This window comes from Vipera ursinii (assembly GCF_947247035.1).
Source record: "Vipera ursinii genome assembly, chromosome: 1".
In the NCBI taxonomy this organism is placed as follows: domain Eukaryota; kingdom Metazoa; phylum Chordata; class Lepidosauria; order Squamata; family Viperidae; genus Vipera; species Vipera ursinii.
In genome coordinates this window covers 78,585,243-78,646,190 of record NC_139512.1, presented here as the reverse complement: position 1 = coordinate 78,646,190, position 60,948 = coordinate 78,585,243, and the positions used below count along the sequence as shown (strand labels likewise).

At 40.4% G+C, this 60,948-nt stretch overlaps 1 protein-coding gene across 1 annotated transcript; it reads left to right on the top strand.

Annotated features, from left to right (window-relative positions):
* Positions 1 to 1,735: 1,735 nt before the first annotated feature.
* ALKBH3 (alkB homolog 3, alpha-ketoglutarate dependent dioxygenase) lies at positions 1,736 to 35,677 on the top strand. The gene is made up of 10 exons (XM_083379633.1): positions 1,736 to 1,788; positions 2,563 to 2,682; positions 4,786 to 4,901; positions 5,406 to 5,440; positions 5,881 to 5,928; positions 7,584 to 7,687; positions 9,260 to 9,348; positions 13,658 to 13,867; positions 32,179 to 32,277; positions 33,103 to 35,677. The coding sequence occupies exons 2-10, from the start codon at positions 2,604 to 2,606 to the stop codon at positions 33,193 to 33,195; spliced, it is 873 nt and encodes a 290-aa protein (XP_083235759.1). The 5' UTR covers positions 1,736 to 1,788; positions 2,563 to 2,603; the 3' UTR covers positions 33,196 to 35,677.
* The last annotated feature ends 25,271 nt before the right edge of the window (positions 35,678 to 60,948 follow it).

Here is a 60,948-nt window from a genome sequence, read left to right as displayed (position 1 = left end):
CCCCTGCTAAGGCATACCATTTCAGACAAATGGCTGTCCAGTCTCTTCTTAAAAACTTCCAGTGTTGGAGCATTCACCACTTCTGGAGGCAGGTTGTTCCGCTGATTAATTGTTCTAACTGTCAGGAAATTTCTCCTTAGTTCTAGGTTGCTTCTCTCCTTGATTAGTTTCCATCCATTGCTTCTTGTCCTGCTCTCAGGTGCTCTGGAGAACAGCCTGGCTCCCTCTTCTTTGTGGCAGCCCCTGAGATATTGGAACACTGCTATCATGTCACCCCTCACCCTTCTCTTCATTAAACTACACATACCCAATTCCAGCAAGCATTCCCTATATATTTTAGCCTCCAGTCCCCCAATCATCTTTGTTGCTCTTCTCTGTACTCTTTCTAGAGTCTCGACATCTTTTTTACATCGTGGTGACCAAAACTGGATGCAGTATTCCAGGTGTGGCCTTACCAAAGCATTGTAAAGTGGTATTAGTACTTCACGTGATCTTGATTCTATCCCTCTGTTAATGCAGCCTAGGACTGTGTTGGCTTTTTTGGCAGCTGCAGCACACCGCTGGCTGATATTTAAGTGATTGTCCACTAGGACTCCGAGATCCCTCTCACAGTTACTACTATCGAGCAAGGTACCACCTACACCAGGGGTAGGCAACCTCGGCTCTTTTATGACTCATGGACTTCAACTCCCAGAATTCCTGAGCCAGCTGTGCTGACTCAGGAATTCTGGGAGTTGAAGTCCATGAGTCATAAAAGAGCCGAGGTTGCCTACCCCTGACCTATACGATACCCGTGCATAGTTCAGAGAGCACCAAGGACCCCTCAAGCACCGCAGTCTTGCTTTAGAGTAAACAAGTCAGGTCAAGTCATAAATCAGGAACTCCACGCACACTTAAAACTCTGACAGGGGTCTTCAAACTTGGCCCTTTTATGACTTGTGGACTTCAACTCCCAGAATTCCTCAGCCAGGCATGCTGGCTGAGGAATTCTGGGAGTTGAAGTCCACAAGTCATAAAAGGGCCAAGTTTGAAGACCTCTGCTCTAACAGAACTCTAAACGCGGCTAAAAGTAATTTTAAAAGTCCAATTCTTTTATCATTTTAAAGCTCAAAATGAAACCGCTAACACCCAGTGATTAAAAACTTGGGGACTACAGGTGTGCAGCCTGTCATCATAAGCATCTCCTCTCAGAAGGCCAGTTGGTAAGGAACAGTAGCCGGCGGAGACTCAAGACCCTGCCGGAAATAAATCTAGTCATCCGCTGCCTCCTGGAGAAAACGGGGTGGCGACCCGGAAAAGTTTTCGAACGAGCTACGGCGAGGTTGTTGCTCTGCGGCAAGCCGACTCCAAGAATTTTCAAGACGAGGAGCGCGCGCCCCCCCCCCCGCTCCTAACATTCCGCTCGGCGCGGAGAAGGGCGGAGACGCAGCGGTGGGCGGGGCAAAGAACGTCTTACCGCCCAATGATTGCCGCGCGAGGGGAAGTCGCCTATTCCGCTCAATAAGCGCCTAGAGCTGGGGTCGGCAACCTCGGCTCTTTTATGACTCGTGGACTTCAACTCCCAGAATTCCTGAGCCAGCTATGCTGGCTCAGGAATTCTGGGAGTTGAAGTCCACGAGTCATAAAAGAGCCGAGGTTGCCGACCCCTGGCCTAGAGAAAAGGGCGTGTCCTCCGGAAACTGCGCGCGCAGGTGTGCTGGAGGGCTTTTTTTAAATATATATATATATATATACACATTGGTGGAGGTCGCCTGCGACATAGGGTGTAGTTGGCGGCGGCGTCCTTGTGTGAGTAGCTCTGTTGTCCGCAAGCGCTGAGAAGGGTGGTGGGAAGTGTGAAAATGGACTGAAGGAAAGAGGCAGAGAAATCTTAATTGGTCTTAAACCATACGGTGCTGTAGCCGGGAGAATTTTGGTTTGAGTCTGGGGGGGGTGGGAGTGAGGAGCGGGGAGGTGGAAAGAAAAATATTCCTTAAATCTAAGCCGGTTTTATTCTAACCTCTCCCCGCTCCCGTTTTTTTCCAAATAAGTGACCTCGGGACGTATGGAATCCCAGGGCCCATAACTCTTGGCTGGCGTGGTAGCAGGGAGTTGGTTCTGCACACACATGGACCGTAGTGTACAGCAGTTCAGTTTGCAATGTTGCTCTGCGTGTTCCTTCCAATGTAGACACGAGGCTGCTTCCCTACAGGATGTCCTTGGGGCTGCCTTGCCTAGAATAGTTGATGGCGCTGTTGGGCAGATAGTCTCTTGAAATCCCAGGTTAGGAAAAACGGAAAATAATAATAATAAAAGGCTTTTGATCTGAACAAGACCTATTCCTATAAAACAGAGCAAGATTATGGAACTGGGCGTTGCTACATTTTACACAGAAGGCAGTTTCTTACCTATCGTTCTATTGTTAACAATAATGCAGTGTTAGTGTTTCTTAATAATGTATCCAGAGGCTGTCTTCTGTGTTTTCTGTTCAGACATTATATACCCTGTTACACCCTTCTTCAAAAGCAGTAGGAACTAAGAGCGAAGTTGTTTAGCAGGCTGTGAATTTATATTTTGATTTAGGAATGTTAAGCCCCTTACAAGAAGACTGGTAAAGAAGAGTAATGGAAGATAAAAGGCAGAGAGCCAGAGTCCAGGGTGGCTGGGCTAGCCAGGGTAATAGCAGAATGACTTCATGTTCAGGTAAATGCTGTCTTTTAATGTATATAATGTATATGTATATATATAATGTATATTAAGGGACGCAGTGGCTCAGTGGTTTAGGACGCTGAGCTTGTCGATCAGAAGGTTGGCAGTTTGGCGGGTCGAGAGTGAGCGCCTGTTACTCGTCCCAGCTTCTGCCAACCTAGCAGTTCAAAAGCACGTAAAAATGCACACTGGGATTTGAATCATAGATTATCCTATTTCTTCCTGGGCTCTTATTATATCTTTGTAAACTGATGTAAAAGGGACGCGGTGGCTCAGTGGGTTAGGACGCTGAGCTTGTTGATCAGAAGGTCGGCAGTTTGGCGGGTCGAATCCCGAGTGCCGCGTAGCAGAGTGAGCGCCTGTTACTCGTCCCAGCTTCTGCCAACCTAGCACGTAAAAAATGCAAGTAGAAAAATAGGGACCACTACGGTGGGAAGGTAACAGCGTTCCGTGCGTCTTTGGCGTCTAGTCATGCCGGCCACATGATCACAGAGACGTCCTCGGACAAGCACTAGCTCTTCGGCTTTGAAACGGAGATGAACACCGGCCCCTAGAGTTGGAAACAACTAGAACACATGTGCGGGGGAACCTTTACCTTTACCTTTTTAATGTATATAAACAAATGAACCTTGTTGCCTAGCAGGAACACTACTGCCAATTCACAGAGATCTTTTCTCTACCTATAAGTACTGCAGAAGGAGTTTCTCTATGCTCCCCCTTGAGTCTATGGACTAGTTTACTAGGTTGATTTCTTATATCAGCTGCTACTCTCATAATTCATTTTTATTCTCCAAGTTAGCTCTCTCTTGACTGCTGATCCAACCTTGGGGTCAGCGATTTAACTCTCATTTAGCTCAAACATTTTTGGGGTGTGTTGGGCCACTAAAGATCCTAAGTCTTTTTGCATATGTGTACTAGTGGTACGTATGCCAATTTTAAAGACAAATATCAAATTTAGAGGCTAGAGGAAACATTTGGAATCTTCATGGCCACTCTCAGAAAATGGTCACTTATATGACAAAACCTCCAAGGTAGATTGATATGTGTCTCTCCCCCCCCTCCCCATTTCTCATCCTGCTCTTTACCATCTTGTTTTATTGTGCTCCTATATAAAGGGGTACGAGGATGGTGGTTGGTTTGACACACGCTAGCTTTTCATTTCTGGAAATAAAATATTATTTTAAATCTACGGCTGAATTGTCTCCCTAAGATCTTTAGAATGGAGGCTGTAGAAACAGTTTCCTAACTTCAGTGATTATTGATCTGGGTTTTTATAGGATATAGGATTATAGTGTATGCCTTCTAAGTGTTATTTTAAAAAAACCATAGAGCTTGCTATAATGGTTTCTGTTAGGACTATAAAAATGTGGTTTCAACACAAAGGTATAGATTTCTTAATTACTAACGTGAAGGAAATGAAACCAGTAGAAATGGTTCATATGCTTATTTGAGCCTGTCTGAAAACTTCCGTGCGTACCTTCATAAGAATAGCATGAAAAAATAATAAACCTGATTTTAGATAGTATTATTTTTAATATCAGATTCTCAAAGTACTTCACACATGGGGGCTCTACATGAAATAAGTGCTCCCAAATCTTCCGAGTTCTCTCACAAAAATCACAGTTCCTGAAGTAGAGATAGTAAAAGGTAAAGGACTTTCTGCCGATTTTATTCCACTAGTCATTGCTAACTATAGGGGGCAGTGCTGATATCTGTTTCAAGGCCATTGAGCCAGGGCTGTCTGAAGACATTTTCACAGTCATGTGGCGTTGTCGCCTTCCTATTGAAGTGATACCTATTTACTCACATTTGCATGCTTTTGAACTGCTAGGTTGGCAGGAGCTGGAGCAAGGACGGGAACTCACCCCGTCGCATGGCGCTCAGGTCTCAAACCTAGATTGCCAGCACTCCAGCTGACAAGCCCAGCATCTTAATTGCTGAACCACCATACTGCCCTTTAAAGTAGAATTACCAAAGGATAAAATGTTACCTGTGTGTGTGTGAATGTACTCTTAATTTGAAAATACAGATACTAAATAACATTGAAAACATGAAAGTTCTTGTTATCTAGTTTGATACTGTTCTTTCTTGTGTTAGCCTTTAGAAATTCCAATGCTAGAAATCCAGCACTTGCCAATTCTGCACCATCCACATTCCAAGCAGAGGCAGAGGTTTCATCTAAAAGACAGTTTGTTTTTAAAGCACCTGAAGAGGTAAAAATATTGCATTATATTGTTATTGCTTTGTTTATATGTATATAAAATTACCTGAACACATAGAAAGCACATTTTAATGCTTTCTTGTGTGCATTGTCTTAAACAATATCTCCCAACTCAGATCCATTATCAGCATCGTAGAGCAGCAAAACTAAACAATTATTATTGGAATCTTCAGCAATATTTGTCACTTTGGTTGCAAAATACATGATTTCTAGTTATGTTTTACCCTCACCCATAAATTAGTACACTTTGTTTATGTTTAATTTCCTCAACCTACTAATCTACCTATTTGTCCCATTGAAATAATTTCCATCCTGCTGTATAGTGTTTCCCATCTCAGTACAGGAAAGTTAGTTATGGGGGGGGGGGGGGGAGAAAGTGCAAATTTAAACATGATTTAGTAATACAAAGCAGCACTAGGAGTTCTTTGTCCTTTTAAGCTGTGGTAAACTAAATATACATACTTTATAAAAATATGAGGTTTTTTTTAATCCTTAGGTTGTATGCAAAGTCCCAGAACCCAGAATAATAGAGTAAGTATTCCAGTTTTAGTTCATTTTAATATCTCTTGATCATTTGGGCTTTGTTGCTCTTACAGGTAGTCCACACAGTTGTAATTGGGACCAGAACTTTGTCAATAACCAGTGCAGTCATTAAGCAAATTTGGCTTCCCCAATGACTTTGCTTGTTGGAAGTTCCTTGGGAAGGTTACAAGTGGTGATCATGTGATCCCAAGATGTTGCAACCGTTGTAAATACTTTCCAGTGGATTATGAGGAGAATGCATCGGTCATAAGTCACTTTTTTCAGTGCTGTCAGAAGTTTGAACTGTCATTAAATGAGTGATCATAAGTCAAGGACTACCTGTAATGTGTTTTTACTCCCATATCTCTTGGATCTAGTAAATTTTCTTTCTCTAACCCTTTTATGTCTTCTACCCAACAATGATGGATTTTTTTCCTCCTCTGCTGTAGAAAACAGGGTCTATATGAGATCAGCACATTGCCTTCAGGAATATCAAAGTAAGTATATTAACATTTTGTGTGCGTGTGTTCTTACAGAATAGTTCTGTTAGGATTATGTTTCAGTATTTGGATACTATTAAGTAATTATAGCAAAGAGGTTGTTATACAGGACAAATAAACATGGAGAACCATGGTATTGTAGAGAAATTTAATAATTATGTTTTTCTTAATTTTCACCCAAGTTAAGAATATCCTTTTATCATAGACACTTGTTCTAATAACGCTTTCCACGTTGGCTTTCTTCTCTGATAGATATAAGTCTACAATGTAGGTGAAAATTAACTTTTTAAAAGCTGTTTTTATTAAATCTTCAGGTGAAAAGAATCATTGGGTAAAGACCATTCCTATTAGTTACTTTCCAACAATGTTATATATTTATTTGCTAGATTTAAATTCTAAGGTTTTTTTTCCCCAAAAGCGGAAGGCAACGTACACGGGGATCTTCCTCTATTGTACGCACACAATAGGAAACCTATGAAATAATAAAGGCTTAGAGAGATTAACTCAAAATCATCCATTGAGTTTCCAAGGCAAAGATTGAAATCAAGTCTCCCTAATCCTTATCTAACATTTTATCTATCATACCAGTTTTTATAATGTGGGAAATAGCTATAGCTTTCTTAAACTGACAATTATTTTGAGTATTTCTCCTGTCTTGTTGAGTAAATCTTGTATCTTGCTTATTTAATCTTTTTTTTTTCTTGCTGGATCCAAAGAATGCTACTAGAAATCTGCTTGCAGAGCTTGGGAACTTACCCATAGACTTTTGGTTAGAAGAACATTGAACTTCATTCCTTTCCAAATCTCACTTTCTGCATGATGTACAAAAACTTCTGTGCTCACAAAAGGACATGAATGAACTTAATTTTTTCCTTTCTAATGAAGAAAAATGTACAGGGAGTTCCTTCCACTTTCAGAAGACGACTTGTGTTCAGAAAAAAGTAATCTCTTGTCTTCTGTTTATTGATTTTGTCTGCCTATTTATACGAGAGCCAAAGTGATTTAAAATGTGTTACCATGAGATTACAGATCTATTTAAGAAATAAAGTTAACAATGAATTGGTGCTTGAGCTAGATCGAAATTACATGAGTCTGTATGCGCATTTTGACTCATATATCCTCACTGACCTCTTACCTGCTTCAAAGAATCTATAATTTCCATATGTCTCTCCTGAATGACCTGGAACTCTATAACATTGTGCCTGCATTGGCCTGTCATTTACTCAAAGTGATACAGTGGGCAATGGTATTGAATGTTATTGAGAAGTCTAGAAGAATTACTATTTTCCAAATCACTTTTTCAGCATAAATCAACTATTTACTCTACTTCTCCTTACATCTACTTCTGTGTTCTTGTTTCTCTCATGGATGCCATGAGACTATTCCCTTTGTTCTCCAGGCAAAGTACAAAAAGAAAAAACGAGCTAAAAAAAGTTCTCCAACAATACCATAATCATAAGCAAGCAGGGAGTAGAAGAGCTTGATAAGCAACTCATAATATGGAAGTGGTGGTGGTGGGGATACTCTTTTCTTAGCAACCCACTTGTTTTCTTTGCTTGATGGAAATAAATGACTCAGAACCTGTCTGGAATGTCTTAGTTTGAAATAAATCAGAAAATATCAACGTCTAATGTGACTTTTCTTTATTCTAGGATTCATTTGATTCCTGGCTTCATTTCATTGAGCGAAGCAGACTGGATGTTTGATCAGCTGTTCCATGAAATTCCCTGGAGGCAAAGGACACACATTAGACACGGTAGCTTTGCTATCGGTCTCCTTTAACTATTGACTTCTGTTTTTGCAAGGTCTAGCAGTAAATCTTGGAATATTTGCTCTAGTACAGACATGTCAAACACAAGGCCCGGGGGCCGGATCCGGCCCGCAAAGTGGTTTCATGTGGCCCGCGAAGCCATCCTGGAAACAGTGAGGGAACGGCCCCCACTGCCTTGGCCCTGGCCCAGAGACCCTCCTTCCGCCAGAGACCCTCAGATCTGTCCCACTCCTGCCCAGGCCCCCATAGGCACCCTTGATGCGAACGATGTAGAGTTGGCCACGCCCACCCAGTAGGCCATATACACTCTAGCCACGCCCACCCAGTAGGCCACGCCCACCCTGGCCATACACACCTGCCCCCCCTGAGGGCAACCGCAATGCTAATGTGGCCCTCAATGAAATTGAGTTTGACACCCCTGCTCTAGTAGAATCCATTGCAGCCAGCAAAATACCTGGCCCTCAGCTAGTCTCCACTTAATGCATAGATTTAAGGCTAACCTGTGTTTGTTTAGTATAAGGAGATAGCCAAAACAAACTTACTTGTTTTTTCCTGCTCTAAAGGTTCAGAAAGGATCTGTGCACCTGCTAGTGATTTTTCTTTGTTTGCGCTGGTTGGTTGTTTTGCTGGTGATTATTTTTGCTGAGAAGGCAGAGAGGCTGGAGATTCAGTGTTATCATTTCAGCTCTGAACTGGTCTGCTTGTTCCTGAGTTTCTAAAAGCAGTATGAAGTTGGGACTGCACCTTCTGTGTTAAAGCAGGTTTTTACAGTGGCGTGTTTTCGGTTGGTCACACAACAAACTGTTTTCCTTGTTTTGTTTATTTTTTTGTATCTATTGGATTTGGGCATAAAATACCATTAGGGATGCGGTGGCTCATTGGGTTAGGATGCTGAGCTTGTCAATCAGAAGGTCAGCAGTTTGGCGGGTCGAATCCCGAGTGCTGCGTAACAGAGTGAGCGCCTGTTACTCGTCCCAGCTTCTGCCAACCTAGCAGTTCGAAAGCACGTAAAAATGCAAGTAGAAAAATAGGGACCACTATGGTGGGAAGGTAACAGCGTTCCGTGCGCCTTTGGCGTCTAGTCATGCCGGCCACATGACCATGGAGACGTCCTCGGACAAGCGCTGGCTCTTCGGCTTTGAAACAGAGATGAGCACCGGCCCCTAGAGTTGGAGACGACTAGCACGCATGTGCGGGGGAACCTTTACCTTTACCTTATAAATACCATGGTGTTTAAACCATAAGCTGCCTTAGCTTGGTTTACTTGAGGGCATTTGTGTTACTTCTCACATTTTCTTCTAGAAATTTGTATTTCAAACAAAACAACTTCACTGATGTATACATAGCCTAGAATAATTTTCCTTTTGTTGTATTATTTATGAATTGCAAGTTAAAAGACTCATTTGGTCAGCTTTTTTATCTAGAGAAGGCAAAAAAATGCTAAAAAAGAGTTATTAAGTCATTTATTCCCCAAATGTCAAAAAAACTTTATAATCATATATTACTGGTTTCCGTTGTAGCCCTAATTATTCCATCCAGTTTTTCTTTCCCCTGTAGATCGATCTTATGACGAACCCAGACTCACAGCATGGTATGGAAAACTACCCTACACTTATTCCAGACTTGAAATGCAGGCAAACACTGATGTACGTATGGATCTTGAGTTTTCTAAAGTTGAAAAATAAACTTTAAAAGACATAATAACAATGGTGATGTGAATTTCAGGCATTTTTTCTTCACTGTGATTTCTTTTCTGGCATATAGGGGGTGGGAATCAGAGAGCAGCAAAACCACTTCTTGATGCAACTGTGAATTGTGAATGGGGTAAATCCCCTGAGACAGGGTAAAGCGGATTTTCTTTTAGTGAAAAATCCCTCAATCACAGCTGAACTATCTTTACAGTATTACCCTTGAAACAGAAAGTGAGCTGATAGCAGTTCCTTAAAAATTTCATGATCTTATAAGGCAGTGGTGGCGAACCTATGGCACGGGTGCCAGAGGCGGCACTCAGAGCCCTCTCTGGGTACCCGCGCCATACCTCGGAAGTGGCAACTGTCCCTCTTCAACCGGCTGCCCTCCACAGGTGTCCCTCCCCATGAGCGACATTGAGGTGGCCACACCCACCTTGGCCACACCCACCCAATCTTCCATGACCTCCACATCCACACCCACCCAGTAGGCCACGCCCATCTGGCACCTAGCGATAAATAAGTGGGTTTTGTGTTGCAGTTTGGACACTGTCTCTAAAAGGTTCGCCATTTGTGCTTTAGATTGTAAGCTGCCCTGAGTCTTCGGAGAAGGGCGGGATATAAATGGGATTAAAAATAAAAATAAGGGATGATGTTATCTTTTCAGGATAGATCAGACTAGGAATCCAGTATTGTGTAGGTAATACTACTTTTATTGAAAAACTATAGTAACAGAATCTTGCAAGTCTGAATGTGCCTCCCCCCTCTCTTCCTTTATCGTTGCAACCACGGAGGAGGGTAGTGTCTGATTTGTTTATTCAGGTTACATTTCTGCCCCAGACGTAACCCCCTTTTTCTAACCGTTGTCATAGCAAACCTTCCTCTTGTCTCTCAAGGCCATGATCTCTTCCCTCTCCTGAATAGAAGTTTGTTAAAAAGTTAGCAGCTGATGTTTGGGCAGAAAAATAATTATTACACAGTATTCTTACTGTGCCTTGCTGAGGAGATTAAGGAATTCATTTATTGAACTTTCAAGTCATTACAGAATTGGACGTTCATCCTTGTTCTATCTGTTTTCATAGTTAAAACCTTTCGAACTGGCATTCTTTTTTCTCAGTTACTAAAGAATTGAGTATGAAAATGGAGTATTTTTTAAAGATCTTCTTTTAAAGCCTGCATACTTTGGTTGGAAACTGATCAATGAGAGAAGCAACCTGGAATTAAGCTGCAAGTTCCTAACAGTGAGGACAATTAACCAGTGGAACAGCTTGCCTTCAGAAATCGTGGGTGCTCCATCACTGGAAGTTTTCAAGAAGAGACTAGACAGTCACTTGTCTGAGATGGTATAGGTTCTCCTGCTTGAGCAGGGGGCTGGAATAGAAGACCTACAAGCTCCCTTCCAGCTTCTGTTATGTTATATTCTTATTAATTATTTGTTTGAGCCTGCCCTTCTCTTGTTTGTTTGCTTAATTAGGATTTATTTTCAACCCTTGACTTACAGGTATAACCCATGAGTTTTTTTTGTAAGACTTAAGAATGTAGAAAAATGCCTATTGCCTCTTCTGAAACTTTGTTCAGGGATGGAAAATTCTTTCTAGGGGGAAAAAAACCCTTGCATTTATCAAACACTGGAGGGCAGTATTGGAAAAGAACAGAGTTCAAGTCGCTGTCACTCTTTTTTCTTTACTTCACTTAAAATTGAGAGAAGAACGTAATGCTGGTTTTTCCTATCAAATAGTGATAATTGTGACTTTAATTCTGATTTATGTCATGGTTTGCTAAGGGAACACTGCTAAAAGAGCCTTGGTGGAGCAGTGGGCTAATGCCTCCTTAAGTAACACCAGCTGCCTCAATTAGTGCAGGTTCGAGTCCCACCAGGCTCAAGGTTGACTCAGCCTTCCATCCTTCCGAGGTAGGTAAAATGAGGACCCAGATTGTTGGGGGCAATAAGCTGACTTTGTAATAATGCCGCTTGGGGTGTGTGTGAAAGCCCTAATAAGCAGGCATATACATAGAATGAAGGCTACTGCTAAGCACATTGATTTGTGCTTCTTAGATTGTAAGCCGCCCTGAGTCTTCGGAGAAGGGCGGGATATAAATGGGATTTTAAAAAAACAACACATACACACACCCCCAACTAGCTTGGATATTATTAAACCATTGAGGAAATTCTAGAAATTTTCTTAGCAACGTTGAACTATAATTTCCATGAAGAATTATTTAGGCAGCTTGCTAGTTGAGAAGTTTGTAACTGGTTTAATTTTGGTAATTCAAATATGCATCTGCAACAAGGTGCATGTATAATAAATTATAGGTAATCCTCTCTTAGCAACCGCCTTGTACAGCAACTATTCACAGTTATGACAATAATGAAAATTTTTTGACTTATCCTCACATATGCAAGTGCTGTAGGTCTATACCAGGGGTAGGCAACCTTGGCTCTTTTATGACTCAGGGACTTCAACTCCCAGAATTCCTGAGCCAGCCATGCTGGCTCAGGAATTCTGGGAGTTGAAGACCCTGAGTCATAAAAGAGCCAAGGTTGCCTGCCCCTGGTCTATACAGGTAGTCCTTGACTTATAACCATTTGAAGTTACAACAGCACTGAAAAACATGACTTATTATTTTTCATACTTATGAACGATGCAGCATCATAATTTTGATGCTTGGCAATTAGTTTGTATTTATGATGGTGCAGTGTGCCAGGGTCGTGTGATCACCTTTTGTGATGACCTGACAAAGTCAATACGGAAGCCAGATTTACCTGATAACCATGTTACTAACAACAGTGGTGATTCATTTAACAACTGTGGCAATAGAAATTTTGGTTTCAGTTATACTCGTAAATTGAGTACATGTGAAGCAAAGAAAGGAAAGATGAAGTAAGATCATAAGCACGCTTATAGTTTTCATTCAATGATTTCTCTTAACAACTGAGTTGCCGACTCCAGTTGACCCTAAAGGAGGATTGCCTGTAGCCCTTATATAGATGGTGCATAAAGTAGAAAATGTTATAGGCAAGCACCAATTAATCATGATATTGCAAAACATGCAAGCTTTGGCGAGCCACAATGAAAGGGCATGAAGCTCTTACATTATTTAATCAGATGTTAATGAACTTTCTGGCACTTAAGCCCTGAAAAATTTCATAAGTTGTCAGTACTTTTCTAGAATATGAAAAACTTAAGGGTCTAGCACATCAGATGCAAAATGTGTATGTGTGTAAAGATATGATTATATGAAAGTAACGTCTTTATTAAGGAACGCTTCAGCCATTTGATTCTAAACAGCTTACAGCAACACAGGATGTGTTAAAATGACGTATTACCAAAGTTATCAATACTGTCCACTTAAAACCTAAGTTGTGACATCTTGCACCATAAAAAAGATCAGGATTCATCAGGTACATTTCCCTTTCTCACCTCAGTTTCCAAATGCACAGTAGGAAAGAGGTGCTACTGAGAGCTACCTAAAAGTTAGAAGTGATGATGTGGTGCTTATATCAGTGCGAGGGCATTCTGCAGGAGGGAGCTCCCACAGAGAATGCTTGCCTCTTGAGTCCTCTCTCATCTGCCTTGCGAGTGGTGGGGATTTCTCTCTACCAGGACATCTTGGGAAGCAAAATCTAAATGATCCCAAGATTGCCTGGCTCCAGTAGATATAGGATTTGAAATGTGTTGGATCAACCCCTTGAATTGCACCCAGAATCATTCCTGCCAATTTAATACAAAACATGGATTGGATTGAATTGAATTTATTAAATTTATATGCCGCCCTTCTCCCTAAGGACTCAGGGCGGATCACAACAATAAAAAAGTTAAAAAAACATAAAATACAAAATTTAAAAAAGAATTAAACCATAAATGTAATAAATACATAACAATCAACCCAATATAACCAAATTTAAAACTATAGTCAGTCCAGGCCCGATTGTTGGAATGTCCATGTTGCTGTTACCTTTTTTGGGTTGTTGCATATTATTATTTTTTTAACTTCCTACTCTAGCTTATAGAATTGTTGACAAACCGCCCACTTTCTTAAGAGTGCAACTACTTAACTGCTGTAAGCGTCTTAAGTATATAAGATGAGAGAGTCTTATTTCATTACGCTTAAATTACAAACACCCGTTTAGGTTCCAAGTGCAGTAATTTTTTTTCCTTACGTTTCCAATTAGTGCTAGTAGAATTGGAAACTGAGTTCTTGATAATATAGCATTTACTGGGCTTTGATTCTATTTGTGATTACTTTTTCTCCCCTCTGATTTCAGTGGCACCCACTGCTGGCCATGTTGAAGGATCTAGTGGAAGATTTCACTAAGAATACTTTCAACTCCCTACTCTGTAACCTTTACCGAAATGAAAAGGACAGTGTTGACTGGCATAGCGATGATGAGCCTGCACTGGGAAAAAACCCCATAATTGCATCGCTTAGCTTTGGTGCGACCCGGATGTTTGAGATGAGGAAGAAGCCTCGGCCTGTGAGTTTATAAAGGTGGAATGTTACACAGCTGAAACACAATATTTTAAAGATTTTAAATGCATAATACAATATAGTTCTTTCTGCCCCACATATCTAAAAGCAGTTGGGTAGCACATAAACCCACTCCCCAACGTTACTACTAACTAGTTCATGGCTCTAATAGCATTTGATAAGCTATTTGGAGATAGGGTGGGATGCTTTGGTAATAGGTGAGCGTTGGGTGAATGCAGGTTTCTTTTGCTGCCATTTCTGGATGAGATGGGAAAATGACCTAATTGTTGTGAATCTGATAGGCAATATTTGCTACTGTGAAAGAAGTTGAATAGTAAATGAGGGAGGAGTATCTGATTGATGAGGTGTATAAAGCAACAAACAGCTTCTGTTAATATTTAGTTATCAAACTGAAATTCATTAAGACTTAATATCAGTCATTTATTTTTATAGTGGTTAAGACATGAGACTAGAAACCAGGAGACTGTGAGTGCTAGTTCTGTCTTTAGTGTGGTTGCCAACTGGGTGGCTTTGGGTTGGTCACCCAGTTTGGCCCTTAGAAGAAGACAGTGGCAAATTACATGTGAAAAATCTTGCCAAGGAAACTTCAAACTGATGACTTTCATGGTCATGTTCAGTTTGAAATAGTAATGTATGCTGCCTGTGGCTAGAGACTGGAATACCATAGTTGGAAATAATAAAGAGGAAAATATAACAGGCCTCTCAGGCCTTAAAAAACAAAAGTGAAACATGAGAGTGATATCCATTACTCCTATTTTTTATTTTTTAATTGCTAACACATTCTTCAATCAATAGAAACTGCTACCTATATACATGGACATCACTAGATGAAGCACATAGAAGTCAAACTGAGTATACTATTAGTACAAGGAGATAGAAGGGCTCAATTATAATAGCAAAGAAATAGAAGAAGAAACATCTATTGTTTGCTGATTATATCATTCTAATAGCTGAAAATGGAAATGTTGTGCAGGCTCCAGTAGTGAAACTTGAGGAACTGAGGGGAAAATGGGAGTACAAGTAAATGAAGAGCCCACCATTGCAGCAGGTACCAAAACCAGTCTTAGAATTTAAACGAAGAAATTGAAGTGATGGATGTTCCTTTGCCTTTTCAGATTGGCTGTTAGAAGGAAAAAGTCTTGATGCTTAAACATTGGTGTTGGAGAAGACTCCTGAGAATACTATGGGTAGCCAGTAAAACAAACAATATATTATAGAATAAATCGGTCCAGAGTTCTCAGTTGAAGCGTAAATGACCCACCCCAGATTAAACTCATTATGCACAGAAGTGGCTCCCTTGAGAAACCCATAACGTAACGAAAGCTAGAAAGAGAGAGAAGTAAGATTCATAGACTTGATTGCAACAGCAATGGGTGTAGCAGTAAAAGAGCTGCAAGGCCAGGTAGGGGACAGATCATCCTGGAGGAGGCCTAACAACATAGTCCTTAAGGCTGGGTTTGATAGCATATAACCAACCAATCTATGCTAGAGCAAGCTTTTGGATCAAAATGCTAGTTAAACTTTGTGTACCTGACCCTTTGCTGGAAAAACACTAGTACATGAGAGTTGCTTTCACAAAAGATGGTGGTATTTGTATCTGAAGTGCTGTGGTGAGAACCCAGCGTAAGTAGTGTCTGGTTGTGTTAGAAAATAATGTAATTTAGAATGCTGAAAAAGTATCCAGTATGCCTTTTAAGCTTAACTGGTTTCCAAATTGTCTAAATTTGCTTTCTGTTTTCAAATCCAGTCTAAAGGTCTTAATGGAAAATTTGTTCCGCTGTTCATAAATAGTTGAATCTTGTTGCCAAGATCCCTGGGACTTCAAAATATTGGTTCTCTACTTCTATTATAGAATTTGAATCTTTCCATTTGCCTTCATGAGACTGAATTTAAGTACTATAGTAATGTTTTCTAATAATCTTGACTGCAGGTGACGTTACAGACATCACCCATATAAGTTTTTTTTAAAGAAATAATGGATGTGGTTGATGTTTTTTTCCTCCAGGATTCTTCAGAGCCACAAATCCACCATCTTTGCATTTTTCCCAAGGACTAATTATAGTCAACCCTGTTTGAAATTTTAGTTTGCTTCAGAGTAACCAATACATAATCATCACGTGAATTATTTAATATCCTAAGTTTTTATTAAGCAGAAATACAGATTTAGGGCTTACTTCATCATTATTGAAAGCTTTCTACAGACAAAAATAGGGAATCTTATTTATTTGTTCATATGATGTCCTATACCAAATTATATGGTTCAGATCACCTTTCAATTGTTATGCTGGGTAAATGCAATTGTCTACAGATAGTCCTCGTTTATATGACCGTGACTGTGCTTACAGCTTTTACACAGGACAGATTATACTATCTTGACTCTAATGGCAATCACATGACAAAAACACTACAAAGGTCGTAAATGCAGGCATTGTTCACACAGTTGCTCTTTCAGTACCATCCTAACTCTGAACAGTCACTGAGATAGTTACTAAGCGAGAACTAGAATTCTTACCCAGTGGAACCTTGAGAGTAAAACTCATTTTCTTATGAAGGGTAAATGGCCCAGCATAAAAATTCTGATACCAAACTTGGGAAGAGTGATCTACATACTCAGATTGGTTTTCGTAACCTTACATTTATGTATCCTAAAGTTAACAGATTACTGATAGAATTTTAGTTTTAAGTGAATCCCAATTCTGATATGATTTTTCATTCAGCAACAATCTCATTTATGATTATTAGCATAACCTATACGATCATTTAGTAGCTTAGCATGCGATGTCACATCCCAACAAGTTCCAGATCATCTTTTCATCAAAGGGTAATGTGTGCTTTATAAACACACACTGTATACATTGTATTTTTATAAAACATCTGGCTTCTGCAAAATATTTATTTTATCAGACCGGTTTGATGTACAGGAAGAGAACTTCAATTTTTCCAAATTTTTAAATTTTAAATATATGTTCTGAATAATGTATGCTATGAAATATGTTAAACCCTTTAAACTAAATAATCTGCTTATTTAGATGCTCATTAACTTAATATTAAACATTAATTGTTTTGGCGTTCAGTGCTGCATTTGTTCCATACTAAATATAAACATTTATTCTAGCAAAAGAAACAATATCTTTCCCAGCAGACCTAGGGTTATTATCAGTGAGAACCCAAATGACGTATTGGACATACTAAAAAATAATACTCAGCTTTGGGTTCTTTGGAATACAGACTCCACATGTGGCAGTTTTGGTGTAATAAAACTTTCAGAAGTTTTTTGTTAAAAAAGTCCAAAAAGCTTTTTAATTGCAACTTAGTATGCAGTTAATTATTATTTGCTCTCCAGAAGCAGAATAATGTTTGCATTTTGTTTCAATGAGCTTCCATCATTTCCATAGGCCTTTCTGAAACTGCATTCTTGTTTAGCAACCAATAAACAAGCTTGCAGCTAAACCACTTGTCTGATCTTCTTAGGCAACTTCTTGTGTGTACTGAATTAATTGTGGATTTAGAGCATTTCCCTCCCATATCTAGAACATCTTAAAATGTTTTATTGGAAAAACTTTTGCTTATATTTTTCCTTTCACAAAGAGGGAAATGATAGTCAACCTCTGAATCTATTGCAGATCCAAGATAATATTTAGACTGAGTGAGTTTTTTTCCTCCTTCCCATTGCTAACTCTGAATTATTCATCATGCCACATTATACTTGTTTTCAGTAAATAAAGAAAACAGAGATATTCTTCCGATCTTGTTGCTTCTTAAGAACTGTATCCATAAGGCAGAAATTTAACGAAGTTTATGTCAAGAAGTTCTAATTAAGATAATTTTTAAAATAATGGTTTAAATATTTTTTTAAAAAGTGCTTTTGCAAAATTGGAACTGTAGTATTTGATTTAATACAAAATATATCCCCTCTTTCAAGGAGAACTAAGCCACCTAGACTTGACCATTGTTTTGATGTATTTAAAGCAAAGAAACTGATATTCAGAAAAAAAAGAGTTTGAACTGATTTATCAGACTTTCAAGTTAACTTGGTCCATTTCACATTGCAGAATTTCAGTTCAATTCTCATTTGCCCAAATCATATACTGTACCTGATTGATAAATCCAGAAACTGTATGTTCCCATTTTAAAATGGAGGAACCCAATATTGTTTTAAACCTGTTCAGGTAAGTAGGTAGAGAAGTACAACAAATGTTTATTACAGATTTAGACAAATGGGGTAATGATTTGAAACTGATTGGCTTCCACTGCTGTTAAAGCCATTTTTTAGTTTTTTTTTCTTCTGAACGAAAACTGTATGTACAAACTTCATCTATTGTCATTCTTTGCTCCCTGGATAATTGACATTTTTTTCATTGCGAACTCCAAGGTTCATTTTTCTTTTTTGAGGAATAGGATAGTTGAGTAGTGAAGATGATGATTAGAGATGAAGACAGTTTTTTCCACATTGAATTAAAACAACCCATTACAAAACCCTTTTTATACATTAGTTGATCAATAATTTGAAATAATGTGAGATGCAGAATTTATGAGCAGGCTTTTACTTATATAAAAAGACTTTCCCTTTTTCTCCACCTCATCTTGAAATATTTTCCAATATTTAATCTATTTAATCACCTGTCAATATATATTCCTGATTTATTTATTTATTTAGTGTATGGCTGGTCACACACAGAATTAAAAGCACTTCATATTTACAAGTTAGAACAGTTAAAACAATTTTTTTAAAAAAGAAGCAATTATAAAACCTAAGAGCAAAACAGAAATAACATTTCAGAGTTTAATGTCGAGTTTGGAGATCCAGTCAGTAGCTGCCGTTGTTACACAGAGGAAGTCCTTAAAATCTCCTGGGTATCTTCTATTAGTGCATTCCCTCACTATATGTTGGATAGTCTGTCGGGGAGCCCCACAATCACATTGTGCTGAAGGTGTCTTTCCCCATTTATACAGAGAATTGGCACACACCCCATGAGTCGTTCTAATTCTATTGTATGTCACCCATATGTGTCGGGGTAGATTAAATCCTGGAGGTATACTATTAGGATTAATATGCTCAGAAATATCTTGGGAGGTATAGCTACTCCATGCTTCCTGAGTAATTTACAAAAGAAAGAATAAAATAAGGTGATAAGCTACAATATTCAGTTTTTATGACTGAATCATAATTAACAGCAAGATATACCTTAAATGTTCTTTTTCTAGTAAAAGAAAAAAATAAAATGATTTATTGGCCCAGTGAGGATTTAGCTTTAGAATTCGTTTTCAAAGGCAGTATTCTATCTACCCTGATGGCAAAAGTGTCAGATGAGCTTCTCCGGGGAAGCCAAGAGATCACCACTGTTGTTCCAATATTTGAGGGGCTGCCACAAGGAAGAGAGGGTCAATCTATTCTCCAAACCACCTGGAGGCAGAACAAGGAGCATGAATATATGGAATTGAAACTTTGAAGAATATCCTAAGATCTGAATAGGTATAAAGGAAGGTGGTACTTCAGACAACTTAGTCCCAGGCTTTTATTTTAAAAAATAAATAAAAACAAAACCAGCACTTTAAAGTATATTAAGAAAGGTGGCCTAGGGCCCATTTGAGCTGACCATGTACTTTGCCTGCTGTCTCTAGAAGCACTAGTGGAAGTGCCAGATGACAGGAACAAAGCAAGAGCTCTGTGGGGAGGGCGGAGAAGGAGGACTAACCCAGTCAGTTTAGTATCAGTCCCTGGGATGATTCTAGAATAGATTACATCTTAAAAGTGGTAGGGTAAATAATAAAAAGTCAACGTGGATTTGCCAAGAACAAATCTTGCCAACTAATATTGCCTATTTTGGTCAGTTAAATTTCCTCAATATTTTGCCTGTAATGCGGTAAGCATATTATGTCTTGTTTTCAGGAAAGCATCTGGAAAATGCCCTGTCATAATTTATCATAATTATCACACTAGTTACATGCTGGCTAGATGTTACGATAAAGTACAAAACACAATATTTGAAAATTGTACTTCAAGAGTGTTCAGTAATGGTTCTTCATCAGGTTGGGGGGGGAAGACCTGGCACTGAGTTCTGAGCACTCTAATCTTCAATGTTTCTTTTAGTAGCGATGACGAAGTGGAAAAAATGCTTATCGGATTTGCATATGACAGATTTGCATAAGTTAGCTAATCTAAAAAATTAAAAACAGTTTTATTAATAGTAAAACCCTATTGACAAAGATACATGAGATATCTTTAATAGGGCTCCTTTTACTCAATATACTCATATGAATTCTGCTAAGCTTGTAAGCCGCCCTGAGTCTTTGGAGAAGGGCGGGATATAAATGGAATTAAAATAAATAAAAAAAAAAAAAATAAATGAATTCTGATTTCTTGCAAAAAGAATATGTTCATAAATATAATATACGTAGGGTTGGAAGCAAATGATATGTAATGTGACTAATTTTTCAGGATGCAGTTTGGCTTTTTCAGAAAGAATAAAGGTTTTAGATTTTATTTATTTATTTATCGTATCCATTCATTGAATTTCTGTAGCCGCCCATCTCAACCAGTGACTTTGGGTGGCTTATAGTTTTAAAACTAATAAAAACAATTGAAAAATCTTTTTAAAAAATAAAGCATCCAAAAAATAAATATGTACAACAGCTGAGATAAATGGCCAATGTTCTGATCTGCAAAATGTACCTATGCTGCCTTTTTTTACTGCAGAGCCCTGAGTTTGCTTGAAGGATTAGTTCACTGCAGTTAACTTCCCATCTTATACTGCAATGTAAATTTAAAGCCAAACTCTAATAGTAGGCAGGCGGTAGCTCTGCCACTAAGATTGTAACCAAGGAAACAGGTAGCTTGAAGCAGGAGGAGGAGTTAGGCTGTATATATTAGATCAGGGCTTTTCAACCTTTTCAGAGATGGTACCACTTTTTGGATACGGCAATATTCATGTACCATCAGTCGCCTAGCAGGTGGGTGTGGCCTGCTTGACGCCACTCACTGGACACAGCTGACTTGAAACAGCTGGGTCAGAACAGAACAAGTCGCACTGGCTAACTGGATGTGGGGATAACTTGGTGCCTCACAAACTCCTCGCCTCTACAAACTGCTAGCAGCCAAGCACATGCACACATCACATTCCAGGTTTGGGGACTTTTATCCACAGAGGAAGGAGAGGCCCTTCTCCCCAAGCCCAGGCATGATTGGCAATTTGCTAGCTCAGAGGTGAATACAAGTCTCCAAGCTTGGAGTGTGTGTGTGTGTGTGTGTGTGTGTGTGTGTGTGTGTAGCACGCTAAGGAGATGTTCTTTTCCCAATCCCAGACATCGTTGATGTTTCCCTATCCGGTGCCCCCTCCCAGCAAAGCAGGAGGTGGAGGATGTTTGCAGGAAGCAGTTTCCTCCAAGTCCAACTTCTGTCTTGACAGATCTCTGGAGAGCAAGAGGAGGCAGCAGGGGAGCAGCGCTCCCGGGTCCTGCACAAGGGAGGCTAGCCCTTCTCGAAAGGGGATTCCCATCTCTAATTGTGCATGGTAAGGATGCTGTCTTGTTGCGACAGCCTTCCCTCACACAGCTCCCCTCCACCCCATCCTCCTCTTCAGAGATCTGGCTGGGGAGACAGAGATCTGGAGGGCAAGGTGCGGCCTCCATGTTGGCCACTTCTATCTCTCCAAGTCCTCTTCAATTAAACATACATTATATAAAAATTAAAACACAGCCAAAAATAAAACACTAATTACAGCTCTTTACATATCTTCTGGAAAAACCACCTTTATTGATATTAGGAAGGAAAAGCAAACCTTATTAAGGAACTCTTAACAGGAAGGGAATTGAAGACCCCAAAAGGTCTTGTTCTTTCTTATCTGCCTTCCCTTTGAGCCTTTATTTCTCAATATTTTATTATTATGTGTTTAGGAAGAAGAGCAAAGGCCTCCACAGCTCAGGATTCTCACCTTAAAATCAGAACCCAGAAAAATTTAGTCAATCCACTATACAGCCCTATGAAGTATTAAAATAATCTTTGGGTCCTGAGAGCATGCAGGTGTCCAGACAGAATATTAGTGGCACACCTGATAGCAAATGGAAGTGCATAAGTCCATGTACTTCCCTTCCCTGTCTCATAACTCAATCCATACATCCTTTAATTTTCAGACACATCTTTTTTCCATAAGCTCCTTAAAAAACCCACAAGGTGTACTGTAATTAGCAGGAAAAATAAATCTAGCACTCCTGAATTCTTACCCCAAGGGGGAAAGGAAAGTTCACAGCCTGCAGGTTACTAGCAAAGTCGTCAAAGAACAGCGGCACCTGCTGGAAAACCTGCTTCTCTCCCCTCCCCCCCTGCTGCCGCAGCTACCTCCTTTTGAGCCGTCCTGATTCCTGTGGGCCTGCCAGCATAGATCCTCCAGCTTCATCCTGCAAAGCGCAGCTCACCTGGCGCTCTTGCCCACCGCCATGCTGGCGGGCCTGTCAGGCCCAGGAAGGCTCCGAAGGAGGTAGCTGGGGGGGGGAGCGGGAGACTTTCCAGCAGGTGCCACCAAGCCTGCAAACATGGCGCTGCCCCTCTGCTTTCCAACCCCAAGGTTCCGGATTAAAGTTGAGCAGCCTTTGAGCGCCCCTGACAAGCTGCAGATCTGCTGTAGTCTCGGTTGCCACCCCCTTCCTTGGCTGGGTGAGGCTGGAGTGTATTGTCTTTAGTCAGGGCTGCCAGCTTGGTGGTGGGTGGGAAAGCCAGAGAGCACCACTTTGTAGGACAGAGGTACTTGCAAGTCCCGCCTCAGCTATGGCAAGGAGCGGCAACTGTGTCTGTGCCCACAAGGTGAGGAGAAGGAACTAGAGGGGCCTGGTGGCTGGGCTGCCTTCTCGCCCACTGGATTTGGGGTTTTCCTTGGATTGTGGGCCGGGGTAGGCCAGCCCCTTGCTGTCTCCAGGATGACCCTGGGCCAAATGTAAACACCCCAGGAACGTGTCTACCCGCTCCTCCTTTTGTCTTCAGTGTAGCTACAACTGACTCCTTTCCCTAGGCTGCTTGCAGCTTCTGGAAGCGCAGTCAGCTGGAGATCCTGAGTGCTCAGCAGAGCCCTGGCAACACTGCGGCTCCAGCTGGCTCTCCCACAGGCCTGTGCTGCGTCACTGCCACTTCAGCTCATTCCCATGCTTTTACACTTTTTTTTTACCCAGTGCTTTTCAACCCATTGTAAGCGTATCACCTGCCAGGTGCCGACATACCACCACTGGTACGCGTACCACCGGTTGAAAAGCCCTGTATTAGATAATAATGGATATCCATGATTAGCCTCTAGATAATTTTGTTTTTTCCTAGCAAGATACTGAACAAAGTCTGATCCCCTCCACTGAAGAATACTAAGTGCCTTGATTGTTTGCAACAGAAAAACCCCAAAAACTTCAGAGGAGGCCTTTTGTTTTATTGATAAGGTGTAATAATGTTTTATGCATATGAGTTGTTACGTTTATTGGGTGAATATTAAGTGTGCATAGCCCACACCAAAACAGAATAGATTCCCCAAAATTAGATAGAATACTTTATTAGGCCAGATATGATGAAAAACACAAGGCGTTTGTCTCCAGTACAGAAGTTCTCAGTGTGCGTGCAAAACAAAAAAGTAATAATAATGATAATGATGATACCAATAAGAGGAAGTAGAGAAGATGAGAAAGATAATAATAACAAGAAGAAGAAGAAAGCCTTTGACTCATTACCCCACAGTTGGATTAATGCATGTCTGGAAAACTTTGGAATCAGCAAAAACATCTGTACATTTTTGAAAGCAAATATGCAAAAATGAAAAACAGTTCTAACAGAAAATGGGGAGAACATTGATGAAATCAACATCAGACGAGGAATCTTCCAAGGGGACTCACTTTCACCACTATTGTTCAACATCGCATTAATTCCATTGATAATAATATTACAAAACACAAAACTGGGATACCACATCTCAAACCAGCATGGCAATATAAACCATCTATTATACATGGATGACTTAAAACTGTATGCGAAAAGCCACACTGAACTTGAATCAATACTCAACGCAGTTCAACTGTTTAGCAACGACATCAGAATGGACTTTGGACTTGGAAAATGTGCTATATTATCCATGCAATGAGGAAAAGTGGGGAAAATAGAAGGAATAGAACTGGGAAACGGAAGTATTATGAAAGCACTAGCAAAGGATGATGGTTACAAATACCTGGGCGTATTGGAAGCAGATAACATCTTGAATGGAAAAGTCAGAGTCAACACAAAAGGAATACATCAGAAGAGTCCGCAAAATACTAAAATCAAAGCTGAATGGTGGAAATATAATTAAAGCCATTAATGGGTAGTCCCAGTGATACGCTACCCAGCTGGAATTATCAACTGGACATTGGCCGAATTGGAACACCTAGACCGGAAAATGGATAAACATTTGAACATGCACCATGCTCTACATCCATGAAGTAACATCGACAGATTATACCTGCCAAGAAGAATAGGGGGCAGAGGGCTACTGCAAATCCATCAAACTATAGAAGAAGAAAAACAAAGTTTGAATGACTATGTGAATCAAAGTACAGAAAAATTGTTGCAGGCTGTGAAAACAGAGAGCATTATCAAAATAACAGAAACAAAGGCAGAATATAAGGAAAAACGGCTGGATGATAGATTAAATAGATGGAAAACCAAAGCTTTTCATGGACAACATTTGAAAAACATTGAAGGAAAATATGATAACAACTTGACATGGGCATGGCTTAAGATGGGAACCATCAAGAAAGAAACAAAAGGCTTAATATTGGCTGCTCAAGAACAAGCACTACAAACTAATGCCATGAAAGCAAAGATACAAAAATCCTCTGACAATCCAAATTGCCGACTTTGCAACAACAAAGCTGAAACTGTTTCACATTTAATATGTGAGTGCAGCAAAATCGCGCAAACTGATTACAAAGCTAGGCATGACCGAGTTGCTAAACTAATCCACTGGGCATTGTGTAAAAAATATGATTTGCCTGTGTCCGAAAAGCCGTGGGAACATAGGGTGGAAAAAGTTGTCAAGAATGAGAGGGTGAAGATCTTGTGGGACTTCCAAATACAGACAGATCACCATTTGGAACACAACACACCAGAAATCACAGTTGTAGAGAACCGAAGCTACAGCTTATTGATATCGCTGTACCAGGAGATGCCAGAGTCGAAGAAAAAGAACTGGAAAAAATTACAAAATACCACGACCTGGCCATCGAAACTGCGTGATTATGGATGAAACGTGTAACAGTGATACCCATTGTCATCGGGGCACTGGGAACTATGTCCAAAAACTTTACAAAACACATCAAGAAATTGCAACTTCCTGCAATAACTCCAGCAAAGCTACAAAAAACTGCGCTACCCGGAACATCTTACATTTTAAGGAGATACCTGGTTGATACCTAGGATGCTGGCAGCAGCCCGTGTCAACCATTAGTGCCAGTCAATTTGAGTGTTCAGTTGACTGAGTTTCATGTTTTATGAATAAAAGTTTTATATTAATAATCAGCCCTACCACATGGGTAAATATACTTAGACATAAGACAGTTTTGTGAGAATTAGGTGTTCAGCAGAGTGATGGCACAAGGGAAAAAAACCTCTGTATTTAGAGGGGAGGAGTTGAAACATCTTGTGTCCAGGATGTGAGGGATCAATAGATAACTTTGTCAGCCCTCCTTCTGACCAGGTCAGATATATATACAGGTCCTCTTTGGAAGGCAAGTTCTGTAGTGCTAACTATCTGTTGGAGGCTATACCTATCCTGTTTGGTTGCTGTACCAAATTGGGAGTGACAAATCCATGAATCTCCATTGTGCCACTCCAGGTAATGCTGAGTCCAGTATCTGGAAGGCTGCAGGTTCCCTTATCCCCAGCTATAAATGAGACATAAAATGTCTACATTTCTAAAAGGAGATTATGTAACAATTGGAATATTCATCTTGGCCATAATGTCTGAAAAAAATGTCTGTAAGAAACCAAAATAAGAGGTTGATTTTAAAATCAAAACATTGAAATAAATAGGATGCTGAAGGAGTTTTGTGAAGCTCCAGGAGACGTGAATTCATAAATTAAGAGGGTCCTTGAGGAAGAAAAAACAGCTTCAATAATCATTGTGATAACAACCAGAGCAGAGAGCCACAGAAGTAATAGCTCCGTTAACTTTAAAAGAATCTATAGGTGCAGGGATTCATAGATGGATAGTAGTTAAGGTGATAGTTCTTGACAGTGATGTGTTCTGTTTTTTTGCCAGGGCTTTCAGAATGGTACTATATTTAGAATATCAGGGTTCTGCTAAATATTAATAAAAGTCAGAACCTTGCATTAATTATACTGCAGATTTGAAGAGCGTGGTGGCATGCTAGCAGCATCCCAGATCTTTAATGGGAATACATTCCTGTTGGGTCAGTTTTGGTTCCTGTGTTGGCAAATTTGCTATCTCAAATTACCTCTACTTCATCTCCCTCCCACTCTTTGACTGATGCACAACAAAATATTCAGTCATAACTATCTGGGAGTTTAGTTCTTCAGGCCAATTGTCCTGCCAGGTCAGTCCTACGCACAAGTTTGATAGCCACCTCCAGGGCTATATCTTACATTATGTATCGTTGTTGGCTTCTGTATTAATCAGAGGCTCAAATAGTAGAGTCTGTTGACCTGAAATTTTGCAGCCTTATTTTCTCTCCAAAGTCATATCTCCCATGAAAGATTGTTTCTGCCGCTGCATTATTATTCTTGAACTAGCAGCAACGGAATTGTAAACCAGATTTACTGTGGTATCTTGAACATCAATAACTGCTGTAATAAAACTGCTAGCATTTTCTCTCTGAAGTCTGTTACACTGTGTGGATGGATCCTATGGAGCAGTACATAGAAAGTTTGTAGCTCAGGGTTGAAATGAGGGGTCCTTGGTGCCCCCTGAGCTTGCTTGTTTTCTTGCAGACGTATCATAACTGGGTAACATCATCAGTGCTACGGTAGTAAGGTAGTAAGTATGCTATTTGCTGTCTGTTTATATCCTTATGTCTTGCCTGACTGGGTGGGTGGGGGTGGTCTTAGGGATTCTTTGGTTGGGTTGTTTATTAATGGCTCTGTGTCAGTTTCTTGACTGGGGTATTGCTTATTTGATCTCTGAGGCACAATTGCAGTGTGGCTGTTTTTCCCCCCCTAAAATTTCACAATCTGAATATTCCTGGTTGTATTCTGTTTAAAGATTGTGTGAAGTCCAAAGATATACACTTAGTAAGTTAATTCCAAGAAACTCAATTCGTTCCAGCGCTAAACTAATTCCCAATGATTTATGAAATATTCATATGATTCCATTCAATAGGAGTTAATTATGATATCACAATACTTCTATCTAAAATGGTTTTTTGCAGCACTTAGGATTTCTGAATATATATTGACAATATTGACTCTGCTAAGAAGAGATAAACAGATTGAAAAAGATCATCTCTTTATATATATGTATATGTGAACCCCACTAGATAGTTCAGACTAAGACACGGGTGTCAAGCACTGCATCATGTAGATCACAACCTACTACTTGATAAGATACAAAAATGTGGGTTAGACAGCGTCACCACCAGATGGATTCATAGCTGGCTGACCAGACGTACTCAGTGTGTGGTCCTCAATGGAACTGCATCTACATGGAAGGAAGTATGTAGTGGGGTGCCCCAGGGCTCTGTTCTGGGCCCAGTGCTCATCAACATCTTCATCAAGGATTTGGATGAGGGGATAGATGGGGAACTCATCAAATTTGCAGACAACACCAAGCTGGCAGGAATAGCCAATACTCCAGAAGATAGGCTTAAGATACAGGAGGATCTGGACAGACTCGAACACTGGGCACTATTTAACAAAATGAAATTCAATGGTGAAAAAAGTAAGGTTCTACATTTAGGCAGGAAAAATCAAATGCACAGGTATTGTATAGGTGGTACCTTGCTCAATAGTAGTAACTGTGAGAGAGATCTCGGAGTCATAGTGGACAATCACTTAAATATGAGCCAGCAGTGTGCTGCAGCTGCCAAAAAAGCCAGCACAGTGCTAGGCTGCGTTAACAGGGATAGAATCAAGGTCACGTGAAGTACTAATACCACTTTACAATGCCTTGGTAAGGCCACACCTGGAATACTGCATCCAGTTTTGGTCACCACGATGTAAAAAAGATGTCGAGACTCTAGAAAGAATACAGAGAAGAGCAACAAAGATGATTGGGGGACTGGAGGCTAAAACATAGGGAACGGTTGCTGGAATTGGGTATGTGTAGTTTAATGAAGAGAAGGGCGAGGGGTGACATGATAGCAGTGTTCCAATATCTCGGGCTGTCACAAAGAAGAGGGAGTCAAGCTATTCTCCAAAGCACCTGAAAGCAGGACAAGAAGCAATGGATGGAAACTAATCAAGGAGAGAAGCAACCTAGAACTAAGGAGAAACTTCCTGACAGTTAGAACAACTAACCAGTGGAACAACCTGCCTCCAGAAGTGGTGAATGCTCCAACACTGGAAGTTTTTAAGAGGAGACTGGATAGCCATTTGTCTGAAATGGTATAGGGTTTCTTGCCAGAGCAGGGGGTTGGACTAGATGACCTCCAAGGTCCCTTCTAACCACCACCTCCTCCTCCTCTTATTATTATTATTATTATTATTATTATTATTATTATTATTATTATTATTATTATTATTATTATTATTATTAAACAACCAAGCTCAGAGAGCACCAATGACCCCTCAATATTTTTTTAACCAATTGCCTAATATCCTGTCAACATTTCAGACTTGAAAACATTCTCTCCTTAATTGTGGGGGATGCTTATTACTATTCAGTATTGCAGTGGATTTGCAAGATTTTTTTTTAAGTGGTATACGGGAATGGAATTTCTGAATACATTCACCAAACTCAAGGATAGATGCTTTTCTTAGATGATTTAGTAGCTGAATTTTTAACTCTGGAAGAATCTGAATACAATATTTATTTATTTATTTATTTATTTATTTATTATTTGGATTTATATACCGCCCCTCTCCCGAAGGACTCAGGGCGGTGTACAGGGCAACTAAAACACTATATACAACACATAATATAGAAAAATTAAAATAAATTAAACCAAGTAGCCCTAAACAATAAAACCCATTGTAAAATTTAAAATCCCAATCCCTCAGTCCAGGCCAGCAAGTTCAAATAGCCAAGTCTTCAGGTTGCGGCGGAAAGAGCGAAGGTCGGGAGCCATCCGGAGCTCAACAGGGAGCTGATTCCAGAGGGCAGGCACGCCCACAGAGAATGCTCTCCCCCTGGGGGCTGCCAGTCGACATTCCCTGACCGACGGCACCCTAAGGAGGACCTCTCTGTAGGAGCGCATAGGACGATGGGAAGTTAATGCCGGCAAAAGGTACTCCCGCAAATAATCCGGACCCATGCCATTTAGGGCTTTATAGGTCTGGGAAGATTTTGGATGCTTCTTGATTGAAGGTATATGCCACTTGATCAATGGAAGCTACATGTATCTACATTCCACATAGTCATTATAGATTATTTTAGCAGTAGAATAATACATTCTTTGAGAAAAACATTTTCTGGATGCTTTCTTGACGGTAAAAATACTGCTTGCAGAAATTCATCTTTCCTTGATTCTACCAGTTATATTGTGTAGCTGCTCCATCTTTTCCTACTAAACTGAATTACTTTTGTAATCTAAAGGACTGTGCATGTAATGGAACTATCTGGGACAGAAAGTAGCAATATCTTGATCTCTGGTAATACAATATAAACCTTGGAGGTATTCCAAGAGGTATTCCAAGAGTTGCTAGAGATCTCATTGTTTAGAATTAGACATCTGACTCCAGGTTGTTTTCTTATTTAATAAGCATGGTGGGTCAGTTTAGGCCAATTGCTATATCATTACCTACTGCTTACAGGAGTATTATTAGAATTAAAGTGGAAACAGAAGAACTGTTTATAATGCTTGAGCTCCTTAGAGAAAAGATGGGATATAAATATCAGAGAAGAGCAGCTAAGATCACCAAAAGTTTGGGAAATTCAGTAGGAACTATACAGATACACTGAGAGGTGATGCACTTTGGGTTTCCTCTCCATCTTTCTTGGAAGCCAGCAGCTGCCGGAACTCAACACCCACTCTCCCTTTACACACCAACAAAACTTGCTATTGTTCTGCCTGTTCAAGCCAGCATGTGGTGTTCAAGCATGGATTGGTGAAAGAGTTCACGGCAACCACGAATCTATCCCAGATTTTTAGAGGTTAGCTCATAGTGGTGATTACATGTTAGAACTGTATTTTATCTTGGGGCAGTTACGGTGTGATCTGAAGGTGGAGGATATTATTAGCAGTCTTTCATTATGGTTAGATCACTTTCTGGTTTGTCTTCAGCTTTCTGGCACTTCCCCCACACCTGCTGGGAGCTTGTATCTATCAGATCAAGCTGACCCATACTGATAAACCTTGATAGATTTCACAGAGAGCTTAGGGATATGATGAGCAACCTAGCTTTTAGTTGCCCTTTGTAATGGGCAGGTGTCAAGGGCCTTGGATCAGATTACATCAATTTTCTTTTTCCTTGATCCTGAAAAGCTTCCTCATTTTCTGAGTTGCTCCTGGAGATAAAATGACAAAAGAGAGACTTAGAATGCTATTGAGGATAGAAGAAGAATCCAACCAAACATGTAAGAGCTTGAATTAGACATTGCATTGCAGCATAAATAGTTATTGGCTAGCAGCCCTATTTAATCATGTTCTCTGCTGTTTGCATTATCCTGGACCCCTCTTGAATCAAATCACTTGATTGCTAAGAATTATTTATTTATTATTATTTATTTATTAATTAGGCTCTGACTCGGCCATTCTGTATGTTTTGACAGAAGCACTAACAAGATCCACTATCTGCCTTTTAGATCTATGCTTCTCCTATCTCTTGTTGAGTGATAATATGTGGTTGGGTCCATGTGGTAGTGAATGGATCTTTTAATCTGATTTTTACTGCCTTGAAGGCAGTAGCAATGTGCTTCCTTCTCAAGAAGCCATTATTGGATCCAACAATTCTGAACATTTTTCCCAGTCTACAACCTTCCCTTCTTTGTTATTGAGAAGGTACTTGAATTGGAGCTTCAGAGCGTTCTGAAGGAAGTACGTTATCTAGGCCCATTTCAGTTGAGTTTTAGGCCAGGTTGTAGTATAAAGATAGTATAACTTGTTAAATATAGTATCTTTCCAAATGCACTGTGTGGATTAACAATGGGAGCAAAAGTGTTCTGTGGTTCTCTTCTTCCTCACATGGGCAGTTTGTTTTTGCCTCTCCTGTTTAACATCTGTATAAAGCCTGTGGTTGAGGTCATTTGCAGAGACAGAGTTTGCTATCATTGCTGTCTGGATGATACTCAACTGTATCTCAGTCCCAAGCTGACCAAGTTGTTGAGTCTTCTTTCAGTGACTGTTTAGAGTCTAGAGGAGGGACTGGGAGGGTGTGCTTAAATTCTTCCCTGCCTAATCTGAATGGGCTATGTGTTCCCATAGGTTTTATTTATTTGTTTGTATCCTGTCTTTATTATTTTTACAAATAACTAAAGGCAATAAATATATCCCACACAACTTCCTACTCCTATTCTTCCCACAACAACAAGCCTGTGAGGTGAGTTGGGCTAAGAGAGAGCTCAGCTACTTTCATGGCTAAAGTGGGACTAGAAATCCTGGACTCCTGCTTTCTAGCCGAGTGCCTTAACCACTCGATCACATTGGCTCCCATTTTTTAGCCTGAATTCTCATAACAGTTCTTCAGGCAGACCTAATGTGCAATTTGGGGATCCTCTTGGACTGGCAGCTTCTGCCGAAACATGAGGTGACAGCTGTGGCCTGCAGGGCTTTCCCCCAAATTCATTTGGTATCTCAGTTACTTTCCTTCATGGACTAAGAGTATCTTCTTACAGTGATGCATATTGTAGCCTAGCTGCAGTTTATGAGTTATTTTATATTGATAAAATTGCAAAACGTATCATTGTTTTATCTGATTAAACTTTAATTAATAAAATAATGGGGGCTGTCCACTCCTAATCCTAATGACGTTATTAGATTTTGTAATATGACACAAATCCATTAATTCTTTGTAATCATGAGAACACTTGGCTTAAGAACATTTTATTTCCCTATATTAATTGTATTTAAGCAGAAGCTAAGACATCTACTTAGGCAGAGGTTGAATAAAATAAGCCTAAGTAGCCTCTTCCAATTCTATGATTTTATGACTATAGATTAACTATACTTAATAAATCTTTTTAGGAGGATAACAATGATTATACTTACGTGCAAAGAGTTCATATGCCATTGGATCATGGTACTTTGCTAATGATGGAAGGAGCTACTCAAGAAGACTGGCAGGTAAGGAGCCTAGAGAAAAATTATACAAATGCTATTTTCTTCCCTACAGATCTATGTTTAGGTAGTCCTCAGTTTATGACCACATTCGGGACCAGAATTTCCCTTGCTAAGCAAGAGGGGTTGTTAAATGAGTCACACCCAATTTTATGACCTTTTTGTCATAGTTGTTAAGTGAATCATGCTGTCATTAAGTGAATCTGGCTTTCCCCATTAACTTGGCTTAATGGATGTTGGTTGGAAATGGCAATCATCTGACACTGGGATGCTGCAACTGTTGTAGATACCAGTTGCCAAGCGCCAAGATTTTGCTTATGTGACTGTGGAGATGCTGCAATGGTTGTGAGCATGACACAGCATGTCACAGGTCACTTTTTTCACTGCCATTGTAACTTCAAACTGTCATTAAATGAATAGTTATAAGTCAAGGAGTAACCTGAGGCTAATGCAACACTGAAACGCATTCAGGTGGGGAGAACTGAAAAGTTGTTTGCTATGAGATTGGGCTGCTTGTCTTTCATAGGTCACAAAAATCTTACATGTTTGGGGGTTTTTTCTGAACAACCGGAAGACATGCGGGTACCAACCTGTGAAATAGTCCTGCACGGTAGTGCAGTAAGCAAATAATGTTGTTTTGTTAACCAGAAAAAAAGAAACAACAACAAAAGAACAAAGGGATTTGGCCTCTTCTTTATTTTTGGAAGTATGGCAGTTTTAAGGAAATTCATTTTAAATACAATTTGATGTTTTGCATGCCCCAAACCAAAATATGTGTATTTCCTTAATATGTATTATGTAATTGAAGGGCTGATTTGGATCTTTTTTCAGCACCGTGTTCCCAAGGAATATCACTCCAGGGAGCCACGTATAAATTTGACATTCAGGACAATATATCCAGAACCAGAGGCAATGCATACATGACTGAAAGAAATGCAGAACTGTGCTTTTGCTGCTGAGTCCAGAGTTTAATGCTGACTTGGATGTGATGACCCAGCCAGATCCACCATTTGATGGCTACCATCTCAGGGGGAGAAGAAACTGCTTGCAAAGAGAACGTACAGCTTTTGCATATTTCCATTGAGCAATGTATTGTTTTCTTAGACTGCCTGCTAATGTGTAAACCTGATGATAAAAATATTTGTTTATTGCTTAAAACCAGTCAAAATGTTATATGCATTCAGAGCGCAAATGTTATCTTTAGTGGAGAACAGAAAGGATTCTTCTTGAGGAGAAGGACTAGTAATGGATTTCAGAAACATTTCCAGTTTCAGAACTTGTAACTGTAGTTGCCACGTTCATGACCATTTCTGCAATGCTGGAGCAATTTTGGGGGAAGAGGGAGCAGAGTAAAAGAAATATCTACTATAATTAGCTGTAATCCTGTGGATGGTTTCAGGAGGACCTTTACCTATACCACGGGTAGGCAGCCTCGGCTCTTTTATGACTCATGGACTTCAACTCCCAGAATTCCTGAGTCAGCCATGCTGGCTCAGGAATTCTGGGAGTTGAAGTCCATGAGTCATAAAAGAGCCGAGGCTGCCTACTCCTGAGCTATACCAATAAGACTATTATTACTGAAGATAAAACAAAGCTGTTTTAAATAACTTATGCCATTCAATTTAGCATTCTGTTGTATGAGATGAACATCAGTAATATTTGAAAATATATTTTCACTAGGAACCTTGGCTTCATTTTTCAAGAGTCATGAGCATGTTCCTTCTCAAGTATAGTTATTCATAAGATTAGATGGGGAATGAATGATTACATTCCTAGTTATGATTGCTCAGGATCTTCAGTTGAGAAGCACTCCAGATATATTTACATCAGCATATTTTTTTCAAAAAAGTCCCTGACTTACAATCACAATTGGGGTCAGAATTAGAATGTGGTTGTTAACCAAATCTTATGAGTGGAACCAATTTTATAACCATTTTTACTGAAGTTATATTAGGTGAACCACCGTGGTTGTTAAGTGAATCACATGTTAAGTGAATTATTAAGTGACTTGCAGAGCTGTTAAGTAAATCCACACTCTCCCGTTGACTTTGCTTGTTGGAAGCCAGCTGGGAAGGTTGCAGTTGTGATCACATGACATTGCAACCGTCATAAATATGAGCCATTTGCCAAGCCCCAAACTGAGAATGTGTGACTGTAGGGTGATGCAGTGATTGCAACTTCAAGGACGGATTGATAAGTCACTTTTTCTGACACTTGTAACTCCTTCCCCCTCCCCACCCACCCACCCCCGTTAAAAGAACAGTCTTAAATACACTTATGTACAGGCAGGGCTTTTTTTCTCATTGAACGCTCAGAACGGAGTTCCGGCACCTTTTTTCGATGGAACTTTGTAGGGTAGGCAAGGCGGGTTGTATAACGTGTGAGTTCCGGCACCTTTTTCTTTTACAAAAAAAGCACTGTGTACAGGAGACTGTGGGCTTACATAGGCCTTACTAAGTAAACATGGTAAGGAGTTGTACCTGAGTGTTTGGTCTGGAAGTGAGCTCCATGTCCCTAGACAAGTCAAACTGATGGGATAGGAAAGGGCTATCAGACAGCAGCCTAACTGAGTTTACCTTTTGATGGGTGTTTTTGTAAATGGCTGTGCTGCCATGCCAACTGCTTAATGAAAAGGTAAACTTCAGTGGCAACGAATGTCATGTGAATGCCCACAGGATGGTCTTCAAATTCCACCCCATTCCTAGCTACTAGGTTAATGTTAATGTTTCATACTTGGACTAGGTACCCTAGATGTAAGTGGCAATGCTTTTACAGGGACTGCTGCACTGCTGTAAATGGTTCTCTTCCTCCTTCTCCCTTGGAGCTTGTTCATTACCTGCTTTGATTCTGAATGTGTGATTCAGCCTTTTCTGCACATTAAAAAAACAAGTAACTGGACAATAAGCATGAATCCCTCTCCCTTTTTTTGTGCTTGTATGTTTAACTGACTCAAAAAGAATTGCTGTTCAGTAGTGCCTGTGGCCTGTGATGGCTGGACATAAAGCTGTGTAATAGCTCTGTTTTGTCATAATTGAAAATCTAACCTGTGTAACCCGGGCAAATGGCAGGAATTTGTTTCAAATGTAGTTTACAGCTGTGTCCATGGCAAGCTTTCATTGAAAGTGAAAATTATGCAATTGAAGGTAGCTTCTTTCTGCAAAATTATTTTTGGGGAATGTGCCTTTCAAAAATTCTGAAGTAGGAGAGGCAGCAGGCAAACATTTGTCCAACTTTATGAGCAAACCTTACAAAATGTATTAATCTTGCTAAATGTAGTTGAACCATGATTATTTAATAAGCCATGATTAGTTCACATGACTGGTTAAACCATAAACTATAACCAAATTGCAACAGCTAATCTTATTCATCTGCTATTATTTTTTGAACAAACAATGATGTATAAAGCTACAATACAAGGCATGATAGCTTTAGATATGCTAAGACAAAACAGGTCATGTTGTGGCTTAATATATACATGATCCTGATGATGTGTGGAACAATAAACAACCTTATTGGAAGACAGTAGTTTTCCCTAGAAACTGAAATCAAATTTTCATGTTCTAGAGATTCTATCAAACTATTTTTGGATTAGTTACAATCAATTACAATTCAGCAGAGCTGAAACTTGGGACTTCTTAGGATACTCTGGTTTGGACAAGATAACTTCCAGGAGAGCATTCCCTCTGATTTCCACCCTCCTTTAACACAGATCTCCGTTCCCTGAGCTGCTTCTGACATTGTAGGAGGAGATCCTTGTTAGTTCTATAATGGCAAAATGGTAAAAATTGGCTCCTGCATATATACATTACATCATAGGCCTCAACAAATGCACACAACTTAGAGGCACCTTCACATGTTGTTCTTCCCAACCGATACATCTGCCAGCTATCTCCTCTGGATTCTATATAGGACAAAAAAAAACTAATGGATGAAAGTTTGACATCAAGACTCAAAACAAGGCTAACGTAACACAAAAGCATCTGAACCTCCCAGGATGTGTTCCATAGCAAACCTCAAAGTAATCATTTTGGAAAAGGGTCTTTTAACAGCACTTTCAAACAAGAAATTGTTGAACTTGCATACATCAAAAGGTTGTAGGCAATTTCAGCAGGTCTGAACAAATACAATTTACAATTGTTGATTTATTGTAAACCCAATTCAAATCCTGCATCAGTCTAACCACTCTGCATTTCCTGAAATGAGCTTCAGTTTACAAAACCTTATACCTTTTAATATTTTAGTCAGAAAAGGTACACCCAGATTCCTAATTCTGAGCAGCTCCTATCTATAAAATATTTTATCAGCTTACTCCCCATTTTCTCAGCACCTTCACTCTTCCCTCAGCTGCACCCATGTCACTCCCATGTTGATTAGAGGGGGATGGCATGTCCCGTCAACTGACCTGGCTCTCCAATCTTCCCAGCCTCCTCTTATTGAAATATATTGGCCTGTACATCTGTTCCTCCCTTACTGGTGTTAGCAATAAGGAAGATTTCCACTGGAATCAATGGCCTACTGCTGTTCTTCTCAACACCTTTGCTTCCCCCCCCCTCCCTTTGCCTTTCTGCCATTTGCCCACTTTTCCCCTCAACCACTTCTGTCTGGATTTGCTAACACGCATGCCCAGACAGCTGAAATGTATGCATTTCAGGTTGTATAGGAACTATCCAAAACCAGCTGTTCTGAGCATGAAATGGTTCGTGCATTGAACACTGCATATCTATATTGCTCCACTTTCTGGAACCTTCTAATTGCTATTTCCCTCAGGCCTAAAACAAAAATAGGGTGTTGGGTCAACAGAATTTTTGTCCATAAAAAGACATATTTTGTACCTCTTCCTCATTATTTGATAAAGAGTTTCTATGTAGCAAAATGAAAGCAAACACCACCAGGAAGAAGTAAGCTTTTTTAAAAAAAAAAAAAAAGCGAACAGAAAATAGCCAATCCATTGTTATTTCTTCACCTTCTCTTTCTTTTGCTTAAGCGCTTCTTTTATAGTCTTGTCTTCCCTTGAAATCATTCATGCATTTTTATCAAACTGACAAGTTGCCCCCATTCTATCCATTATGTTAGGATTGCTTGAGTGATCAGAGGCTAAGTTACCCAATACCTTTTCAGGGCTGCAGATAGTTGATGACAGGAAAATGCTTAAGGAGCCAGGGAACCAACAGAAATGAATCTTGGGTGGCCTGGGACAACATTTTTCATCAATTAGCACTATAAAGTCTTGATGGATATCTGCGAAGCCCAAAATATTTTAACGTCAAGTGTTGGGACCTTTTTCTTAACTAAACACAGTTTTCCAAATTGCCATTTCTGGGCAGATAATGTTTCCATTTGAAAGTAGAAGAAGCCCTATTAATGACTTTGTAGGCATGTATATGGTGTGTGTTTGAATTTTAAATATCTGGTTTCTATAGCAACCCTTTTTTATTTATTTGAATTAGGAATCACCGGCCCGTCTAAGAAGACCAAATCTTTTTTATAAATTCAATGTGTTCCAGGTTTCTTTATCAGAGCTGGGTACTTTTGATAAGTATATTGCTGCTTCAGCAAAGACTTGATTATTCAGACCTGACCTCCTCTTCTGTGAAATACAAAATGTGAGACTGTTTCTTTTCAGATCTTTTTACAGTACAGAAATCCCCCCATTTGAATTAAACCAATTACATTAGAAAGGAAGTGTTCAACTTTTGAATGTTTGAGGGAGAAAAAGGCCTCTTTAAGGAAGTGTATCATATATAGGCTGGAAAAATCCAAATGAGCCCAAGCTGATAGTAAAGATAGTTGCCATTTAGCAATCATCTTCTAGATTTTGGCAGTCTAGATATAATATGTCTACTTCAAGTTGCAGTTTGCCTCCTGGTACAAAAAGGAATGCATGATATATATTCTCTAGCAGCACCCCTACTGTAAATTAGCCCATTCTGTTTATTCTCATAAGCAGAGGTTGTTTTTTTTGTATGATACAAGGCAGAAACACTGAGAAGTTAAATCATAATGTGTTACGATCTTTTCAAGATTAGTCAATCCGGGGCCCTCTTGTGTTTTGCACTCAGCTATATTAGCATAGTCAGTGATAAGGGATGGTCACAGCCTTCGTGTCACTGTTTCAGCATATTAATAAAAGCCCAAACCTTGATTTAGGTTCAGTTTGGACTGTTGTTTTTTGCAGACCTTTTTCTATATTGTATTCGGAGGGATAAGGACAAACACTCTGTCCACCATCTAGATTGCCAATACTATACAATCGGAATGAACTGCCTGCCCGCCAACGAGTGGGAGGAGGAGGCAGCCCTTGTGAATACAGAGGCACTTGACAGATGTATGCATGCCTGAATTAAGGAAGAATCATGCTTACCCTCAAATCAACAAGAGCTGGCCTCCTCTGCCTGGATTCTAGCTTCTTTTCTGGAACAAGTTGACAGGCCTGCAGGACAGTTAAAAAACGGTTCAGTGCAGGGGCAATCTGCCCCTGTTTTGCAAGTGCAAGCTAAGCATACTGTCTCTTGATGACATCTTGACTAATAAGGTTTTTTTCTCTCATTTGTGCTGCCTAAAAAGAGCCTCAATCTTTCTGTATTTATCTGCAGCCAGTACCAGGCTATGCTGAGTCCTGCCAGTCAGGTGGGAATCAATAGCCCTTTGGTTGGTTACAAGCATCACTGGGAGAGCAAGGTTTTTGGGGGGTGTTGTTTTTTTTTGCAATGTGGTGTTTATGTTTGCTTTTTTGTCTCCTGATATCAGCTTTGCCTTGAAGCTTTCTAGAGGGCAATGCTAGGCTTTAGTTGGAGTACTTGGTGTATTTTAAAGGCAATATTTCAGGAATTCTTCCTAATGCTCAACCTCTAAACTTTGTTTCATTGTATTCATTGTGTCTTTGTCTTTCGTCCTTGTTTTCATAATTTTCTACATATTTATAGAAGCTAAAGTGTATTACAGCTGGACTGAAATTATACTGCTATCATTGAAAAATAAGATTGGAAAACTACGTAGATTTTATTTCTATTAAAACAGATAAAAAGCAGGGAAAGCTAGGGAAGTTTTCGTGAAATGTTAGTCCATAGATTAGCTGCCATTACAGTAGCCATCACTGGTAGTAACATGGCTGGGATGATGCAGCCCAACTGGACTGAAAATATCATAGGGCTGAGAGGGACCTTGGAGGTCTTCTAACCACCCCCTGTCCATCTCAGACAAATAGTTGCTCAATCTTTAAAAAAAACAAAACACTCCAGCGACAGAGCACCCAAAACTGGGTAGGTAAGCTGTTTCACTACTTAATAGGTCTCACTATTAGGAAATTCTTCCTTATTTCCAAGTTGGCTTGATGCACTGCCCATTCTTGTTCCAGGGCTGGATCACTTATGAAAGTGGATTTTTCTGGAATTCTTAACGTGGATTGTAAAATGAGTGAAAATACAGTTTGTATTGTTCATTTTCGCACTGTTGATAACTCCCAGTCAGAATTGCTACAAAACTCACCGAGAACACGTTTTAATGTTCACATAAGAAATGTGTGGCTATCCAATTGTTTCGAAGTAGTTTCCAAAGTATAAAGCTACTTGGATTGATGGAACATCTTTGGGGGATTGGTTTGACTCTGGAAATTATATAGATATAATCGTTTGTGAAGCTTCAGGTGAATGGAGCAACTATTAAAAATAATCCTGATAAAAGTATAAAGTGCTGCTCTTTGTCCATGGCCGCACAGAGGATGGAAACAAATGGTTAAGGCTTATCACCAGCTCTTTCATGTAGCCATTCAGTTTTAATTCCATGTTTTAAAATATGCATACAAATATTCTTGCAAACATTCCAATTTTATACATTTGGCAGAAAACTATTTGTACTCTACTTGGTGAATTAATGAGAATGTAGCTTGTCATTGATGGTTTAGAAGACAAGCTGTTATTGAGTCTGACATCTGTCAGCAAAATTAACTGAACTACATCAGTCACTTGCTTCAGAATCCGTATTGGAACGTCTCATTTTTGTTGTTGACAATCAGCTCTCTCTGCTTTGTCTCTGCATTAAACTGTACTAAACTGAAATGTTTATATCCTCTGAGAGTTCCCTTTGCATACTTGTGCACTTCCTTCCTTTTTACTTTAGTGGTGTTTTTTTAAGAGTTTAAGCTTTTAAAATTTTTGATTAAACAGAGAGTTATACCTGGTGGTATTTTTGAACAGTAAAATAAAGTTTTCTTCCATTCTCTACCTCCTTTCCCTCCAGGAAAGCTGGGAAATTCTGTGGAATAGATTTGCAGATAAAGAAGCGGAGACCAGTAAGAGAAAGTTTCATTGCACACCAGCTGTAACAATGGATGTGACCCATTAATACCATCCAGAGGCAGGAAAATTTATTAGTAATGGAACCACATGGTTGGAAAGTAGCCATTGCTTTGATTTTGATGTATATGACCAGGCATCAAATAAATCTCATTGTACAATTCTGGATTATGCTGAAATTCAATTGAGGTCTGAATTAGGCTAAAATTAAAGAGGTAATGAGATAGTACCCATGTTAAGTTTTAATAGACTTGAGAAGCAAAAATACTTTCCTTATGTACATTCCACAATCATATACATAGTACATGAAATTGCATACAGACATGTTTTTGAGACAGCCCTAATACTAATAGTTCTGGACAATTTTCAAATTTGAAGATAAGCTTTAGACTTAAACCAAAATCATTTAGGTAAACTGATAATGTCTACAGAAATGAGATAATCATGAGGACCACAACTTTCAATGTGCTACTCACTTTACTACATCCAGATTCATTTATTTGTTCTTAGTTAAATTTGATAAAGGATCTATGGTATGTTTAAAGGTAAAGGTTCCCCCGCACATGCGTGCCAGTCATTTCCGACTCTAGGGGCCAGTGCTCATCTCCGTTTCAAAGCCGAAGAGCCAGCGCTTGTCCGAGGACGTCTCCATGGTCATGTGGCCAGCATGACTAGACGCCAAAGGCGCATGGAACGCTGTTACCTTCCCACTGTAGTGGTCCCTATTTTTCTACTTGCATTTTTACGTGCTTTTGAACTGCTAGGTTGGCAGAAGCTGGGACAAGTAACAGGTGCTCATTCTGTTACGCGGCACTCGGGATTCGACCCGCCAAACTGCTGATCTTCTGATCGACAAGCTCAGCGTCCTAACCCACTGAGCCACCGCGTCCCTTTTATGTTTTATGTTTACAAATTACTTAAAAATAAAATCTCCAATAAATAATTCTTGGAAGCAATGCACATTAATTACAATAGAATGCAATAAGCCTTCAATATTTTTAATTTTTATAAATACATGTATTCTACAGATGTACTATAACAAATCATCAAATAAAGGCTTTTTTTTAAATAAAAAAAGATAAATCTAGTAATTTCAGACCTTCACTCAGAGGATCTGACTGCACCATTCCGTTTCTAGGAAATGATGATTCTATACTATCTATGGTACTATTGATATGAAAAGCTCCTAGAGGAGATGAAATAATATTAGGATGGTATTAAAATTTTATGAAGATATTCTTTAATATTTCCTGGAGATAACTCAGATATCTTATGAAAATGAAGGGCTACCAGTTTCATATTACGATTCTTATATTACTGTAAATTTGATGGCTGGAGAGGATCATACTTACTGCACAAATTATCCTTCAACATCTTTGTTAAAAGGATGCTAAAAGTTTAATAGCTACAGCGCAATGGCAAGAAGATCTTGGCCACAACAATTTACCCTGCCTGGTCTGGCTTCATGAAAGAACACCAGATTTTTAAACCATAAATGACTTGATATAATTAGCTTTGTATACTGACCACATTAATCAGTGTTAGCTCCACTGGAGCTGATTAATATGGATCAGTATACAAAGATTTTTATATCAAAAAGGTTTTGATATGGCTTGAATCATGTTTTCAAATCATGTTGGGGAAGTTTAGATTAATATAATTTCTTTTTTTGGATTACCAATTATTATTTCAGGCTTTCTACATGTATAGTTAATAATGAGATTGTTTCATCAGTTAAAAATGCAGCATGGAACTGCATTTGTTGTTCTTTATCATCTTCAATTTTCAACTTGATGCTAGAGTCTTTAGAATTCAGAAATTAATTTGGATAATATCCATACAATTTGAAATAATGAATTGGAGTATGCTATATTATACAACCAATAGCTTCAGGTTTTAAAAAATAGTGCATATTTTATTATTATATTCTTGGCTAAAAGGTCTAACCATTTTTGCTCAGCAAAAAATATCTTTATGTCTATTGGACTTCTCTAAAAATATTAAAGATTGACTCATTGTTTTTATGCTATGATGGAGATATATCAAATTTTGAGGAACTTTGATACACATGTTGTAGGTTTGTAACTCCGTGCTGGTTAGGTATTATTGCTAAGGTAAAACCAAGTTCTTCAAAACCCAATAAAGATTTTTTTAAAAATGTCAAAATGTTGTTAAATTATACCTCCCAAACTGAAACTATTCAGTCTATAAAGGCTTTTGGACCTAATGTGCTTGGATGAAGAAATGCTTGTTTTAGAAGTTAATGCTTCTGAACTCACACTCTGACAGACCCTGTCTAAAGGCTTTCAAAGCTTGTAATTTCCCAGTCCTGGAAAAAACTAGATCTAGAGACCATTAGAAATGCCACAAGTCAGATACTCTTTTCCAAAGTCAGAGTTTGTTTCTAATGTCCAAGGGAAGAAAACACATATGTCCTCCAACTCTTTAGAACCTGTCTCAGGATCTCAGGATGGACCTTAAATACTGCAATTGTAAGGATGAAATGATGCTGAAATTGCACCAAACTGGTGAAATAATGGTACAGGACTGAGAAAAAGGTGAATATTTACTCTTATTAAGGATAATTTTGAACACAGAAAATTCCCAATTGAAAACAAAACATCTGGCACAGTCCTGTCTCCTAGCAGTAGAAAACAGCTCTGCAAGTAGCTTCAAATGCCTTTTCTCTGGGGCTTCTTCAGTTAAAGATGTTGAGCTTATCAACTAGAAACCTGAAAGTGCGGGTTCGAGATCTGAATGTACCACAGCAGGGTGAGCTCCCATCTTTACCCAGCTCCTGCCCACCTAGCTGTTCGAAAGCATGCAGATGCAAGTAGATAAATGGGTACCACTTTGACAGGAAGTTAATAGTGTTATATGGGCCTTGGCATATTGTTATGCTGGCCACATGACCACAGTAATGTCTTCGGACAACAGTGGCTCCCTCCGCTAAGAAGTATAGATGAGCACCATCTTCTAACGCCAAGTATGACTGGACAGGGGAAACCTCTACCGTTAATCTTTTTAATTTTTTCTCCATTCAAGGTACACAGCTTTACTCCTCGATGTTTAGTGCTGCTTTGGTAAATCACTAACAACTGTTCCACCAATGCTAAAAATATTAAGACAAGTCAAAAAGGTTTAGAGGTTCACTTTATACAATTTTATTCAAAATTAAGTCCCTGAGCCAAATGGGGCTTTTGCAGCCTTTGGACTTGTGGCTTTTGAAGCAAAGAAAACCATGCCAAAATTACAACAGAATGTATAATTCTCATCTAGTCAGCTGGTGATGGTGGCAGATAATAAAAACAATACATAATTCAGAACGATGGTCAGTTACAATGGTGTTATTGCCTTTCCTTTATCTAGTGTTGGTTTAAATAACATGTAGTGGTTCAAATGTTACCAGATATAGTCAGAATACCTTACGTATATGCTATATTGAATTTGCTGTATGCAAGGAATATACTTACTTAGAGCAACCGCATGGCATGAAGTATCAGTCAGCTATATGTCAGTGTCACATTTCAGATACCAGGAGATTAAAGCAATGACTTAAGTCCCTGGAACAAATATAGACATTAGGGCAGTTTGCAAGCCAAAACCCAAGTTAGAAGATTACATCAGTGAATATTTTCACTTAAAAATTTTAGACTTGCTTGAGCAAAAACTACTCTCCCCACCTGTTATGCATCTTTTTTTTCAGTATGGCTAGGAATTTCTGCATGGATCATATTAACAAAATAGAGGCTATGCAGCCCCAATGCTTAGCAAACAGCAGTCTCAGCTACATGGAAAATGCTCAGCAGAAAATAATCCAAAACCATTTATGTTCACAATGATATTACATAAACGCTTTTTCCAGATGGAGAGAAATTAATTGTTCTGATGCAGGATTCTGTTCATAAAATAAGGGAGAAGAGAGGATGGAAAAGAATAAGCATGATTAGTATTTAATTATAGGTTAGCGATCAAATATACTTTGTTCTGAGTCTTTGATTCTTTCCTGATAGGTTGTTGCTAAGGCAGGTCAAACATCTGTTTATGTAAAAGGGTTTTCTCTGTGTCACCAGCCTATTTCAAATGTGGAAATTCTAAGAAGAATTAAATAGCAAAATAAAATTAAAAAAGATAGAAAAAAATCAGAGAAGTATGCAAATACTGTATATTGCCTTGAAATAAAATACATAACATGTGAATTATGATTTGCTCATTAACACTGATTTGACAAATTAGAATAAAGATCTTTTGGCTTATTAATCTAACCAAATTCAGGCTATTTAAGAAGATAGCTACTAGCTTTGATTGTAAACAAGCTGTTTTTTTTTTTTAAAGAGATGTCTGAGTTCCACATGAGCAGTTTTTTTCAGCGCAACTGTATGGCTGAAAACTGGGGAAAATGCAATACAGAATGGATACAGTAGTGGTGACAAGGCTATTCTATTTATCTTTTTTTTTTGGAAAATATAGTTAATTGCACCACAGTATTACTTTTATGTCTTTGTAATGACTTTGCATGGATAACAATTTTTTCTTATTGTACAGAGGTATATTTTGAAACTGTAAGGAGTAACATGCTCTGGTCTACCGGTATCTCTTTTCAATGGATTTTGACTGGCATCCCCAAAGCCATATTGTAAACTGTAGAAGAGATCTAACACACCTAAAGAGAATGGGAAATTATCCAAAAGTTGGAAATGTATTTTTCATAAAAGCATAAAGACATATTTAATGCATTATGTATTATCCTGCATGCTGTGGTCCTTTGCTCTTCTTTCACTAGAAAAAGTCAAGGGTGGTTTCTGACCATCCCTGATGAGTGATTTGCTTGCTGTTAAGTCATGCAATCAGTCTGACTAATTTATTGTTAGAATGATCATCTGCCTCAGATATATTTGTATTGTGGGATGAGCACTGGGGAGTATTAACCTTGATTAAAAGAAGTCGAAAACTACTATTCTGATAGGAGAGCCGATCTGTATACTCAATGGCTGATGCTTTTTTTTTTTTAAAAAAATCCCATTTACTGTATATCCCGCCCTTCTCCGAAGACTCAGGGCGGCTTACAATCTAAGAAGCACAAATCAATGTGCTTAGCTTTGCTACATATCTGTATGTGCACTTCTTTCTGCAATCTGTAGTAACTTCTCATCATATACTTTACTAAAGAGATCACAAAGATGTCTACTTTTATTTAAAATAGGATGCATATGAATCTTCCCAAAGGTTTTTTTAAAAACGTAAGCTCTGCTCTGCACATATGGCCCTATCATCAACATTATAGTCAGCGTGGGGCTTTAATTATGGAATAAGCATTGTGGGTAACAAACCAAAACACTTTATGTAAGATGCTAAGCTAATTCCAAAGCTCCGTAGTCAGTGTGGTGTACTGATTAAGAGATTGGCCCAAGGTCAGGGGCATTCAGGTTCACTGCAGTGCATCAACCAGAGAAACACCCTGGATGATGTTGGGCAGGCATTTGCTCCTCTAAGCTTAGCCTTAATTTTCACAAAGTGTAGGGACAAAGATGTCACTGAGCTCTAGCAGGATAGAAATCTAACAGATTAATAACAATACATTTGAATTTAATATTAATAATAATTTATTAAATATATAAACTGCCCAACTCTCAGCTTAAGTGCTAATTATCTTTTGTTACTATCTGTGGGTCCAGTTAATTCCCACCCCCACTTTCCATTGTATTTATAGAACAGAAGGGTCTCCCAGGCAAGAAATATTCATTCATCTTATTTGTAGCTTTCCAGCAAACAGCAACATCTTATTTGTCTCTTCAAAGCTGCCATTGGAATGTGTAATTTTCTATTATGCTCTAGTATTTTACGTTTGTACCAATGGACAAAAAAAGCAGGAAACATGTTAAATAAAATAAAAAACAAAGAATAAAATGTATAATGGTTTACATAAAATACATCAATACAGGTAGTCCTCGACGTACGATCACAACTGAGCCCAAAATTTATGTTGTTAAATGAGACGTTTGTTAAGTGAGTTTTGCCCTTTCTTGCCACAGTTATCAAGTGAATCACTGTGGTTTTAATGTTAGTAACACAGTTGTAAAGGGAATCTGGCTTCCCCATTGACTTTGTCAGAAGTTGGTAAAATGTGATCACATGACCCTGGAACACTGCAGTGGTCATAAATATGAACCAGTTGCATCTGAATTTTGATCATGTGATTGTGGGGATGCTGCAAAGTTTGTATCTCTGAAAAACGGTCATAAGTAACTTTTTTCAGTGCCGTTGTAACTTTGAATGGTCACTAAATGAACTGTTATAAGTCGCGGACTACCTGGACATATTAATAGCTTGTTTTCTAAAGCGTAAGTCAAGTCTCTAAGAATGTCATGATAATTTCATGAATTTTCAGATGGCATTTGGTACTCTTTTAACCAGAGGTACTATTTCCCCGAAATTAAGGCCTACCCTGAAAATAAGCCCTGGCTTGATTTTGGGGGGAGTGGGCCTAATATAAGCCCTACCCCCAAAATAAGCCCTAGTTTTGGGGCGAGGCACACACCTAAAAATCAAGCTGGGGAGGGGGTGGAGCTGCCCCATGTGCCCCGTCCCCACTCACCTTGTAGCCAGGTCTCTCCTTGCCGGCCCACTTCTTCTTCCGAGGCCTCTTCTGCAGCCAGGCCTGCATTTCTCAGTCACAGGGCTTTCCAGAAGGCCACTGCAGCCGAGAACCAAGCTATGGATTGAATCCACAGTTTGGTACTCGGCTGCATAGGCCTTCCGGAAAGGCCTGACCGCAAAACGCAGGCTGGAATGCAGCTGCAGAATGAAGCTGCTCCTTTGGTCAGAAGAAGCGGGCCAGTCGGGAGGGGCTGTCGGTGCCAGAGTTGAGTATAAAAGACACCCCTGAAAATAAGACCTGGTGCCTCTTTTGGAGGCAAAAAAATAAATGAATAAGACCCAGTCTTATTTTCGGGGAAACACGGGTAATAGTCAGCCAATATGTAAATTTACCTGTTCACAAAAAACTAGCAGCTTGTAAGAATATTGCAACAAAAAAAACTTGATTCAAATGGATTAGATCTGCTTCTTAAATCCATATTCCCTATTTTGTTCCTCCTTGTTTGATGCCTGCCCACATAGCTAAACAAAGCTTGACTTGTTTGTCAAAATTTATATATGCATATATGCAGTCATGAGGGTTAAGGGCACTAGAAATTGAGGTGGGGGCAGGTTGTTTCTAGTTTAGTAGATCTTGGAAATGCTTCTGATTTACTTTGGGCTTAAAATAGAAGTAATAATTATGTCAATGTTTTATTGGAGTACCTGATTATTGAGCAACATTCTTCCAGGTTTTCTATTTCATGTACTTGATGGAAATGTTTTGTTTTGCACCTGCAGTTCAAACCTTTCATGCCCAATATTTTTAAATGCTTCCTCAAGTACTCAGGTAAGGTAGCCAGGGCTTTGTAAAAAAAACATGAGGCCATCAAGCGTCAGTTATTGGTCTGTATCTCAACTTTGATTTTTATTTGCAGCGATTTTCAGTAGAAACATCTGCATAGATAGTATTTATGGGTGAGCCAAAGGACAACTGATTATGTGTTTGAAGCTATACAATGATAATATGTTGAGCTCAGTGTCAGTAAAGCTTCCATCATATAATAATATATTATTCACATCATGGCTCTAGAAAAATCATTCTATAGTAGCCCCAAAGTACTGGTAAAGTTTCACTTAATTGGCAGTAAGATTTACTATTGCCAAATTAGTATTGTTCTTTTCTTTCCTTTTTTTTCCCTTTCAAACACAATTCTACATACTCCTCACAAAAATCTAGGAAGTGAGCCAGATGATGCATTAACCTCAGTCCTAGGTTAATGCAGAGGCTTAGTTTCTGGGAAAGGATAATTGAGGAAATATTTTGAAGATTCTGGACAAGACACCAAGAAGCTGCTTCCATTGTTTTAGATTGCAGCAAATTTAAAATTGCAAAATACTTAGATTTTAGTTGATTAGCCAAAACATCACTCTTGCTCTGTTGATGTTCTAAAATAACACTTTGTTTCTTTTTACATGTAGAAATTCCATAAATTATAAATAAATCTGTTAGTGAATTGCCTTTACCATAAAAACTTTGAAGTTAACTAGAATCCTGGTTCTAGTATACAATGCACTTCAGACATTCCATGCAAAGCATAGTTGTTTTTACCATTCCCTATGGGATGTTTAATATTCCTGTTAGTACACAAGAATATTATGGAAAAGTAGCTTTAGTATGCTTTTCCTGCTGTTCTTAATCATAAAATATGAGGAAAAAAATAACTGAAAAAACTCAGATTCTCAGAACTTTGTGACATTATATCTGATTCCCATTAAACAGTCTTCTCTAACCTGAAGACTGGAGTGGAAATTCAGCTCCCATAATTCTTGCTCCGGTGATCAAAGACAATGCTAACAAAGTAAACATGAGAAACATCACAATGAGTGGTGAAGGTACGTGGAAAATTGTGACTTGAAATGTAACTAATAGTAAAAAAAATCATGTCTTAACAAATGAATTTAAAGAAAAAATAAAATGAACAGAAGAACAAGTTATTTCAGATTTGATAAATCTGAATGAATATGGTTAGAGCTCATGGGGTTGATGAACACATGGAGGGAATTGAAGATGCAGGCTTAATTGTGAATGGACTAACACCGTGGGGGTGAACCTATGGCACGTGTGCCACAGGTGGCACGCAGAGCCCTCTCTGTGGGCATGCCTTCAGCTGGGTTTTATAAAACCTTTTCACTTTTGGCCTCCGCCACCGTGTGCAAAAAAAAAAAAAAGGTTCAATCAATCAATTTCAACTTCTCACGGGGAAAAAGATCTCACAAAGTTGGAATTGATTGAACTTTTTAATCCCACCCAGTCTGCTGTTACCACTGCAGTCACACCCATCCAATAGGCCATGCCCACCCAATTGGCCTTGCCCACCCGGCACCTGATGATACATAAGTGGCTTTGGGGTTGCAGTTTGGGCACTCGGTCTTTAAAAGGTTCGCCATCACTGGACTAACATGTTGTGTCAAAAGGTTGGAAAAAGTCTCATCTAGATCAGTGGCCCCCAAACTTTTGGGCGCCGGGGACCAGTTCTGTGGAGGCCACTTTTTCCGCAAACCGTATGGGGTGGTGTGTCATAGATCAGGGCTTTTCAACCTGTTCACCCATTGTACCACTTTTAGGATATGGCAACATCCGAGTACCACCAGTCGCCTAGCAAGGTGTCAAAAACTTGATAACAAAAAAAAAAAGGAAAAAAGTGATGAAGTACAGGTAGTCCTCGACTTACAACAGTTCGCTCAGTGACTGTTCGAAGTTACAATGGCACTGAAAAAAGTGCCCCTCAAGCCACAGCCGAGCAAGACACCTGCCTGCCCACCCGGCAGCGCTCTTTCTCCTGTCCGAGGTTTTCATTGTTCTGAGCATTTCTGTTGAGGTTTGGCAGTGGGGGTGGGGTGGGGGGGATGTTTGGTTTTTATTCCCCCTCACTGGGTGGTTGCAGCAGGTTTTGGTCACTTCACATGACCCTGGGACACTGTGACCGTCATAAATATGAATCAGTTGCCAAGCATCTGAATATAAATCACAAGACCCTGGAGATGCTGCAACATTCCAGCTGATCGGTGCTTCTTCCAGGCTCAGAAGCACCGATGCCTCTCAGAAGAGGCATTAGGATGGCAAAACAACAATACAAACAAAAGGTGGAGAACCACTTAGCGAACAACGATCCGAGGCAAGTATGGCAGGGACTGCAGCACTTAACCAACTATAAGGGCAGCACGAGGAGCATGGCAAACACCGATGCCTCGTTGGCTGAGGAGCTGAATATCTTCTTCGCCCGCTACGAGGTTAAAAGACCAGACCCCATAGCCTCTGCTGGCCGGCCTTCTGACTCTCAGCCACTCACCCTGTGTGAACACCAAGTGAGAGCTGTATTGAAGACTGTGAATCCCAGCAAAGCCGCAGGCCCAGATGGGGTGCTGGGGATAGTGGTCAGGAATTGTGCTGATCAATTAGCAGGGGTCCTGACAAGGATTTTTAACATCTCCTTGCAAACGGCATGTGTACCATCATGCTTGAAGGCAGCTACCATTGTCCCAGTCCCCAAGAAAACTGCAGTTGAGTGCCTGAATGACTACAGACCTATTGCATTAACGTCTGTAGTCATGAAATGCTTCGAAAGATTGGTTCTCCAACATCTTAGGACATGCCTCCCACTGGACTTTGATAAACATCAATTTGCCTACAGGGGAAATAGGTCGACAGACAATGCCATAGCTACTGCTTTACACTCTGTAGCAAGTCGTCTTGAGAAGCCTGGAAGTTACGTCAGGATGCTTTTTGTTGACTACAGCTCGGCTTTCAACACCATTTTGCCGAGCATTCTCATCGAGAAGCTGACTTGAAATTCTCCCCTGCTATCTGTGATTGGATTCAAGACTTTCTTAGGGATCTGGTACAAACAGTGAGGGTCGGGTCTGCTTTGTCCACCCCCCTGAAGCTTTGCACCGGCACGCCACAGGGCTGTGTGCTTAGCCCCTACCTGTACTCTTTATACACTTATGATTGTGTATCATCTGACCCATCCACTGCAATAATCAAGTTCGCAGATGATACAACTGTGGTGGGTCTTATTACAGGTGGGGATGAGACAGCATATAGGGCGGAGGTACAAAAACTATCCATATGGTGTAGTAACAACAACTTGCACCTAAACATCGGCAAGACAAAAGAGATGGTGTTAGACTTCCAGAGAAAAAAGGAGGAACCTGCCCCACTTTACATCGAGGAGGACTGTGTAGAGAGAGTTTCCTCCTTTAAATTTCTGGGAGTCTACCTCTGTGAAGATCTGACCTGGAAAGTTAACACAACCCAGGTGGCTAGAAAGGCCCAACAGAGGCTTCACTTTCTTAGGATCTTGCGGTAGAACAGGGTAGAACAACAGCTAATGACCCTCTTTTACCGGTCTACCATAGAGAGCGTCCTCTCGTATGGTATTGTGGTTTGTGTTATGTCAGTAGATAGTTGCAAACATGTAAATAGCAGGTTGCAAAGAAGGTTCTTTAAAGCGGGAGATTCTGGTGCAATTATTGGTTACACTTGTAAAAGCGGGAAAATAGAGACTTGTGATTGGATACAGTTAAATCAGCTCCAGTATAAAAGCCTGTAACATTTGACAGTTGACAGTTGACATTTGTGTATTGAATAAACTCTTTTCGTTGCTAACCTCTCTGAGTCATAGTCTACCTGAACCAAACAACTGGCGACGAGGGTGGGATTGACAGCGGACCAGAGAAGGATTTGCGGAACAGCTGCGCATAGGCGGCAAATTTGAAAAGAAGTCAGTGTCAACCACAAGCGGCCGCGGCAGAATCCACAATTCTCCGAATGGCGCAAATCGGGTCCTTGAAAGAATTCGACCCAAACTTCCACGAGGACTGGGAAGAATATGTAGGACAGGTTGAAGGTTTTTTACTTGTCAACGGTATAACTGATGACCAAAAAAAGGCGGCGGCGTTGCTAACCATATGCGGCACACCGGTGTATCGGATCGCTGTCGGACTTTGTCAACCGCAACCGGTCTCAAGCGTTCCGTATGCCGATCTATTGGCCAAACTTAAAGTGCATTTCACGCCAAGGAGGTCAGAACTCTTTTGGCGACGCATATTCGAAAAAAGGAATCAGAGACCGGGCGAGTCGATCCAAAAATTCGTCGCTGCAGTCAGAGAAGCAGCAGTACGTTGCAAGTATGACAACTTAGAGATAAGAATCAGGGACAGAGTGGTGCTGGGCTTGCGTGATGAACAACTACAAACAGAATTATCGCTAAGCCCACCGGCGACTTGCAAGAAGTACTGGACGAACTCCTAACTTATGAATCAACCGGGTATCGCGACCCCCCCCCGAAGTAGCATGGCTGCGTCTGCTGAAATTAATCAAGAAGGCCTTGTGGACTATGGGGAGGTGGACCAGCAATGGGAAGCTGACATCGCCGAAGTCACCAGACGGTTTGGGAAAATGGCGGCAAAACCAGCCCGAAGCGAAGGGCCTGAACCGAGCCGCCGATTCCAAAATACAACACTGCAACGACAAGCAACTACAGCCCAACGACAACTGAGCGACACAGCAACGAGACCGCGCGACAACAACAATAGATGCGGCAGCTGTGGGGGCAATCATCCCCGGGCAACTTGCAGGTTCCGTACGGCTGATTGTGTGGGAAGACCGGCCACATTCAGGCCATTTGCAGGGGTCGGGCACGCGACAATCGCTTACATGAAGTCGACGTTTGGGCCGAAGGTATGGTAACCCCTTACTATAGTGGCAAAGAGACCCCTAGACCAAGGGCTAAGTTACCGAACCGCGGGGAGGTGGCGCGAGTCAATCACCATAGAAAGGAAAAATTTGACAATAGTGCGGGTGGAAAATTAAAAATTACAGTCCAATTGCAGGGAATTCCATGCAAAATGGAAATCGATTCTGGGGCCTCCGTGTCCGTAATCTCTGGAGAAACCCTTAAAATGATCGAACAGAAAAGTGGCAGAAAGATTCCCCTTATTGCAACAAAAATCCAATTGACCGACTTCCAAAAAACCCCCATAAAAATTAAAGGAAAAATTACTCTCAGTGTTAACTATAAGGGGTTTAAAGGAGCATTAGATTTAATAGTTACAGAAGGCCAAAGAACTAGTCTGATAGGCCTTAACTGGTTCCCTGCCCTGGGAATTTGGATAGGGGGAATAAATTCAGTAATTAAAAACAAGACCCTCAAATCACTCTGCGATGAATTCGCAGACATATTTGATGGGTCTTTGGGTAAATATAAGGGGCCCCCAATTAATTTTAATCTAGACCCGTCGGTTAAACCCATCAGGCTTAAGGCCCGAAGGGTGCCTTTCGCCCTTAAGCAAAAAATCGAGGCCGAGCTCGATAAGCTTGTAGGCCAAGGCGTCCTAGAACCAGTCGAGGGTGGTTTGTGGGAAACGCCGATCGTCACACCCCTTAAACCTAATGGGGATGTGAGGATCTGCGCTGACTACAAAGCCACCCTGAACCTTGGAATGAAAAAACATGCTTACCCGGTCCCGACGGTGAAGCAGGTCCTCGCCACTATACAGGACGGCGCCATATTTGCCAAGTTAGACTTGGCGCAGGCGTATTTGCAATTAACTGTTTCTAAAGAGGCTGCTGAAGCTCAAACTATAGTTACCCACAAGGGGGCGTTCCGAGTCCACAGACTGCAATTTGGTATTGCAGCAGCTCCTGGCATCTTCCAAGAAGTGATGGAGAGGACCTTAAAGGGCATACCTGGTGTATGCCCTTACTTTGATGATGTTCTTATAGCTGGAAGAAATGAAGAGATATTAGCTGAACGCCTGGAACAGGTACTGGGAAGGTTTAGGAGGGCTGGACTTAAATTAAAAAAGGAGAAATGCTGTATTGGGGTTAAATCTACTGAATTTTTAGGATTTAGGATATATAAAAGTGGAATTCATCCTACCCCTGATAAAATCAAGGCAATTAAATTGGCACCAGAACCAAAAAACAAGGCTGAATTACAAGCCTTTCTAGGGTTGGTTAACTTTTACCACACGTTCGTGCCACACAAAGCTGCCATAGCAGAACCACTACATAGACTTTTAGATAAAAAAACCCCATGGCAGTGGCTTGATAAACATAGAGTCAGTTTCCAAACATTAAAAAATATTTTGTCTAGCCAATCCACAGTAACCCATTTTATTGAGAATAAACCAATTTATTTAGCTTGCGATGCTTCACCTTATGGTGTGGGGGCTGTTATCAGCCACTTGGATAGTCAGGGAATCCAAAAGCCAATTGCATATTATTCCAGGACGCTTACGAAAGCAGAGCGGAATTATGCACAGATTGATAGGGAAGCATTAGCAATTGTGGCAGGAGTAAAAAAGTTCCATGATTACCTTTATGGTAGGAACTTTACCATACTCACTGACCACAAACCATTATTGGGACTGTTTACCACCGATAAACAGACACCCCAAATAATGTCTCCCAGAATGCTGAGGTGGTCAATTTTCCTCTCAGCATATTCATTTTCACTTCAACATAGACCAGGTAAGGAAATGGGACATGCAGATGCCCTTAGCAGACTGCCCTTAAACATCAGTGAGGAGGACCCTGCTCCTGTGGGACAAATTATGTCTTTACAGGACATTCCTGAATGCCCTTTAACTGCTAAAGATATAGCTGAAGCTACCAAAAAAGACCATACCCTTAAGAGAATCATGGCCTGGGTCCTTAGTGGGTGGCCAAGCGCTAACCCGGATGCAAAGTACATTCCATATTTTAGAAGGAAGGATGAACTATCATCCCATTTGGGATGTATTTTGTGGGGCAACTGTGTTGTCATTCCTGAAATCCACAGACCTACAATTTTATTGGAATTACATGAGGGTCACCCGGGAATAGTACGTATGAAGGCTTTAGCTAGAAGTCACTTATGGTGGCCAGGACTTGACAAGGACATTGAAGAATGTGTTTCTGGATGTTATTTATGTCAACGATCCAGACCGGAGCTGCCTCACACACACACTCATAAATGGGAATTGGCCAGGAATCCTTGGTCTAGAATTCATATTGATTTTGCTGGACCTTTCCAGGGGTTAACCTTCCTAGTAGTGGTGGACAGTTTCTCTAGGTGGCTAGAGGTAGTACCTGTCAGTTCTATGACTATGTGTAGAACAATACAGGTCTTAAGGGGCCTCTTTGCCACTCATGGGTTACCTGATGTAATTGTGTCTGATAATGGGCCCCAATTCACCTCTGTTGAATTCCAGGATTTCCTCGATTAGGCATGCAACATCAGCACCCTTGAATTCCAGGATTTCCTCGATTAGGCATGCAACATCAGCACCCTTCCACCCGTCCACCAACGGCTTGGCTGAACGCAACGTGAGGACCACCAAAGACGCATTAAAACGTATCATCCGCGGTGATTGGCACCAAAGACTGGCAGACTTTTTGCTGACCCAACATACAACCCCTTGCACGGCTACCGGAAAGAGCCCAGCAGAAATGAGGTGGGGAAAAAGGCTAACCACCAAACTGGACAGGCTACATCCGGACAGACTACCCTCAAGTGCTGAACTGGACATTCCAAACAGATCATTTAAAATCGGAGATTTAGTCTGGGCCAGAAATTATGCACAAGGAGACAAATGGATTCCAGGGGTGGTCACTGACATATTGGGGCCCTTGTCTTACACCATTGAGGGGGAAGGGAATAGGGTAAGCAAAAGACACATAGATCAGCTAAGGAAGAGATTTATGGGTAGCATGCTAGTAGATGGTGATCAAAGTGTACACGGGGGGAATATCGCATCATGGCTTTATCATAAGAATCTGCCAGTTAGTGGAGAAGCAGAAAACCAAAATCAAACCAGAGAATCCACTGCTAACCCACAACATGGTCAAATTGACTGGGAGCAGTCCCCCTTGAGCAGGCCCGCATTAGCTGAGCATCAATATCAAGCACAACAACAATCACCAATTGTCAGTAGAGTAGCATCTGAGCCAGCAATCCTAGAGTCCAGACCATCAAATGTAAGTCAGCCAAGCAGACAATCTAAGAGCAATGACCTCGGTAATCAACCCAATAGATATCCATCAAGGGTCCATAGGCCACCCAAATACTTAAGAGACTATGTCAATAAATAACAACAACTGGGGGGTAAGGGGTGTTATGTCAGTAGATAGTTGCAAACATGTAAATAGCAGGTTGCAAAGAAGGTTCTTTAAAGCGGGAGATTCTGGTGCAATTATTGGTTACACTTGTAAAAGCGGGAAAATAGAGACTTGTGATTGGATACAGTTAAATCAGCTCCAGTATAAAAGCCTGTAACATTTGACAGTTGACAGTTGACATTTGTGTATTGAATAAACTCTTTTCGTTGCTAACCTCTCTGAGTCATAGTCTACCTGAACCAAACAGTTTGGTATGCTGGTCTGACAGCCGCGGATAGGAAAGTATTACAGAGGGTAGTGAGCACAGCACAAGACATTGTGGGCTGTTCCCTGACACCACTGGATGACATCGCCAGGGCTCGTTGCCTTGGAAGAGTGAGGAAGATTCTCAGGGATGACTCACACCCTGGACGGTATCTCTTTACTCTCCTACCATCCGGTAGGAGATATAGGAATATAGCCAGCCGTACCAACAGGCTGAAAAATAGCTTTTATCCGTGGGCTGTTAGGCTTTTAAATGGGACATAATCTTATGCAGAATTGACTTGGGAGGCCGGTGTGTGGTGTAGTTGGTTCACATAGTGTGGTGGGATGGAGGGTTTGTTGTCACTGTGTGTTGGGGGGAGAGAGCACAGGGGGAGGCTCAGCTAATCTCAATGTACACATGTTGTACTTTGACAATAAAGGTTTATTATATTATTATTTAGAAGCCCTGTAGCTCCAGCTGTCTCTTGCTGAGGCTTGTGCAGTGCTGCCACCAGTTCAGCTCATTCCCCTCCCCCACTACCACTTTTCTAGGATGGTTGCGTACCACCTGCCAGGTGCCAATGTACCACAGGTGGTACCCATACCACTGGTTGAAAAGCCCTGTCATAGATTTCATGCCCTTCCTGGATCCTGTGCATGCACAGATGGGGCTCTGCTCACTTGTGTGGCCCAATTCTTGGTACGCCGCGGACAAGTGCCAATCTGTGGCCCAAGCATTGAGGACCCCTGATCTAAAGTATAGTGAGTTGCATGAAAGGAATTCTTCAAAGGTAGGTCATGGGTGCAGGTTACATCCCCAGTGGTAGAACAGAAAAACCAAAAGTGAATTTGGGGGGAAATTGTGTAAGTTTCTTCAACATAAATACTGGATTGGTGTTCAACTCCCATAAATCAGAGGGAGAACAGAAAAACTGATGGGTTACTGAGAGATCCAAGAATGAATGAGCATGGTAACTGGCAACCATTTACAAAAAAGGTGTATTTGTTGTCAATACATCATTTAAACATAAACCTATTCATATGCAATAAAATAAATTAAAAAGAATTTATAAATAAAATAGCTTAATTGATTTCATTGTTTATTATAAGGCATTGAAATAATTAGTGAAGGAAGCAAGGAGGATGAGAAGTTCTGAATGTGAAAGAGACCAATGTTTGGTATTGGATCTTGGAGAGAAAATGGATGTATGGATTAAATAACAACTAAGTCACCAGTATTTGCAATGTATGGCAGTGAAATCTGGACCATAAAAAAGGCTGAGCACCAAAGAATTGAGGCCTTTGAACTATGGTGCTGGAGAAGACTCCTGCGAGTTCCTTGGACTGCAAGGCGATCAAACCAGTCAGTCCTAGAGGAGATCAACCCCGACTGCTCTTTAGAAGGCCAGATCCTGAAGCTAAAACTCAAATACTTTGGCCACCTAATGAGAAGGAAGGACTCACTGGAGAAGAGCCTAATGCTGGGAAAGATTGAGGGCAAGAGAAGAAGGGGACGACAGAGAATGAGGTGGCTGGATGGAGTCACTGAAGCAGTAGGCGTGAGCTTAAATGGACTCCAGAAGATGGTAGAGGACAGGAAGGCCTGGAGGAACGTAGTCCATAGGGTCGCGATGGATTGGACACGACTTCGCAGCTAACAACAACAACAAAGTCACCAGTATGAAATATGATGTGATGGTTTGATCATATAGAGAATGAATGAGAAGCAAATAGCAAAACAAAAATATAGGAAAAAAGTCAATGGGACAAAAGGAAAAGAAGAATGAGAAAGTTTTGGTTGGGTGAAACTGAAGAATACTTCAAAAAGAGACTGGTGAGAAGTTTAAAGAAGAAAAACCATCATCTAAAGAGGCTTCCTGTGGACCATAGCAATAGCACTTAGACTTACAATGCATTCAGAAAGTATTCAGATCCCCTTCACTTTTGTCAATTTTGTTATGCTGCAGCCTGATTCATGTTTTTCTCATTAATCTACAGACAGTAGCCCATAATGATAAAGTGCAAACAGAAGCTTAGAAATGTCTATAAATTTATTTTTTAAAAAACCCTGAAACATCACAATGGCATAAGTATTCAGACCTTTACTCAATACTTTGTTGAAGTACCTTTGGCTGCAATTACAGCCCTGAGTCTTTTGGGGTATGATGCGACAAGCTTTGCACACCTGGATTGGAGAATTTTCTGCCATTCTTCCTTGCAAATCCTCTCAAGCTCAGTCAAGTTGGATGGCGACTGTCTGTGGACAGCCATATTCAGGTCCCTCCAGAGATGTTCAATAGGGTTCAAGTCAGGGCTTTGGCTGGGCCACTCTAGGAAATTCACAGAGTTGTCCATAAGGGACTTCTGTGTTGTCTTGGCTGTGTGCTTAGGATCATTGTCATGTTGGAAAGTGAACCTTCGGCCCAGTCTGAGGTCCTGAGTGTGGTGGAACAGGTTTTCTTGAGGATATCCCTGTACTTTGCCCCATTCAGTTTCCCTCAACCCTGACCAGTCTCCCAGTCCCTGCTGCTGAAAACACCCCAGCATAATGCTGCCACCCCCATGCTTCGCTGTTGGGATAATATTGGGCAGGTGATAAGCAGTCCCTGGTTTCCTCCAAACATAACATTTAGAATTGAGGCCAAACAGTTCAATCTTGGTTTCATCAGACCAGAGAATCTTGTTCCTCACAGTCTGAGTCCTTCAGGTGCTTTTTTGTAAACTCCAAGTGGGCTTTCATGAGGAGAGGCTTCCATCTAGCCACTCTGCCTTAAAGCCCAGATCGGTGGAGGGCTGCAGTGATGGTTGTCCTTCTGGAACTCTCCACACAGGATCTCTGGAGCTCCATCAGAGTGACCATCGGGTTCTTGGTCACCTCTCTTACTAAGGCCATTTTCCCCCAATTGGTCAGTTTGACCAGGTGACCAGCTCTTATAAGTGTACTGGTTGCACCAAACTTCTTCCATTTGAGAATTATGGAGGCCACTACCTTTCCAAATCATGTCCAATCAATTTAATTTACCACAGGTAGATTCCAATCAAGCTGTAGAAACATGTTAAGCTGCAGTATAACAAAACTGACAAAAGTGAAGGACGTGTGAATGCTTCATAGTGCTTTGCAGCACTCTCTAAGTGGTTTACAGTGTCAGCATATTGCCCCCAACAATCTGAGTCCTCATTTTACCGACGGAAGGATGGAAGGCTGAGCCAGTCACGATCGAACTCCTAGCAGTGGGCAGAGTCAGCCTGCAATACTGCATTCTAACCAATGTGCCACCACAAGCAAGGGTGGTTTGTAAAGATGGAAAGCTATGATGGTATACTATAGCATGTTATAAATCTAGCTATATTTTCTTCTCTTACCTCATGTCTTAATTTGTCTTTTTATTTTTCTACTCATTAAATATATATATTTAACAAACAAATGAACACTGGGATAGAATTAAAAACTAAAACAGTTTTTATTGCTGAAAAATCAAGCTTTCGTTGGCCAACTGCCAACGTCATCAGGATGGAGATGCTGGGGTGGGGAGATTCCGTTTATACTGTTGGTGTCTGCACTCTGCTCATGGAGCACGCTCAGATCTGTTTGTTGAGGTCTGCCGTATTTCTTTGAGTTGTCGCACATCTGTTTTTGGGATGTATTTGTCTCTGGGTATCTGTACATATATATATATATATATATATACTTAGTGCCTTAAACATTTCTGAGCTCATTCCTGAGTCAGCAGAAAGCTACAGCATGTGAAATTTGCTGTCTCCGGTGCCAAATCTCATCCTGTCTGAATTACCTGTTGCAGTCATCTGATTTCCCTCCAAGTTAACGGAGGACAAAGGCCACCCGTCACCTGGGATTTTAGGATCATCATCATCATCACAGCATCATTTGGCTGCCATTGCTGAGTCCCTGTATTAGTAATCGAAGCAAGCTTTATTTCACTGGTACGGTGGGATGAAGTTTTAATTCACTAATGAGGAAACGGCCACAGGTAGAGTGGATTTTATATATGTGCCGCTGGCTGGTCCAGGTTTAAAAAAATGACATCTCCAGTCGCGAGCAGCTACCAGGTCCGAAAGCAGATCGCTGTCCCTGCGGCTTCGACAAAGTTGCGTAAATCAAATTTTAAGAGTTAGGAATCCCATCCCGCAGCTTCCGGGTTGAGGTGCCCCCCCTCCCCCTATATGTCTCCGAAGCTGCGTTTCTGGCTGCGGGAGGGGGGGCACCCCGATCCTCCTCCCCCACCCCGGTCTCTCTGCCGCCTCCGAAACGGCTGTCGCTTCGCTTCCTCCTAATCTTCGCTAGGAAACTCCACCCGCGCGGTTGGAGGTGGAGGGCGGTGATGCAGAAGCGCGTCCTCTTCCTCCGACTCTGCAGTGGGTGATCGCGGTGGTTGT

What these genes read in the sequence shown, in the direction of transcription:
- ALKBH3 (XM_083379633.1), top strand. Translation starts at nt 2,604, where the DNA reads ATGGAAGATAAAAGGCAGAGAGCCAGAGTCCAGGGTGGCTGGGCTAGC. An exon ending in CCAGAACCCAGAATAATAGA is followed by an intron (nt 5,441 to 5,880) that starts GTAAGTATTCCA and finishes CCTCTGCTGTAG; the next exon opens with AAAACAGGGTCTATATGAGA. An exon ending in TGAGGAAGAAGCCTCGGCCT is followed by an intron (nt 13,868 to 32,178) that starts GTGAGTTTATAA and finishes AAATCTTTTTAG; the next exon opens with GAGGATAACAATGATTATAC.